This window comes from Hypanus sabinus, unplaced genomic scaffold (assembly GCF_030144855.1).
Source record: "Hypanus sabinus isolate sHypSab1 unplaced genomic scaffold, sHypSab1.hap1 scaffold_834, whole genome shotgun sequence".
Taxonomy (NCBI): domain Eukaryota; kingdom Metazoa; phylum Chordata; class Chondrichthyes; order Myliobatiformes; family Dasyatidae; genus Hypanus; species Hypanus sabinus.
Window position 1 is genome coordinate 101,966 of NW_026781687.1, and position 72,089 is coordinate 174,054.

At 44.1% G+C, this 72,089-nt stretch overlaps 1 pseudogene; it reads right to left on the reverse strand.

Moving 5' to 3' along the window:
* Positions 1-3,459: 3,459 nt before the first annotated feature.
* Positions 3,460-38,821, reverse strand: LOC132390292 (lysozyme g-like; annotated as a pseudogene).
* Positions 38,822-72,089: the final 33,268 nt, after the last annotated feature.

Genomic DNA, 72,089 nt, shown 5'->3' on the forward strand with positions numbered 1-72,089 from the left:
AGAACTTTATCCATTCACCCCTAGGTTTGAAAGAGCTTAGGTTTGTTTCTATTTTCACACACAAGCATACATTTATTTATGTATATATAAGTATACAATTGCTAACCTCTTCCAATATATTTGCATTTATATTACTGTCTTGCGTAGTTACTAATAAACATTATTCGTTTATAGCAATACCAAACTCCAATGTGTCTTCCTTTGCTGTTGGTTTATTAATCCATCACGGGGTACGTAAAAGACACGGGGGCTCCTCCAGCATTAGAAAAAAAAATAATGGGGGCGGGAGCTTGTTTGAATTGATTGGGAACAATCTTCTTTTGATTTGGTTCTGTGTAAAAACAACAGAAGTTGTTGTTGAGGATTTTCTGGCAATGCCAGACACTGCAGGTTTAAGGCAAGCTGAAAAAGGATGAGTTGTGGCTAGCTGTTAATGCAGTGAAACTTAGGGAGGCAAAGAAGTGTATGATGAAGGTGGAACTCCGAAGGAGAATAGTCGAGCATTATATTTCTACGAAGCAATTCAGTGATGAGGAGTTAAACACGTTTCCTATAGGTAAAGAGGAGATCCTGTGGCGTCAGGAGCAAATGATATTAGAGAGACGTAAATTAGAAAAAAAGTGGTGGCAGAAATACAGAGAGAGGAGTCAGAGAAACAGAGAGATTAGGCAGAGAAACAGCGATAGTTCGAGAGAGAGAAATGGCAGCGACACGATCAAGAGTAGGGTACGGGTGAGGAGCTGGTGGTATCGTTTACTATCAGCCAAGAAATTGCGTTAGTACTAACCTTTGATGAAGCTGAGGTCGAACGGGATTTCCTACACTTTGAAAACGTGGCACAGACTCAACATTGGCCGAGGGATAAGTGGGCTATCATGTTACCAAGCGTGTTCAAAGGGAAAGTTCAGTGGGCGTATTCTGTCCTGACCTTTGAAGAGTCAAGGAATTATGATACTGTGAACGATGCTGTGCTTAAAGTTGGTTCCGGAGGCATATATACAAAAGTTCAGAGATTTAAAGAAGTCCTGGAGCCAAACTTATGGGGGTTACCCAGAGAGTAGCTGGGAGGATGAGGGAAACCTGGAATTTGAAACTGGGACTGATATTGAAAGCCTGGAAGAGACAGCTGTCCCAACTCTCTGTGTTCAGGATGTTGAAGCACCTGTGAGTTTCCAGGGTTTTAAACCTTGTGTTAAAACTCAGTTAATGTCTGAGGTGTCTGATTGGTTTGAAAAGGAATGCAGATTTCTGGGCCAGCTGGACTTGGTTCAAAGAATAAAAGGTTAACCTTGGTGCCAGTGAAAATTGAGGATTGCCAGTCATTTGTGTTAGACGGTGTTCTAAATGTTGATGATGGGGTAAAAGCTGCTGATGTGAATTTTATGGGAAGTATTGAAGAAGGGGCTGTTTCTGGATTTTTAAATAAAGAACTTGAGAGGGTTGGACTGGATATGCGACATTTGATCTTCCTTGCCGGATAATGTCCCGTTAAAAACGTATGTGAAACTCTGTTGAATTTTGTTTTCGCATCTGGAAGTAAGCAGCTGCAAGGTCATAGAGCTGTTCCGATACTGATGTGAGGAGAAAAGATTGCTTTGGTTTTGAGGGACCACCTGACTGGGTTACTATGGAGACGAATCGAAGTAAAGGTTGAGGAAACAGAATCGTTGGGTTGTTTGGAAATTTTCTGAATGTAAACATGGTCTTCGTAAGGTTAGTGGTGCTGCTGAGTCTGGTAAACATAAGTGATATATTGGCATCTATCCAGGGTGAAGTTTATTCGGCAGTACAGCTAACAAGCAAGCTTGTGGCTCTTGACCCACGCACTGATGCTAATGTTGATTTGTCAGAGTCTTTTCTACCTTCCATGTTACATCAGGATTTGTGTAGTCAGGAGGTTTGTCCTTGTCCAGGAAGGAATTTATAGAATAAGAAAATAAAGATCCTGAAATTGTGGCTTTAAAATAGACAGCTCTCTCTGAGAATGAAATTCAGAATGATTCGATAGGATGGGGTGTCACTGAGGAAGTGGAGATCAACTACTCTGACTGCAAGTGAGAATTGGGCCATTGAACATCAATTTGTGGTCCCGAATGTTCACAGGGCTGAGATTTTAAACATGGCTCACAGTGTGTATTTAGGTGGACACTTTGGAGTGAGAAAGACAGTAAACAGGATTATGAAGGAATTCTACTGACCTAATTTAAGAAAGGATGTTGTGAACTCTTGCAAGACTGTGGTGAAGGCCCTTATAAAATTTTTCACACAGGTGGGTCTACCTGAAGACATCCAATCTGACCAGGGTAGTAACTTTACTTCGAGAACGTTCGAGGGGATAGTTAAAGCTTTGAGAGACAAACACATTGTGTCACCTTTGACCGTACTCAGCGAGCAATGGTCAGATCAGAATGCAAGTATGAGCGTGCGCAGGTATGTTTTGGAATTCAAAGACAAACTTAACAAGATGCGACCTTGCGAAGCAGGATTTATCACACTCTCAGATGAACATGAAACACGGGGATAATAGAAGAATGAGGGAGCGGAGATATCATGTTGGGGAAAGAGTTTTGAAGCTGTTCCCCCTCCTTAACAAACCCCGTAAAGCGAGATTAAGTGGATCGTAGTAAACAATTAAGAACATTGATTATTTAAACTATGTTATTAGAAATCCTGATCAATGGAGAAACGCTGCCCCGCTCGTCCAGGTAGAGATGATCAAGGGTTATCATGACCCCGAACCAGCACCTGTGTGTTCTGTGATGACAACGGAGGAGACTGTGATGTCTGGTACTGACATACCAGAACTCCCTGTAGTCACCACAAAACTCAGAATCTCTGATGCTTTGGAAAATCTTGGTGGGAAGATTTAACATTTGCAGTCAAAGCAATAAAAACAACTGAAGAGCTAACTTTACAAGTATAAAGATTTATTCCCTGACATTCGAAGGTCATGTATGGCGGCGGTGCATGACCTAATTGTAGATAAAGCTGATCCCATTAAGCAGCACCCTTACAGAATGACCCAAGAAAAGAACAAGAAATTGAATACATGCTATCAGCCGGCATAATTAGGCCAAACACTTCAGACTGGGCGTCACCAAGCGTGATTGTCCCTACGGTTGATGGGGATATGAGATTCTGTACTGATTAGAGAAAAGTTAATGCAGTAACTAATACAGATGCTATCCCATCCCAAGAGTGAATGGCTGTATTGACAGAGTGGGGAAGGTTAAATACCTTACAAAGATTGACCTGTTGAAAGGTTACTGGCGTGTACCTTTAACAGAAAGTGCTGGAGAAATCTCAGTGTTTGTCGCACCTGCTGAGCTGTATGAGTAAAATGTTTTACCCTTTGGGATAAAGAATGTTTCAGTGAAATTTCAAAGAATGATCAATTCTGTGATTAGAGGTTTAGATAACACAGGGGCCTGTATCGATGATTTAGAGGTCTGTGACGACTCATGGGGAGAGCATATTGCAGCGGTAGAAAAACTGTTTGAACAGCTGTCCAAGGCAAATCTCTCTGTAAACCTCGATAAAAGCGAATTTGGCCACGCCACTGTCACGTATCTTCGCTATGGCGTAGGCCCGGGCCAACTGGCACCTGTACGGGCCAAGGTTACCGTTCCGACTGGCAAGAAAGATTTGAGGAGGTTTTTGGGAATGGTTACGTATTACCGAAAGTTCTGTAAGAACTTTGACTGCCCTCACAAAACTCCTGGGGAAGAGTGAAAGATTTGTATGGAATGACCCTCGACAGGAGGCGTTTGAACGTCTGAAAACTATCTTATGTTATTATCTTGTGCTCAAAACACGTGATTTTTTAAAACCATTTACTGTAACAACAGACGCTAGTGACGAGACTTTTGGGGCGGTATTGTTACAGAAAGGTGTGTATGACATTTAACACCCAGTTGCTCACTTCTCTAAGAAATTTAATGTGCACTAGAAAAAAATACTGTTGAAAAGGAGCTGCTAACATTTATTCTGGCTTTACAACAATTTGAAGTTTATATTTGTCCGGCCCAGAAACCAGTTGTGGTTTACACGGACCACAATCTGTTGGTGTTTCTAACTAACATGAAGAATGATAATAGAAGGTTATTAAAATTGAGTCTGATATTGCAAGAATATAACCTAAAAATAAAACATATAAAGGTACTGACAATTTTATAGCTGATTGCTTATCGAGATGTTAATTTAGAAATGGTATACGTTTTTGCTCTGTTATCTGATGATTATATATGTATTGTTTCAAATTCTGTAATTTACATTTAAATCAAAATAATGCATTCGACAAAATTTTCCCTAAAAGGAAGGGCCTGTCACGAGGTCCTGAATTGACCCTATGAACTGTCCTCTTAAAAAGAATGGGAGAGAGGGAAGTGTCCAACGGGGGGGGGGGGGGGGGGGGGAGAGAGAGAGAGAGAGAGAGAGAGAGAGAGAGAGAGAGAGAGAGAGAGAGAGAGAGTACTGAAAACCGGGATCGAAACTGTGTCAGGAGTAAGTGGATCATTGCCATTATATTGCGTCATGTCATATGATGTGGGCGATGAACCAGCAATGCCAGACAAGAAGAGCAATGAGCCGTGACCTGGCGCCTTGCCGTACCTGGCAAGATTGGTTTATTGTGGACACCTGTACCGAGGGACAGAGATAATCTTGTCTTGAATACCGTGCACAACAATCACTACATTGCACAGTGCATTGCGGAAGGAAAAGGTAAAACAATAACAGAATACAGAATAGAGTATAACTGCCACAGATAAAGTGCAGTAGAGTTAAACAATAACGAAGTTCTGATGAACCGCACGGCAACTTTGAAAGATTCAAAAGTTTTTTTTATTATTATCAAATCATACATCCATATGCATATCTGATTTCTTAAACGTTTCTTAGAGAAGCAGGAGTCAAAAAAAGTACATGAAATTAATTCAAGGAAAAACATTGAGAGAGAACCCAAACCCTTCCCTACTCAAAAGGAACAGCATCCTGATCACCTATTTCCCTGCACGTCCAACCCCCCTCCCCACCCCCGCAAACCACCGCACGAAACGACGAAACGGAGCAGGAGCATTTGCGTCATGTCCCGAACGAAAAACAAAGAAAACTTTTAGAATACTAACTGAGCATTAACCCCGAAACTTCTTCCCCTCACACAACAAAACCGAAAAGGAACCGACGAATAAAGCACAGAATATAAATAGCATAAATCTGAGAAAGTCCAGAGTCTATAAACGCAGCTTCATCCTCTGATATCAACGACATTCATCAAAAGAGGGAGACAAGACACAATCAAAGAGGCGTACCCGCCGTCTACAGAGACCCACACTGTGATCGGTCACTTATAGATTCCTCCTCTGACAGGCAACCGGCGCTGAACTCTCGCTCGCTTATCGCATTTACCTCGATATCTCGAACTTCCTCGGCAGATTAATGGACTCGTTAAACGGCGAAACGGTGTCGAACAGAAATTCCGCCACGCATCGAAATTTCTTCTCATTGTGGCCGTCTGATTACGCACTCTTGTCACAGAATCTTCTCGGAGCTGGCAAAGCGCTGGAGCAGTCAAACCATCTCCAAGCTGTAAATGGCAGCCGTTAACTGTCCCAGGAACACGGTAAAGGTGGACGAAAAAACAGACATAAAATAATTTAAAAAATTATTCGTGTCCTATTAGAGAGATGTCGACTGAGAGAGCGTTTCTTTAGCACTTTTGTGTGTTTTGGAAGAGGCTGGTTGGGTTCTAATCCAGGATCACTCCCCTCGATGTCCAGTGCCGATGCCACTACATCACCGGCCAGATAGACAATAAGCTGCAAGATCCTATTCCACTAGAATGACGTCGTCTATCTACTCATATTAGGGATATTCTTATCACGTAAAACTATGTTAGAACATATTCCTTGTCCTTGTAACAGTGGCTAGAAACTGTCCTTGAGCCTGCAATGTGTGCTTTCATACTCTGGCATCTTCTGTCCGATTGGACGGGAGAGCGGATGTCTGGGATGAGTAGGACCCTGGAGTGCACTGGCAGTGGAAGTGAAGACAGAGTCCACGGAGGGGAGTCTGGCTTCCGTGACGTGTTGAGCTGCGTCCAGAACCCTCGGCAGTGTCTCTTGGTCACAGGAGGAGCGGTTTGCGGTACCAAGCCATGATGTGTCCAGTCAGGATGCTTTCTGCCAAGGTGGACGTGGCTGCAGCGGTGTGGACTGCCACAAGTAACTGGCTGGATAGTGGGAGGGAATCGCGATGAGGTCCCACAAGATGTCTCCATGATCATTTGGTGGAACTGGGCGATCTTCCGTCTGGCTTTGTGTCTTCAATAGGGAAAGGACCTCTCAGACCCCGACGTGAGTCCAGCTTCTTGTGTTTGAAGGAGGAAGTGCTGTGACCGTTCCGTTCTGTTGATAACGATACCCAGCAGAGAAAACAGCCACCAACAGCTGTCCAACCAACTGCTTCTCGGGACATCGCAGAACCAGCCTATTCCCATGGGTTCCTCTTCACCGGACAACTCTGGTCGGGTTGCATGTGGACTATTGCATTTAGTTTCAGTCGTCTGATAGGAAGGGTGACGAGGATTTGGAAAGAGTATAGACGAGGTTATAAGGAGGACCTTCGGGAGGAGAACTAGGAGTTGCACAAACTTGCATTGTTCTTGTCCGAGTGGCGGAAGCCAAGGTGAGAACTGAGAGGATCATTATTCTCACAAAAGGAAGTGTTGTCGCCGCTTTTTCAAGCTCTGGTTCGGTTCCATCCGGAATTTAAAATTAGTTTCGGTCGCTCCATTATAGAAAAGAGGACAAGGCTTCGGAAAGGGTTTCAAAGAGATTTATAGGCAAGAGATCTATGAGGCCGATTTGCACGAACTCCTGCTATCCTTTCCAGAATGGCAGACACCAACGGGAGATCGAGAGGCTTATAAGAGTCATAAATACAGTGGGCAACTGTAACCTTTCTCACAGCATTAGAGCACCAGATAACAGAGGACATGCCTTTGATGTGAGAGCGAAAAATGTTCAAAGCAGATGTGTGGCGAAATGTTTAAAATAAAACAGAGAGTTGCGAGTGTCTGGAAATCATTTCTAGCGTGGTGGTGAAGGCAATGGTATTTATGAGATTCTGCGATAGGCAAACAAATTCACAGAGAAGGGACGGGTATAGACAACACGGAGACAACGTGATTAGTTTAATTAGGTATCACAGGCTTAACGATATCCGCCCAACATCACAGAGAAAATGATCTCTTCCTGCCCCACACGGTCTAACTGAAGAGATAATCACTGATGAGAGAAATTTATTTTCCACTCCATCGTGAATATGACGTCGTTCATTCTGAGTCTGTGACCCATGGTAATGGAATCTCATTCAAGGGAAAGATCCTCCCAGCAGTCGCGCTGAATTACCTGAATGAACCGATCAATTCTTCTCATAATTCCAGAGAAAACAGTCCCAGCTTATTCACTTTCCCCTTACACATACAGCCTACCATCTCTTGAAGCATTCAGGTCAGTGTGAGGAAAAGTCCCTTTACTCTCTCCGTTGCGGGGATAACTTTCCTGAGGAACTGTAACTAGAAATGGAAAAAAAAAAACAAAACATTTAATGTGCATTCAAGCAGAGGGATTCCTTTAGTGAGGCATCAATGGCTTAATCTGGTCAGTCCACCGTCGCAGACAAAATGTCCTCCTCCTGTCCTGCAGCTTTGTATGGTTTAACTGAAGAAGGGATCACTGACTGAGGACATTAGTTTCCCGCGCATTCCTGATTGTTCCTTCAATCTGGAACAATGACACACGGTAATATAATTCTCATTCAGGGGAGAAATCCTTACTGCAATTGGTCTGAGTGGTCAGTAAGAATCCAGTATTTCTCCTCACAATTCCAGGGAATACAGATTCACTCGCCCCACAAGCAGCAAGCGGGCCATCCGGGACATAGACCTGTCAGTGTAAGCAATAGTCTCGCACCCTCTCTTTAATCGGTAGGACTTTCCCAAGGAAATGTGACAAGACCTGGAACTAATATTCAAGGTTAATTCTCACCACAACTTGTAGGACACGTCCCAGTAAGACATTTCTATATCTCTTCTGCAATACTCCTGCATCACAGCACAAGATACTGTTTTTTCCTTCCTAATTATTTGCGGTACCTATATGTTAACTCTTAGTGACATGTTGACAAGGACCGTGAGGTCCCTCTGAACCATTCAATCTGTTCCCATATATATATATGGATTTTTTTAGTTTGTTCCACTAGGAATGGATGGCCTCAGATCCCCCACTTCCGTCCGCCACTTCTTCATTCCATCACTTCTGTCTGCATCACCAAACCATGGCTGCGCCCTTCTCACCACTAACCGAGCCATTCAGATCTGTGCAACAGCGACATGGATATAATAAAGTTGGTCCTCACATTGAAAACTTCAATGTAGACTGTGAACAGTTGTGGTCTCACACACAATCCCTGAGTCACCTAAATGTTTGAACGTGGTCCATTTATTTCCTCTATCTGAGATTGACCTGCTGACTAATTCTCACCCAGGCATATTATCAAGAACCCCGCGTGCTTATCCAAATCTTCTTTAAGTTCATCCAATCCCACATTCATCAGTTCCCAATTTTCCATCCGTCTGTCCAATCCTGAGCCCAAACTGACTCTGCCAGCCCCGTGGGTGAGTATCTGGGACTTGGTCTGTATCTCTACCTGTTGGATACTTGTTCAGAATTCAATGTAAATATTGACCAAGTAAACCGTTTTATTGGTAATATGTGTCTCGGTCTTGGGTTCAGTGTGGGACTGAGTCTTAATTTCTCTGTTGTCTGAAACTGTGGAACTGATGTGCTGTCGGTGTCTCTGTGCTCTGTAACACAGCTTCTGTGTGAGAGCGGAGCGGCTGCTTTGGTTCCTCGACAGGAGGGAATATCGGAGTTGATTGAAATTTTTCCCTGCGGGTTGGAAAAGGAAACAGGGTCAGTGAGAGAGACGGTTGCCAAAATCGGCTGTTGCACCCTGTACCACTGTCAATCTGTCGGAATGACTCTTTCTTTCTTTGGCGCATGTCTAACATTGCATGTGACGCTTGTCTTTCTTTCCTTCACTTTCAGCTATCCTGCGTTATTGACCATCCTATCTAAATCTCCCAATTTAGAGACAAAATTTTAATATTCTATACTTAATGTTTCCTTTGCAGATCGAAGCATTTCTTCGTAATTTTCGTTGGACCTCTAACAGCTTTGAGATGCTCTAAGACGCCTACTACATGAGCAACATCTCAAAATTTTTCAGGAACTCCGCAGAGCTTTGGCAACACATTGCGTGTGGTGCCCTGGATTTCCAGAATCTGCTAGTGATCTCCTGTTTTGTACATCAGCATCGTGGTCGTGAGAACACTGCCATCACGTGTGTGTGTGTGTGTGTGTGTGTGTGTGTGTGTGTGTGTGTGTGTGTGTGTGTGTGTGTGTATGTGTGTGTGTGTGTGTGTGTGTGTGTGTGTGTGTGTGATAGTGTGTGTGATAGTGTGTGTGTGTGTGTGTGTGTGTGTGTGTGTGTGTGTGTGTGTGTGTGTGTGTGTGTGTGTGTGTGACCACAGTGAGAGAAGTTAGGGGTCGAACATGTCTTTGAATTCTGTTTACAAATTGATATTTAGCGGACAAATTAAAATAATGAAATCTGTAAATGTGGCTGCTTCGGGTGTTTATCAATGGAGCTCCGGCATTCTTCTCACTAGGTGAGGAACCGCGGAGGTAATGCCTAGGAATTTAGAAGTGCTTGTCTTCTGTCGGCTCAATATTTACATCAGAGACAATGAATGGTGTTGAATCACCATGATTGTTCAAGTGACTGAAGTCAGTCAGCGGCAGAACAGTGTCTCTGGAGACTGATCATTTCTATAAATCAGGGCCGTTTTGAATACGTTAGCTCAGAGTTTCCGATGGAGCTGTGAATTCAGGAGCAACACAACTGGCAGTTTATCACGGAAATGAGTTATCCAGTCCTTTTGCGAATAGGAGAAATTTACTATCCTTTTATTTCAACCTTTGGAATTCTCGGTAAGCTGTGGTATCGGCTGCCGTTAGTGGGAATTGAAGCTAATGCCAATGTAATGATTCTTTCTGTCGCTGATTTCCACAACCTCATGTCCAGTCCTAGTATTCGGCATTCTAGGAATGGAATTAAAGCCAGCGACTATGGATTCTGATATCTGGATCTAAAGATAACAATTCAGCGAAGCCGCCAACATCGGAAGACCTCAGTGATATCGTCCAGCGGTTTGTGTTCAATAATGTGATGATCGGGTCTCTGTGCTATTGGTCTCGAAGCAGATACACTGCATTTGCAAATACTGTATTTATACTGCCGCGGAGATTATGCTAATTGATTGTCTGAATTGGTATATGAGCGGTTGTGTGAGGTACGTGTCACGATCAAACAATCGATTTGTGGTAACGATTCAGCAAATTTGAGGAGCTCCCTGTTGCAGCAGGAAGATTGAAAATTTTCAGTAAAAGTGAGCCGTGTGACAGCATGTATAGAAAGAGTAAGAGAAAGTCGTGTCAGGGGGGCTCTCTGAAAACAGCTCAGAAAATCCACGTTAACTGCTTTCCCACATATTCTATTTTTGTCTGGATGAGTGGTTCCGGGAATTCCTGGTTCTGTTGTGCCCTTCGGCTGTTCTATCGCTGACAGAGAAGTTGATGATTATTTAATGCAAGAATCCCACCATTAACGTCCGGATTCATTCATTTCATTCGTGTCAGACGCGGATGAAGCCGATAGAAAATGTTCCAAACAGTACTGACTCCGAGGGTACCTAGTTTCATCTGTCCGCTGATTCTTCATAGTTTTGGTCATCAGAAAGGAATCCGAATTTAAATCATTTGACATTATTTTAATGTGTAAACTCAGCCAGCTCCTGGCCCTCTCTTCGCCCTTTTACCGTTGAATGGAACAATAAAATGGGAATATTGCATGACCCCAGAATACTGCGGCAATGGGTTTTACTCAGTATTTCTCAATTTCCTATTTCCCCTCTCTCTTCAGCGAACTTGATGTCGATTGTGATGCTGTCCCGGGATAAGTGCGGTCTCTCCAAATGTGTAACTCTATACTTGGTGGGAATGGCAGCGGCCGATCTCCTGGTCGTTATCTCGCTTCCGCTCCTGACGTGGACAGCTTGGCTTTATTTTCGCCGATCATTCCTGTTCATCACTCCTGTTTGCCGTATCGCTAGATGGCTGATTCATGCGAGCACTACTGCCTCTGTCTGGCTGACTGTCTCTTTCACCGTCGATCGATTTGTGGCTATTTGCTGTGAGAAGCTGAAAACAAAATATTGCACCGCGAGGACGGCGGCTGTGGTTATCGGGACAGAAAGTGTGCTGGCCTGTTTGGAGTGTGTTCCCTGAGGCTTTGTATACGAGCCTGTGACAATAATTGATGGTATCCCCTGGTATTGTGTTCTTACACCGAGCTACAGAAACTCTCCCTCATGGGTGGTGTTTGAGATGTTTCACCACATTTTAACCCCTTGTGTCCCATTCTTTCTGATTTTGCTGCTCAATATTCTGACTGTCAGGCGGATTCTAGCGGCCAGTCGAGCCCGCAGGGGGCTCCGGGGACAAAAGAGTGGAGAGAATGAGAAGGACCGGGAGATGGAGAAACGACGCAAATCCATCGTTTTGCTCTTTAGCATAACGGGCAGCTTTATATTGTTGTGGGGAATACGTTTAGCATTTTACATCTATCAACGGATTTCAAAGAGTTTTGTTTATTATTCTGTCATGAATCCCGTTTACATTATAGAAGAGACATCGGGAATGCTGCGGATTCTCGGTTCTTGCACCAACACGTGTATTTACGCCCTGACTCAGAGCAAATTCCGACAGGATCTGAAGAACGTTGTGCAATACCCACTGAGTCGGATTTTTAAACTCATGAAATGATAAAAATTAATAATATGCAGTAGTACAATTCAGCTGACTTCACGCTTCTATTATGTACTCCCTCTTGTAATAAACGGAAACAATGTGATGAACAGAGTTTCAAACAAAGCAGGAGAAAAGCTGTCGATGATCGAAATACAGAACAACACACACAAAATCATGCAGGTTGTCGGCCCGAATAGTTGAATGTTTACTCTTTTCTAAAGCTGCCACCTGTCTGCTGAGTTGCTCCAGCATTTTGTGTGTGTTGGCTTAGTGCTATAAAACAAATATCTACAACCGTTCGAGACGGCACCACTAGCCTCAGCATCGCAGAAAAATCCCATTTGCATCTTACCCTCACCCCGTTTAAGTTTTACCTTGAGGCGAACCTGTTACACCTTCTTCCCGATACAGACAAAAGTGCCTGATATTGGGTATACTTCCGTCGGTATTAACCACTCCTGCTCCCATCATTACCGGTCCTTTACTTCACGGTGATTTTCCTCTGCCTCTACCTGAAGTTTTTCTTTCTGTTTTCCCGTTTGAACTAGCATCCAGTAACAGAATGTTTGCTCTCAAAGGGTAGGTGGAGGAGGAGGGGTGTTGAGTGGACGAGGCGATGCTGTGAACCCAAGAACAGAAGACACAGCAGAGCGAAATGGGAACTGATATGATCTAATCTTACACAAAGTCCTGGCGAAAGTCTTCAGCTCAGGCAGCAGAATTGGGGAGAGAGGGAAATAAATCCAATTCTGATGAAAGGTCTCTGCCCAAAACGTCCACAGTTTACACTTGTCCACAGATGCTGCCTGGCCTACATAGATCCTCCAGCACTTTGGAATTCTAGAGTCTGCAGATTGTGTCTTGCTTCTGACTGGTCTAATCTTAGTCAGTGTCAACGAGATATTCGACTATGCCAACACAGAGCTGACCCTGGACAAAGAACAGACGAAATATGGTTATAAACTTGATATAAAAAATGAAAAAAAACAGGACAGTGTGATAAACAGAAACCTGATAATTAATGGACAAAGATTCAGTTAATTTTGAATTGATGCAACTGGGAGATTGGAAGGTCTCTCTAAACATACACGATCGGGAATAAATTATTTATACAGTTAGAATGATGTTGAGTGTTTCGACAGTTTGTATCCAGATATTACATTCTGCAGATAAAGCTGAATTGAGAAACCAATCTGAGTCCTTCAGTGGTTGCTCCATGATGTTTAATAATTTTAATCGTGAGTGCGTAAGATCGAAGTATAAACTCTAAATATATGCTTGGTTAAGACGGGTAATAAGTAGTAAGGATAGTCCTGAGAATTGTAAAACAGTGACTACTGCCATCAATGGAGGCTAAATGTTTGAATAGGATTCTTCTTGATAGGTTTGACAAATAATTGTAGAAGTATAATCACAGACAATCAAATGGCTCTGTGAGGGTAAGGTCATGAGAGAGAGACAAAACAAATTAATGAGATGGATGCTCTGTGTATGGAATTCAGTGAGTCTTTTGACAGGAGCCCCCAGAATAGCTCGATCGAGAACGTCGGGAGGCATGGTGACTATGGGGCTGGCAGTACATGGGGGGTTTCAAAAAGATCTGTTCTGTAACCCTGCTTTTTTTCTGATATATATAAATGACTTGCGAGAAAAAGTGGATATGTGGGTTGGTAGCTTGCGGTTTGGGGCTATACATAGCATAGCGTTTAGAAACAGACAATTCCAGCTCGGGGCAATGGAAATCGGGGTTCATTCCGCTGTTTTTTTTTTCTGGAAGGAGTTTGTACATCCTCTCCGTGATATTTGTGGGTATTTACGCAAGGTGAACAAAAAAAAAAAAACAAAGAAGAACACAACTTAGCGATTAGGCTGGGGTAAAATTGAGGTTACTGGTCGCCGAGGCTCATTATTCTTCGATTCATCTCTCAGTGAATCAATGACACCTATGCGCTGTTGTGGACAGCGTAGAATTTCATCACAATAAAAAAGTTCATACACAATAAAACTTTAAACTGAATTGCAGAGTACAGATGGTGGATTTGATCACAGTGTGGAGGAACAGGAGAGTCGTGCTATGCAAGCCTATAGATCCCCCAACATTTCCAAATAAGTTAATTTAGTGGTTCCGAAGGTTCATGGCTGAAGAGCTAGCAACTCCGGTTTAATGATCTGACGAGGGAAGAGATACTAAGGAAGTCCAGGTAACTGTGTGGCTAACCATTTGTGCGGGAGGTCATCGTATACACACATTATTGGTCTCTCTTCCAGCATTTGGTACGACTGGTGTAAGGAGCACGGGTTTTACATATGTACTGAATGAGATTTAATATTCTAACTGAGGTGTTTGATGCAGCTGCCCTGGCATTAACATGTGTTATGCGCATGCCTGCTGTTGGGTGGTGGGCGATGGAGTAGGAACTGGAACCGCAGGTGAGCAGGTAGCATTGAATAAAAGGCAGAGACGAGGTCAAGGAACACCAAACTGAAGGCCAGACTGGACCCAGTTAATTATCCCGGTGGCTCCGAGGCTGAATTCAGTTTATGTCACAAAAGGTCTGTAATCGGTACACAGCCAAAAATTCGTGATCACGTTGAAATCCTCTGACACAACTAACCCTGTGATTAACCCAAAATCCATGTGCATCTCCATCTTCGACAACGTACACCTATATCTGTACAAATTCCCAAATCCGTGTGCACCTCAAACTATATGCCCGACCTTAAATAAGAGTGCACCCCAAACCGTGTGTGTGTGAACCGGCTGAGAAACCCAAATGCATATTCGATTATCTCAGACGAAGAATCAATTCAAATTGTGACATAATAGCTGCCTAAAGAAGAAGAAAAAAATGAAATTCAAGGACAGATGTCGACGTTCAAATGACATTTTTGTTACAGTATCTATAAATGGAACAACTTTGAAATTCGCCACACATTCAAATCCGCAGAGACGCCAAATCAGTGAGAACACCGAGATCCGTGCGCACCACCAAATCCGTATCTACCCTTATGTCCATGTACAACTTGAAACCCGTGGATACACCGACTTGAAAACTACAGTATCCCAAAAACATTTCAAGAAATGACAAAATATGCGTACACCCAAATCAAATTAGTATGCACCTCAAATCAAGCGACACCCCCGAATCTGTGTGCACCCCAAAACTTATTGAAACACATTCTAAGGAACAGGATATATAAGTCAATTGTAACATGGTAAACTGGATTTGCAGATGACACCTGGATTTAGAGCGTGAGTGGACAGCGGAATAGTTCATGCAAACGTTCTGCGCCAGTGAAGCAGCTGGAAAAACGGGCTGTACATTTTGTAGTTGGAATATAATGTGACATTCCATCCAGATGGGATCTAGTGTGAGCTGTTGCACTTTGGTCGGATTGATTTTGGACAGATTTGGACAGATTGTGTGAATGTGAGAGGTGTCAGCACGTTTGGGGTGCACACTGAATTGGACATTGCACAGATTCAATGGTATTTGAGGATGCGGATAGCGGATTGCAATTACCAATGTTTCTTAGATTCAGGATCAGTTCCTGAAGATTGGAGAGTGGCTAATGTTATCCCACTTTTCAAGAAGGGAGGGAAGGAGAAAACGGAGAACTATAGCCCTGTTAGCCTAAGGTCAGCCGTGGGGAAGATGCTTGAGTCCATTATTAAGGACGAAATAGTGGCACATCTTGATGGCAGAAATAGGATTAGGCCGAGCCAGCATGGATTTACCGTGGGCAAATCATGCTTGACTAATCTGTTGGAATTTTTTGACGGTGTGACAAGGATGTTATACGAGGGTAAACCATTGGATGTTGTGGATGAGCTCATGGCATTGGGGGCAGGGTTTCAACATAGATAGAAAACTGGTTGGCAGATAGAAAGCAAAGGGTAGCAGTGGATGGGTGTTTCTCGGACTGCCTGGAGGTGACTAGTGGGGTACCACAGTGCTCTGTATTGGGACCACAGTTCTTTACGATTTATGTCACCGATTTAGATGAGGGCATTGAAAACTATATCAGCAAGTTTGCTGACGATACTAAACTGGGTGGCAGTGTGACATGCGAAGAGGACGTTAGGAGAATACAGGTAGACTTGGATAGGCTGGGTGAGTGGGCAGATACTTGGCAGATGTCATTCATTGTGAATAAATGTGAAGTTATCCACTTTGGAAGCAGGAACAAGAGGGCAGAGTATTGTCTGAACGGTGTAGAGTTAGGTAAGGGAGAAATGCAAAGAGACCTGGGAGTCCTAGTTCACCAGTCAATGAAGGTGAATGAGCAAGTGCAACAGGCAGTGAAGAGAGCAAATGGAATGTTGGCCTTTGTTACAAGGGGAATTGAGTACAAGAGCAAGGATGTCCTTTTTCATTTGTACAGTGCCCTGGTGAGACCACACCTGGAATATTGTATAGAGTTTTGTTCTCCAGTTTAAGGAAGGACATTCTGGCAATTGAGGAAGTGCAGCGTAGATTCACTCGGTTGATTCCTGGGATGGCAGGGCTGTCTTAAGCAGAGAGATTGGAGAGATTGGGCTTGTGCACGCTGGAATTGAGGAGATTGAGAGGGGATCTGATTGAAACGTTTAAGATAATTAAAGGATTTGATAGGATTGAGGCAAGAAATATGTTCCAGATGTTGGGAGAGTCCAGTACCCGAGGGCATGGATTGAGAATAAGAGGTCAGTTATTTAAAACAGAGTTGAGAAAGAGCTTCTTCTCCCAGAGAGTTGTGGAGGTGTGGAATGCACTGCCTCGGAAGACGGTGGATGCCAATTCTCTGGATGCTTTCAAGAAAGAGCTAGATAGATATCTGATGGTTAGGGGAATCAAGGGATATGGGGACAAGGCAGGGACTGGGTATTGATAGTGAATGATCAGCCATGATTTCAGAACGGCGGTGCAGACTCGAGGGGCAGAATGGTCTACTTCTGCACCTATTGTCTATTGTATATTGTATCTTCTCGAATATGTAAGACTTCAAAATATTTCTGGGTAGACTTATATAATAAATGGTAGTGAATTGAGGAATGCGGGACAGCAGAGGGATCTAAGAATACCGTTCCATAAATGCTATATGAGCTCATAGGATAGACCGACATCCCGAAAGCCGAGTGCATCCTTAAACCCGCCGAGGCACACATATCTGGGCGCATCCCCGATCCAAGTGCACCAACACATTCAAATAATCCATGAAATATGTGCAAATTTATTTGACATACCTATCCTTAAATCTTAACAAAGTTCCAAGTTCGATTTTTTATGTATCTATAAATGAAACAAACTTGTGATTCGTCGCACACCCCAATCCACCAACACACCCAGATCCATGAGTACCTAAACTCGCCGCGCACATGTCAGGATCTCTGAGAATCCCCAAATCGAGTGCGCTCCTACATGTACAATTGTACGACTGTTTATCCCAGAGCAAGAAACACGATAGGTTAATCCACATTAAAAATAACAAGAACAAAGCTCGACGTTAAAGTACATTTTATCCTAGTATCTGTAAACGAAACAAAATGAATTTTCACAGTAATCCAATTCCCTTGACATCCAAAAATCCACGCCCACTCCCAAATCCGTATGCACACCCGAATGGGTGCGCACTACGAACCCGTCAACATCTCCTGTTTACAGAAAAGATTATTCGAGAGGAGAAACAATTTCAAATATTTTACAAAGTACCAACCTCCAACTTAAAAATCACAGTACTAGCAGAGTAGAACACTGAAAGTATATTTATTAATAAAGTACCTATCACGGCAACAATCTTGAGATTTGTCAGGACCTCAAATCCAAAGACACAATCCGGGAGCACCCTTAAATCGTGTACACAACCGAAACTGCGGAACATGTTGATTTTCCCAAAGGAAGAGTCACTTTAATGTGGCAGCATTCACCTTAAAGAAATCGCGAGAACATAGTACACAGTTTAAAGTGCAGCTATTATTAAAGGCGCTAGAAATGAAATGACTTTGAGATTCGCCACAACCCCTTATCGACCGACAGCAAAAATTCATGTACACCCAAATGCGCCGACCTGTCCTCATCCCCAATCCTCAGGCACCCCCATATCCGTGTGCACCCCAAATCTATATGGCCATCTAAACTCTGTGCAACCATATTGGCTGATACATCCCTGAACCAGTGCAAACTCTAAATCAGAAAGCACAACCAAGTACGTATGTCGTCGCAAATCCACCCACACACCCATATAACCACTGTACACACGTACTCGCCGAAACTCTGCGAAAGCAATGTACGCCGCCAAATCTGTATACACCCCCAAATCCACTAAAACACTCACATGCACATTACATTATTCTGGAGGAAGTATCATTTCCAAGTTTCACCGTAGTAGCTGCCTCATATGTTAATAATTGCTAGAACAAAGGCCAAGGTTCAAAGTGCATTCAGTTTCCGGTTGCTATAAATGAGATTTGTCCCAACCACAGCCCAAATCAGTCAGCGCCAGCAAACTCACGGGCAATTCCAAATGCTTATAAGAATATCCTTGAGCAGGAATAATTTCAACCAGTTCACAAAATCGTCCTTAACCAATCAGTAAGAATAAAGTATTAATTTGTAAGTGCTTTTCTTAATAAAGTATCGTTAAATATCCTGCGACAGGCCAGATCCTTATGAACAACCAAGTTCGTGTTCGACCACAAATCCACAGCTTCACTCGGATCTGTGTTCCTGTGCTAAACCGTGTGCACCCCCAGATACATGTGTTTCACAAGTCTGTGCACATTCCAAGTGTGCACTCACAAATCAAAGCGCACATGTCAGAGCAAGAATTATTTCAAATAGTTCACGGAATGGCTGCCTCTAGCATGAATATCGTCGAAAGTAACTGTAGCTAAAACAAGCTTCAGATACGTCACACTCCAAATCCGCAGATAGCACAGATCTCTGTGAATCCCGAAATCAGTAAAGACCAGAACATCTCGAAATCAGTGTGCACCTCCATATCGACAATTTTCACTGAATCTGTAAGCATCGCAAATCAGTTGCCACCCATATATGCCGAAGAAGACCTAAATCTGCGCAATCCCAAAGTCGGAGACACCACAGATGCATAACGGATTATCCCAGACCAGCAAACATTTCAAACAATTCGGAAAAATGGCCGACTTGAGGCTAGTAGTCCATATCTGCGCCAAAATCCTTTTTTCATATCGGCGAGACACCCGAATCTGCGTGTCAACCCAAATACTTTTGCAGCCCCATATTCAAGACTATATGCAGATCACTAAAATCCGTCTGCACCCCCAAATCTGCTGACAACCCCACAGGCATAAAATTTTGCCTGTGGCACCAAATCGATATGCACGCACAAAAACGTGGAGTCTCACATATTCGCAAACTACCCTAAATCTGCTATGCACAAGTAGGTGCGCTCCCCTGTATCGGAACACACCCTACATCAGTGCACAATACCAAATCAGTCTGCAACCCTTCATTAGAGAACGCTCCTAAATCCATGCACAACCCCAGATCCATATGAACCCCAAGAACGTGTAGAAACCGTTTTCGACGATAAAAATATAATTGTGCAATCGCCAATTCAGTGCGAACCCGAAACCCCTGGACTCCGCCACATGAACGTCAGATTTTCCCGGAGCAACCAGCATTAAAAACAATTGAGAACATGGCAGCCTCGACATTAATAATCCGCACGCAAGCTCACCATCCGCCAACTCACACCTCCAAATGTGCATCTCCAAATAAGCCCATGATCAAAAAAGGCAACCCAAATCATCGCACATCCCCAGGTGCATATTAATCCTTGAATTGGTGCACATCAAGCAATCACTGTGCACCCTAAACTCGCTGACACCCCCACTTTCATTTCTGGGGCTCGTTGTACACGGATTTTGTGAAAGTTTGAAATCATTTCTTTGAGATAATCTGATTTGCATGTGCATGGTGTCCACGGTTTCGAAGTTCTCCAATGATATGGGGATGCATTTGCATCTGGAGATGGACATTTCTCACGTATGTGGTATGTGCGGGTTTGGAGGTGTGCCGAATCCCAAAGTTCTTTCAGTTAGGCCACGAGAATAATAAATTTAATTTCAAATTTGACATGAATTGTTTTAAACGATTCTTCCTCTGGGATAATCTAATGTGCAAGTGGGTTTCTCTGCGGGTATGATACTCGCATGGACTTAAGTCCTCTCTGTGTTCGCTGGTGTCAGCACTGTTCCCTCTGGTTGCGCGGGTGTGCGGCTGCGCAGTAGCTGAACCGCGACCGCGGTCGAAGCATTTGGGGTCGTGCTACTGGGTTTTGTATAATATCATGTTAATATAATTCTGGAATTATGCTAATAAATTTTACAAATATTTGATAATATAATGAAATACTCTGAAATTCATTGTGTTAATAAATCTAATTCATAAATATTCTGAATAATAAACGTGCCAAAAGCTTTAAATTGAACTATTTTAGAACGTCATCGTAATGACAGCGTCAGTGTTTCTAGTTCCAACGCTGTTAAAATAGTTACAGTAAAGACAGAGTGGTGGAGCGGAAGACGAACAGGAAGGGTTAAATGCGTGCCTACTATCGTAGCCACAGTCCCCGGCAATAATACGTCTCTGAGGACCGAGCACCTGATTGGAGTGAAGTGGTTCAGTGTGCTGGATCTGAAGAGTGGGGATTACCAGGTCCCCATGAGTGAGGCTAGCAGGAGAAACGGCGTTCATATTTCTAAGACCACAAAATGTATGCACAACTCAGCAGGCCAGACAGCATCTATGGGAGGAGGTAGTGCCGACGTTTCGGACCGAAACTCTTCATTCATATGTCTTTCAGTTCGAAATAGTGCGACAGGTCATATCCGGACACACGGCTACTCTCCAGCGTGTCATGGGTAATCGGTAGGGGATATATACTTGCGGGTGATATTGGTGTACCTGGACATTGTGTTCGGCTCCACCTTGGAGGAACATGGAGCGAGCCTGATGAATGTGTTTGGCCCTTGAAAGCTGGAGGATTATAACATCCCCTGGTCAATTGTCAATTCTGCAACACGTCTGTCAACCGTGTTAGTTACACAGTCTCACGGGATGAAATCGCCACGATCCTTCAAAGACAGAGGCGGGAGCCACATGGCCAAGGCATTAGAATTTGAGCGCCCTCCGCTGCTTCCCTGGATTCTGTGGGTACAGTCGGAGGTTCCTGAAGGACTATTCAAAAATGAGTCACCATTTGAATAAGCTTCTGTGTGGTAACCCTCCCTTGGGAAAGAAAAAGGAGGAGGACGGAAGAAGAAAGTACAGGTTATCTTAGTGCTTTGGAACCATTTGAAGGAAAATGGGATGCAATACCTGAATAGGCGTTTCAGTTGCTGATGGAGCTGCTGACGGAAGCGCTTGTGTTAGTTGTTCCTCAAACTCCCAATTGCCGTATATATTGCATGCAGACGCCAGCAGAGAGGGCTTACATGTCATTCTACATCAGGATCAAGGCACAGGGTTGAGAGCTATTGCTTTTGCCAGCCGGAGTCTGTCTATCCGAGCGGTATTGCCCCACGAACTAACTGGAGTTTCTGACATTGAGTTGGGCTCCAGTGGGTAAGTTAAGTACCACGTAGGAGGTGAAGTCGGACAACAATCCATTGACATATTCCTGACCTCGGCGAAATTGGATGCAACAGGTGGCATTGTCTACCCATAATTTGCCTGTGGTACCGGCCGCGGAGCCGGAGCATTGATGCGGAGGCTTTGTTCGGACATGCGCATGAAGGGTGGTAATGGACAGAGAGTGGGAGAGAGTTCCTGCCCCTGGAGTTAATGCAATGTGTCAGTTCACCAGCACGGTGAAATCAGTGGCGAGGCAAGGGCAGGATCGAGCGATGGAATATTTGGGATGTTCTGGTTGCGCCATTTCACAAGCTTACATGCCCACAAGTTGGAATTCATTAAGACGGGCAAATGGTGTCAACATATTGGGTGTTTGGCCGGGAAGCAAGGTTGCCAGATGACCTTTACTTTGGGACTGTCGCGGAAGATTTTCCACAGAACACTTATCTGTACCTGTGTCTGATATAAGGAGGGAATTGCAAAAGTCGCATGAACTAGCGGGTGTCCATGCAACCAGACAAACTCAAGGCAGTATGTGGATGATTAATGTTCAGGCTGCCGTTTTCTCAAGTGTTGCTCCAGAAAAATCTGATGTACCCTGGCGGAATCCGCGGGTTTGGTGCACGTACTGAATTGGAGTTCGTGCAATGTTAGTTCTAAAATGGGTTGCACACGGTGTTGGGGTTCAAATGGATCTTGGGTGTGCATGGATTTAGGGGCGATCTCTCATAAAGACGTGCATTGATTTAGGTGTGTGCTCCGATATAGGGGTGCGCACCTATTTAGGTATATCAGCTTTAGTGTAGTTGGTGAATATGTGAGCCTCCACGTTTTTGTGGGTGCATATCGAATTGGGGTGATCTGGCTGTGTCGTGAGTAGGGCGTGTTAGTTTTTAATGTCCAGACAGCCATTTAATGTTTAAACTGATTATCCGTCTGGGTCAACAAATATGTTTGTGGGATTTTCACCGAATTGGGATCAACATGCAATTTGGTTTCGCTCGTACTTGAGGATGTGTGCAGATTTGGGTTGCAGATGGATTTGCGTTTATACGCAGATTTGGGGGTGTCACTGATTGCAAAAGGATTTTGGCGCACATGTGGATTTCTAATCATGAGACGGTCGTTTTCTGAATTGTTTGAAATGAATGCCTGTTTGGGATAGTCCATTATGCAACTGGGCTGTCAGCGTGCACACCGATTCTGGGATTGTGCAGATTTGTGCGGTTTCGGCATGTATGGCTGGCAGACTGATTTGTGATGTGAACAGATTTACTGATGACCGTCAATACAGAGGAGCACACTGATTTCAAGATGTTCGTTAGGAGTGTGCAGGCCAATATTCGGGTGTTTACTGATTTCGGGATTCTCAGAGAACTGTGGTGTTTCCGGATTTGGAGTGTGACGTATCTGAAGGTTGTTTTATCTACAGTTACTTTCGACGATATTCATGGTGGAGGCAGCTATTATATGAACAGTTTGAAAAGATTCTTGCTCTTGGATACTCTGCTATGCCTGAGGAGGGTGTCTGCGCGTTTTGGGTGCACTTTGATTTTTGGGTGCGCAGTTGCAATGTGCACAGATTTATGAGGCACGTGGTTATGGAGATTCACGTGTATTAATGGATGAACACAAATTCGACTGTTGCGGCATTTCAACACGAATTTGGTTGTGCATGGCGATCTGGCTTGTCGCTGGATATTGACGGATACCTAATAAATGCACTTGCAAGTTTGTACTGTATTTTTATTGATTGGTTAAAGACGGTTTTGTGAACTGATTGAAATTATTCCGTCTCGAGGTTATTCTTATGTGCATGTGGGATTGCCAGCGCGTTTGCTGGCGCACACTGATTTGTTCTGTGAGTGTGACGTATCTCATTTATAGAAACCCGGCTAATAAATGCAAATTAAACCTTTATCTTTGTTCTAACTATTATTGAAATATGAGCCAGCTACTCCTCCAGAATAATCTAATGTTCATGCGGGTGTTTCAGCGAATTTGGCGTTGAATCCAGATGTAGTTGTGTACACAGATTTAGGAGAGCTTCTCCGAATACGTGTGCAGTGATTGTACGGGTGCATGGATTAGGGATTTGGGAGACATACGTATTTGGTGGTGCTTTCTGATTGGGAGGTTGCACAGGGTTAGGGATGTGTCAGCCAATATGGGTCCGTATCGATATGGATATCCGGGTGCATGAAGATTGGGGATGAGAACAGGCTTATGTGCGTATCGTCGTACATGGGTGCACATAAATTGGTTGTTCTCGTTCGATTTGGGGTTGTGGCGAGTTTCAAAATCATTTCACTTATAGTACCTTTAATATTCGTTGCACTTTAAACTATGCACTATGTTCTCACGATTGCTTTCAGGTGAATGCTGGCACTGAAAAACGATTCTTCCTTTGGGAAAATCCAATGTCTATCAAATAACCGTTTCAAATAACTCCTGCTTCACATTTGGTACGCTTGGATTTGGGAATGCACACACATTCTGGGCTGCGTGCCGATTTTTAATGTTGAGGCCCATATCCTTACCCAGATATGATCCGGCTGGACTTAGTCCTAAAACTGTTGGAGAAATTGGGGAAAGGACAGAAGCTGCTTTCTCCCGGTAGGCATTAGTTTTTAGGGCCAAGTGCTCCGGTCACGTTTTGTCACCCTACAAACTTATCCTTCAATCTCTTTGAATTATGGAGGAAAGCAGGGGTATAAATGTCTCTCTACAGCAACCTCATCATGATTTTCATGACTGCAGTATTTCTACCATTTTTTTTAAAAAATGTCTCCTAATTGTACATGCAATTTTAAAATGTTTTATCGCCGACCAGCAGTGAAACATCTGATGGTCGTTACATAATTCTCTTTGGGAACCAGTTGACTTGACGAGCATTTCTGATCTGGCTACAGTTTACGATCGCACTTAATAAAAAGGCAGTCATATTCTGAGCAGTTTGAAATGATAACCTCATTATCAAGTGGATGCGTCAGTGGGTTTTGGTGCACAATCAACTGTGAACGGCGCAGACTTAGGGCAGCATCGGCGAATATGGAGGTGCACACTGCGTTGGTGTGCCCATGGATTTGGAGATGCGCTCGGATATAGGGCTGTTTTATCAAATGTGGGGGTGCGCACTGCGTTGGTGAGCCCATGGATTTGGAGATGCGCACTGATATAGGGCTGTTTTATCAAATATGGGGGTGCACACTGATTTGGTGTGCCCATGGATTTGGAGATGCACACGGATATAGGGCTGTTTTATCAAATATGGGGGTGCACACTGATTTGGGAAATGCGCAGATTCAGGGGTTTGGAGGCAAATACAGGTCTGCAAACAGGATTATGGATTGTACCTGGATGCCCGCACAGACTTAAAAGTGTTTACCTAAGTGTTTAGCTGAGTGTTCGGCACGGATTTGGTGATGTGCGCAGAATTGGAAGAGTGTTGTCCAATATCAGCGTGAAGGCAGCTGAATTGTACTACTGCACAGCATTTAATTCTATATTTTAATGAGTTTCAAAATCCGACTCATTGGGTATTTCACCACATTCTTGAGATCCTCTCGGAATTTGCTCTGAGTCAGGGCGTAAATACACGTGTTAGTGCAGGAACTGAGGATCTTCAGCATTCCCGATGTCTCATCTATAATGTAAACGGGATTCATGACAGAATAATAAACGAAATTCATTGAAATCCGTTGATAGATGAAAAATACCAAACGTGTGCCCCACAACAGTATGAAACTACCCGTTATGCTGAAGAGCAAAACGATGGATTTGTGTCGGTTCTCCATCTCCCGGTCCTTGTCATTCTTTCCACTCGTTTGTCCCCGGATCCTCCTGCGGGCTCGACTGGCCACTAGAATCCGCCTAACAGTCAGAATATTGAAAAACAAAATCAGAAAGAATGGGACAAAAGGTGTAAAAATGCGGTGAAACGTCTCAAATACCACCCATGAGGGAGAGTTTCTGTAGCTCGGTGTAAGAACACAATTCCAGGGGATACCATCAATTATTATCACAGGCTCGTATACAAAGCCCCAGGGAACACATTCCAAACAGGCCAGCACACTCACTGCCCAGATAACCACAGCCGCCGTTCTCTCGGTGCAATATTTTGTTTTCAGCTTCTCACAGCAAATTGCCACAAATCGATCGACGGTGAAAGAGACAGTCAATCAGGCCGAGGCAGTAGTGCTCGCAGAAATCAGCCATCTAGCGATACTGCACACAGGAGTGATGAACAGGAATGATCGGGGAAAATAAAGCCAAGCAGTCCACGTCAGGAGCGGATAACGACCAGGAGATCGGCCGCTGCCATTCCCACCAGGTATAGAGTTACACATTTGGAGAGACCGCACTTATCTCGGGACAGGATCACAATTGCCATCAAGTTCGCTGAAGAGAGAGGGGAAATAGTAAATTGAGAAAATACTGAGTAAAACCCCCTGTCGCAGTTTTCGGGGATCATGTAATATTCCCATTTTATTGTTGCATTCAGCGGTAGAAGGGTTAAGAGAGGGACAAGAGCTGGCTGAGTTTACACATTAAATTAAAGTCAAATGAGTTAAATTCGGATTCCTTACTGATGGCCAAAAGTATGAAGAGGCAGCGGACAGATGAAACTAGGTACCCTCAGAGTCAGTACGGTTTGGAACATTTTTATCGGCTTCATTCGCGTCTGATATGAATGAAATGAATCAATTCGGACGCCGATGGTGGGATTCTTGCATTAAACAATCATCAACTTCCATGTGACTCCCTGTCAGCGACAGAACAGCCGAGGGGCACAACAGAAACAGGAATTCCCGGAACCACTCACCCAGACAAAATAGAATATGTGGGTAAGGAGTTAACGTGTATTTTCTGAGCTGTTTTCAGAGAGCCCCCATGACAGGACTTGTTCTTAATCTTTGTATACATGCTGCCTGATGCTTCGTGTCTCCAGTATTTCCCGTGTTTGTTTCCTATTCCAGCATTTGCCAGCTCGCCGACTTTACAGCAGAACTTTGACTGAGGCAGCAGTCACAGCCGAGTCTGATACAGCCTGTCAGATATACTTGACGCCCCCGACTGAATCCATCACAGGGAATCCGGGAGAATAATCCAACATCCAGTAGCAGGCACGGTGACACAGTCAGATGTCTGTAGCGGTGTCAGATGTGGATATATTATAATACGTTTTGCAGTATTTATAGTTATATGGATAATATAATACATTTCACAGTTTTGGTAGTTATGAATCAAAACGTCGGTTTTGTTATTTGATCAGCAACGACGTCATTGTGTTGTCCAGCAACTGCTTCACTTTCTGTCACACCACACACTTTTACCGAAAATCCTCAATCTTCCGGCTGCAACAGGGAGCTCCTCAAATTTGCTGAATCGTTACCACTAATCGATTGTTTGATCATGACACGTACCTCACACAACTGCTCATATACCAATGCAGACAATCAATTAGCATAATCTCCGCTGCAGTATAAACACAATATTTGCAAATGCAGTGTAGCTGCTTCGAGACCAATAGCACAGAGACCCGATCATCACATTATTGAACACAAACCGCTGGAAGATATCACTGAGGTCTTCCGATGTTGGCGGATTCGCTCAATTCTTACAGCGGTTTATTTTTAGAACCAGATATCAGAATCCACAGTCGCTGCTTTGATTCCATTCCTAGAATGCCGAATACTAGGACTGGACATGCGGCTGTGGAAACCAGCGACAGAAACAATCACAATATGGGTATTAATTCCAATTCCCACCAACGGCAGCTGATACCGCAGCTTACCGAGAATCCCAAAGGCTGAAATAAAGGGATAGTAAACTTCTCCTATCCGCAAAATGACTGAATAACCCATTTCCGTGATTGTGTTGCTCCTGAATTCACAGCTCCATCGGAAAATCTGAGATAATGCAATCAAAACGCCCTTAATTTATAGAAAAGATCAATCTCTAGAGACACTTTTATGCCGCTTGCTGACTACAGTCACTTGAACAATCATGGTAATTCAGCACCTTTCACTGTCTCTGATGTACATATTGGGCCGACAGAAGACAAGCACTTCTAAATTCGTAGGCATTACCTCCGCGGTTCCTCATCTAGTGAGAAGAATGCCGGAGCTCCATTGATAAACACCCGAAGTAGCCACATTTACAGATTTCATTTTTTTCTCCGCTAATTAACCACTTGTGAACAGAGTTCAACCACACGTCCGAACCCAAACTTCTCTCCCTATGGAGTTCCATTTTCAATATCATCCTGGACGCACGCACACACACGCGGAATGTCCGTGTTCGGATGAACACGATGCTGATGTACTAAAGATGACAAAATTTGCAGATGCTGGAAATCCAGAGAGGAAGGCGACACACACAAAGTGCTGCGAAAAGAATCTTGAGATTTTGCTGGATCTTAAGAGCATCTCAGACCTGTCAGAACTCAAAGGAAGAAATGCAAAGGGAATGTTCAATAATAAATATTAAACATAGGACTCTAAATTGGGAGAAGTATCGACGTAGGATGGATGAAAGTGAATGAAAGAAAGACAAGCATCATATGCTATATTATAACTGTGAAAAAGACAGAGGGTCAGACCGACAGATTGACAGTGGCACACGCTGAAACGACCGCTTCCCACAACCGTCTGGCATATACCTCTCCCTCACTGACCGACCTTCCTTCTCCTACCAACAGGGAAAACTTCAATCAACTCCAATTTTCCCTCCTGTGGAGGCTCCAGAGCAATCGCTCCTCTTTGACACGCAAGGTGTGTTACAAAGCACAGAGACACCGACAGCTCATTAGTGCCAGTTTCAGACAGCAGAAAATTCAGATTCAATCCCACACTGAACTCAAGACCCAGACACAGATTACCAATACAACGGCTACACTGAAACACAGATGGTTAACATTTCCATTGACCGCGGCACCACTGTCCTACAGTAGAGACACAGACCCAATCTCCATATCCACACCCACGGGGTTAGCAGTGTCAGTGTGAGCTCAAGACTGTACGAACAGTTGGAAAATTAGGAAATAAAGAATGTGGTATTGGAAGAACTTAAGAAAGTTTCGGATAAGCGCGCGTGGTTCTGGATAATATGCGTGTATCAGAATTAGTCAGCAGGTTAATGTCAGACAAATGAAATAAATGGAACATGTTCAAACATTTAGGTACCTCGGGGTTTGTGGCTGAAACCGCAGCTGTTCAGAGTCTACTGTGGAGATTTGGCCGTGAGGACGAACTATATTATATCCATGTCTGCTGTTGTATAGAGCTGAATGGCAGGGTTAGTAGTGAGGGGCGCAATGAGGGTTTGGGGATGCAGACAAAAGTGAAGGAGTGAAGATGTGGCAGACGGACAGTTTATAGGGTTATGTGAGGCCATTCATTTCCAGAGGGAAGTAAACCGAGAAAATCAATATTTACATTAACGCAAATAATTATGGAACCAAACAGTATTTATTTTTATGTTGTGATACAGGAGGTTTGATAAGAGTTATAGAGATAGCTTACTAGGAGGTGTCCTGCAGGTGTGATATGAATGCACCCTGAATGTTAGATCCAGGTCTTGTCACACTTCCTAATGAAAGTTGTCACTATTGAAGAGTTGGTGCCGAAACTATTCAGCACACTGACAGTATAGTTCAGAGGAACTTGCTGAGTGCGGGGAGAGTGAGTCTGTATTCGCTGGAATTGTGAGCAGAATTGCTGGATTCTTTCAGATCATTCAGCCCAGTTGCAGGGAGGATGTTTCCCCTGAATGATCATTATATTGCCATGTGTCACAGTCCCAGAATGAAGGAGCGGATATTCAGCAAGAGTGATTCCCTCTTCAGTTAAAACATACAAACGTGCAGTACAGCAGGAGGACATTTCGTCCGTCATGTTGGGCTGACGTAAGTAAGCCAGTGATGCCTCATTAAGCTAATCCCTCGGCCTGAATGCACGTTAAATATTATTTCCAGGTCCGGGCACAGTTCCTCAGGAAAGTTATCCCTGCGACAGAGAGAGTGAAGGGACTATTCCTCACACTGACCTGACGGCTGCAGCGACGGCAGGCTGTCTGTGTGAGGGAAGAGTGCATGAGCTGGGCCTGTATTCTCCGGAATTGTGAGGAGAATTGATGGATTCTGTCAGGTAATACGACCAACTGCTGTGAGGATGTTTTCCTTGAATGAAAATTCTTTTACCATGGGTCAAAAACTGAGAATGAATGAAATTATATTCACGATGGGATGGAAAATAAATTTCCCTCATCAGGGATTATGCAGTTAGAGAATTCGGTACTGGAAGAGACAATTTAGTCTGTGATGTTGGGCTGATATGGTTCAGCCGGTGATGCCTGATTAAACTGATCACCCTGCCTGCATGTTCTGTATATCCGACCCTTCTCTGTGCATTTGATTGCCTATCTCAGAATCTTATGATTACCACCGCCTTCCCCACCACGCTAGGAATGCATTCTAGACACCCGCAACTCTCTGCTTTGTTTTGTTTTAATCATTTCCCCACACATCTCCACTGAACATTTTCTTTTCTCACCTGAGCCGCATGCCCTCTGTTACCCGATGCTTAAATTCATTGAGAAAAGTTATACTTGCTTAAAGTATTTATGCTTATCTATCTCCCTTTGGTGTCTGCCAATCTGGAAAGAATAAACCAAGTTCGTGCAAATGCTCCTTTTAAATCTGCTCCCTTTATAAACCTCTTCTGAACCCTTTCCAAAGCCTCGGCCTGTTTCTTATAATGAGGCGACCGAAACCAGTTTTAAACTCCAGATGGCACCAAACCAGAGACCGATAAAGCGGCAACATCACTTCACTTTTAACAAGACTGATCGTCCTATTTATTGCCTTTGCTTCTGCCATCCGGAAAGAGCTGTTTCAGTTTGTGCAATTTCAGCAACTTGAGACCCTGTAGGTCTTCTCTTAAAGGTCCACCCGATAACCTATTCTATCCCCTTTCCCAATCTTCGTCATCCTCCCTATAATGGAGCGACTGAAACTAAATGCAATATTCCACAGGCAACCTGACCAGAGCTCTATTGAAAACCAGAGTTCTCTTGACGAGGACGAACCAACGGGAGTGGGCTGGGTCTGCGATGTCACGAGAAGCAGTAGGTGGGAGAGTGATGGAGGATGTTTGGTCTGCACACGGACAGGTGGATACAGTGATCAGCCGAATTGAACGGCCAGAACATTTCCTCCCTCACCACAAACAGCTTGCTCGACAGGAAGCTGAGCATGAAATTCACATTCCGGATAAACAGGAAAAGCCACAACTGGGCGAGCCAGAACGAAGGAGTCAGTGAGGAAAAGACCTGATTAATTAATTGCCTAAGGGTTTTAACTACCGTAAGTATTAGTGAACGTTACGACCATGGGGACGGTAGTTTGACATAATAGCGGGTAAATATGCTTTTATCCAAATTGACAATGACCTGACTGGAGAGGATTTGCCTGTTCCCATTGGAGTATCTGGAGAGGCGGTACCGTCCATGTATGGGCCGTCCATACCTTCGGGGAAGAGGGGAGTAAAGGAGAGAGTGCTGAATTTGAAGTCGAGTTTCCTGTAACAGAAGCCAAAGCCTTTAAAGTCAAGTTACATTCGTTTCTGCGGAGTGAAGCGAAAAATCAGTCTGCTGTTAATCTGTAAAATGATTCATTCAGCAGTTGATTTAAATTCTGAACTCGGGTTGGCTATTACAAATCTGGCTGATAAATGCAGAGGTATTTCTTCGGAGAGCCAAAGTTATTGCAGGCTTGGAAAGTTCGGTGGCATCAAGCCCATATCCGATGGGGATGAAGAATATGAGGCTTGGGCTGAGCAGACTTCTCAGTTACTGGATGAATAATGTGAGAAAACTGAGTTTGGTAGAGAGCTTGATATAGCTGCTGATATAGCGAGTTTCCTAAAGGCAGAACATTTATTGCTTCATCAGCGAGTTACCTGCATGCTCTGGAAGAGGCTATTGGCAATGCTGAAAGCGCAGCCGATCTTAGGGTAAATTTTAGGCACATATTTTAGTAAGAAGGAGCTAAATTGCCTGCCTACATTTTCAAATTGGCGAAGCTGCTTCACTGTTTGAACTACAAAGTGTGCATTCCTCTGTTTTTGATAAATTGAGGATGGAGCAAATTATGAAGAGCGGGATGTCACATGACGTGATTGCTCTAAGTATTCGAATGACCGGAAAGATGCGGCCTCTTCCGACTTTAAAATGAATTACTCAGAGATGTTGGAGAGCAGGATAACAAGATGGAGGAGCAGAAGGCCTCCAACATCAGAGCAAAGTTCTCGTAGAAACTTCTGTTATTGAAGCGCACATTACGTCACACGGGGTGCTTTCTGCAGGTCGTCATGAAGCATCTGACAACCGATGTAATTGGGATGATATCGGTTGGAGCTGCCAGCAAGCACCAAGGGCCGATAGGATGCCCGACCCACTGGTGCAACGTACCGAGGCAAGGGCTGCTACTGAGCAGGGTCTTTAGAACATTACAGTGACCAATGTTTTCTGTAGCAATTGACGGGAAGATAGACATTTTAAGCGGGAGTGCGAAAAAAATTATTCCTAAAGGTTACTGGGAACAAGCTCTGATGTATCTCGTGGATTGATGGTGTTGATGCTGGAGCCATAACTGACACAGAATCTGAAGTTAATTTGCTTTACAGATCCATTTACAACCGGCGTCCGACGCACTTGCCATTGACTCCAGTGAGTGCCCTTGATGTTCCAGGGCTCAGGACTGATGACTACCCCGACGGTGGTTACTTTTCGTTGAAGCTGGAATTTACGAATGCAGATGTTGGATTAACAGAGACTATTGACACAACATCGTTGTTCTGCCCAGATTAGATTGAAGTGGATGGAACTTTTATTATCTTGAGAAGGCTCCTAGGAGCATGCGAAGGGAGAAACAGAGATAATATTTTGTCATGGTCCGATTCGTGAAACTCGCAGTCTGGTCCATATTATATTCCAGTTTTTCCGTGTTTCCCCAGTTTTTGACCAGGCAGCTGATTCTCTTTCGGGCTGGCTTCATAATTAGATCAGGATACAGCCTCTGGCTGCTGGATTGTTCCAGTCCAAAGTCCCCGTCTGTATCCCTCCCTTTAACCTTCCTGTCTGGAGCCTTGCTTTGCCACGCCTCGCATGGAGTCTTGCCTCACCTGGCGCCTTTGTTCCATTAATTATTAAGTGTCTGTTTCTATATCAATGTCCTTTTCAACCATTATTCGCTTGTTCTTTGTCCAGGGTCAGTTCTGTGTTGGCATAGCCGAATATCTCGTTGAAACTGTCCAGGTGTAGACCAATCAGAAAGAAGAGAAAATCTGCAGGATCTGCAAATCCAAAATGCTGGAGTAGCTCTGCAGGCCAGACAGCATCTGTGTAAAAGAGTAAACTACGGACTTTTTGGGAAGAGACACTGCAGCTGAATTGGATCTTTTTATTTTCTCACTCTCTCTCCAGTCCTGCTGCCTGAGCTAAAAACATTCTCCTGCACTTTGTCTAGGATTAGACCATGTCAGTTCCCATTTCGCCTCACCTGTGTCTTTTGTTCTTGTGTTCACAACATCTGCTCTTCCACCAAACCAACTCCAGATTCCCTCCCCCCAACTCTTTCACTGAGGACTAAATTTCTGTTACTGGAAGTTATCTCAAACCGGAAAACAGTAGGCCAAGCCACAGGTAAAGACAGAGGAGAAAACGAGCGTAAAGGATATGACGGGTAATGATGGGACCAGGAATGGTGATGCAGACGAAAGTATACTCCATATCCGGCAGTTTTGTCAGAATCGGGAAGAAGGAGTGATAGGTTTGCCTCAAGATTCAATTTAAGCCGGGAGAAGGTGAGATGAAAAAGGGATCTTTACGTGAGGCAGCTCGTCAGGACGAAAAAGAAAGCATATGTTAGATATAAGAAGCAGGAACTAGGAGGGGCTCATGAGAAATATAGGGTAGCCAGGAAGGAGCTGAAGAAAGGACTTAGGAGAGCTCGAAGGGGGCATGATAAGGCTTTTGTTATGGTCCAGTCCGAAGTCCGTGTTCTGGTCCACAGACTCCGGAATCTGGGTTCTCCGGCGGTCACTTGCTTCGCTTGGACTTAACCAGAAACATCTGAGGCTCATAGTGGAACTGGGAATATAAGTGGCCCTGGTACTGAGTGTGCCCCTGGGGTCGTCTTCTCAAGATTCCCATGGCACAGATGGCTGGTGGAAGGCTGGAACGGACTCTTGGCATCCTTGGGGCTGCGTAGGAGAAACATGGCTACGGGGAGCCCTGCTGGTAGTAGTCGGAGCTGCCATTGCAGTATGGATTCAGCTGTTTATCGGTCCAGGTGGCCGTCAGCCACTCCTAGCTAGGTAGGGATCCGGTTGCTTCCATAGCCAGCTAAGGCTGCCGGCCGTAACGGCTACTCGGAGCTACCCCGATGCATAGATGGAACTGTCTATCGTTCTTTCGTGTTTGACTACTTCTGTCCTCGCCCCTTGAGGTAAGTTAGGCCGTTCTGCCATTGCCCTGAGGGGGGATCTGTCTAGCCTTATACTCGCCTTTGTGGGGTAAGTCAGGCAGTTCTTCGATTGCCCTGCGGGGGGAATCTATCTTGTCTTGTCTTTGCCTCCGTCGGATAAGTCCGGCCGTTCTGCTGTTACCCGACGGACGGTCCTGCCCCATCTTGGTGTAGAGATAAAGATGAGTCCCGGTTTGTCGGCGGATAAGTCCCGGCTCTATGTCTGCGTATTGTCCCGTCTCATGTCAGCATCTAGCTAAAGAGGAGTCCCGGCTTGTCGACGGTTAAGTCCCGGCTCCATGTTGGTTTACCGTTCCTAGTCTGCCTCCTAGCTCCAGCCTCCGAATTATTCAAGCTCCAGCCGCAAGCCTCGAATCAAGCCTGCAGCCTCAGGATCTCCAGCCTCTTGCCAAGTCTCAAGACACCACGCATCTAGCTAAAGAGGAGTCCCGGCTTGTCGACGGTTAAGTCCCGGCTCCATGTTGGTTTACCGTTCCTAGTCTGCCTCCTAGCTCCAGCCTCCGAATTATTCAAGCTCCAGCCGCAAGCCTCGAATCAAGCCTGCAGCCTCAGGATCTCCAGCCTCTAGCCAAGTCTCAAGACACCACGCATCTAGCCAAGCTTCAAGACTCCAAGCCTCTAGTGTCTAGACAAGACTCTAGCCAAGCCTGAACCCCATCCCCCAGTCTCTAGCCAAGAATCTTCATGTCCTCGCCTGGGTTTGGGGATCCGTGCCCGAGGCAAGACCCAGATTCTGCGTTCTTGTTCCTTGTCCAGTATCGGGCTTCTATTCCATCCCAGGCTTCTCGGTCCCAATTCTTCGTCCTAGCCCGACTTCCCTTGACTAGACTGCATCCCGTCCCGTCCTTGTTTCCGTCTCGTCTTGTTTCCCAGACTACAGTGCCTGTGTCCTGCAGTTGAGTCCCGATGCAACACCCCCATATGACAGCCTTGGCATGTAGGATTAAGGACAAGGATCAAGGCGTTCTATGCATATGTGAAGAACAGGAGGGTGACGAGAACGAAGGTGGGACTGCTAAAAGATAAAAGGGCAACATGTGCCTGGAGGCGGAGGAGGCTGGGGAGGTTCTAAATGAACGCTTCGCTTCAGTATTCACAAGTGAAAATGATCTTAATCAGGGTGAAGTCGAAATACAGCGGGCCTGTGTGCAGGACAATGTGGAGATTAAGGGAAAAAAAGTGCTGAATCGTCTTAAACATCAAGATTGTTAAATTCCCAGGTCCGGATATGACACAACAACCCCAGGTTGCTGGGGGAATAGAGTGAAGAGATTGCTGGAGTTTTAACTATGATCTTTGATTCCTCTTTGGCTACAGGGGAAGTGTCGGAGGACTGGAGAAAAAAGAAAGTAATAGGGAGAAACCTGGGAACTATAAACCAGTGAGTATTACGTTGGTGGTCTGCAAATTACTGGAAAGGATTCTTAAGGATAGGATCTACGAGCATTTGGAGAAGTACAATCTACTCATGAATAGTCAGCATGGTTTTATGAAGGGAAGATCGTGTTTCACGAGCCTGATTGAGTTTTCTGAATAGGTAACAAAATAAATTGATGAGGGCAGGGCAGTGGATGTGGTCTACATGCCACTGAATAAGGCATTTAATAAGGTCCCTCAGGAGAATCTAATCCAGTTAGTCATTAGACATGGGATAAGTAGAAGCTTGGTTGTTTGGATAAAAAAAAGCTTGAAGGAAGAAAGCAGAGGATAGTTGTGGAAGGGAGGTATTCTGCCTGGAGGTCGGTGACTAGTGGACTGCCACAGGGATCTGTCCAGGGACCCGTGGTATTTGTGATTTTTATCAGAGACCTGGATGTAGACGCAGAAGGATGGATGAGTAAGTTTGCGGATGATACGAAGATTGTACGAGTTGTGAATGGAGCTGCAGGTTGTCGAAGGTTACAAGAGGATATAGACAGGCTGCAGAGTTGGGCTGAAAAATGGCGGATGGCGTTCAATCTGGATAAGTATGAGGTGATACGTTTTGGAAGGACAAACCAGAAGACTGAGCACAGGATTAATGGTCAGTTACTTAAGAGTGTGGATGAACAAAGGGACTTTGTGGTTCAAATCCATACATCCCTCAGGGTCGCTGCGCAGGTTGATAGGGTATTTAAGAAGGCGTATGGGATGCTAGGCTTCATTAACAGGGGGATTGAGTTCAGGAGTAGAGAAGTCATGCTAAAATTCTACAAATCTCTGGTAAGACCACACTTAGAGTATTGTGTTAAATACTGGTCACCCCATGATACGAAGTATAGGGAAGCTAAGGATAGGGTGCAGGAGATTTACCACGATGTTGACTGGTTTGGAGAAAAAGTCATATGAAGCCATGTTAGCAGAGCTGGTACGTCTCTCTTTGGAGTATAGAAAAATGAAAGGGGACTGGATAGAGGTCGACAGGATTATGAGAGGCATAAATAGGGTGGATAGTCAGTACCTGTTTCCAACTGCACCAACAGCAAACACCAGAGGACATATGTACAAAATTAAGGGAGGGAAGTTTAGGGGTGACATCAGGTTAAGTTTTTTTTTTACACATAGGGTTGTGAGAGCCTGGAATGACTTGCCACGGACGGTGGTGGAGGTTATATCATTATGGGTATTTAAGAGCCACTTGTACAGGCACAGGAATGAAGGAAAAATAGAGGTTTCCGGGGCTGTGTGGATTCAGTACTTTTTTTAAGGATTATATAGATCGGCACAACATGGAAAGCTGAAGGGCCTATACTGTGCTGCAGTGTTCTAGGGTTCTATGGAGTTTTCTTGGATGCTGAGGCCGGTGGTGTCGTCCGGATCGGCTGTAACTAGTTTTATAACGATAAGGCAACACCGAGAAAATGATGGAGCAACTCAGCAGATAGAAAAGAGTAAACATTCAACTTCTCGAGCCGAAAACCGTCATGGTTTTCTGCGTGCTATTCTGTATTTCGAGCATCACCAGATGCTCTCCTGCTGTGTTTGTAAATCAGTTCATCATTCTGTTTCAGTTTATTCACAAGTGGGAGTACAGAATAGGGGCATGAAGGCAGCTGAGTTGTACTGAGTTGTACCCGTTATACTGAAGAGCAAAACGATGGATTTGCTCCGGTTCTCCATCTCCAGGTCCTTGTCAATCTCTTCAATTTTTTTCCTCGGAGCCGCCTGCGTGCTCGACTAGCCATCAGAACTCGCCTGGCTGTCAGAATATTGAGCATCAAAATCAGAAAGGATGGGACACAAGGGGTAAAAATGCGATGAAATATCTCAAAAGCCGCCCATGTGGGAAAGTTTCTGTAGCTCGGTGTAAGAACACAGTACCAGGGAATACCATCAATTATTACAAGAGGCTCAGAGGTAAAACCCCATGGGACACTCACCAAGCACGTCAGCACATTCACTGTCCCGATAACCACAGCAGCGGTACTCTCGGTACAATATTTTATCTTCAGCTTCTCACAGCAAATAGCTACAAATCAATCGATGGTGAAAGAGACCGTCAGCCAGACAGAGGCCGCGGTGCTCGCAAAGGTCAACCATCTAGCAGTACTGCACACAGGAGTGATGAACAAGAATGATTGTGGAAAGTAAATCCAAGCAGTGCACATCAGCAGCTGTTGCGATATAACGACCAGGAGATTGGCCGCTGCCATTCCCACCAGGTAGCGAGCTACGCATTTGGAGAGACCGCTCTTTCCCCAGGACAGGATTAGAATCGCCACCAGGTTCTCTGAAAGAGAGAGGGGAAATCGCAAATTGAGAAAATACTGAACAGAACCCAGTGCAGCAGTTTTTGGGGATCATGAAATATTTCCACTGTTTTGCTGCATGTAGCGGTGGAAGGGTGAAGGGAGAGTCAAGATCTGGCTGAGTTTACGCATTAAAATGAAGTCAAATGATTTGAATTCGGATTCCCTTCTGATGATCAAAATATGAAAAGGCAGCCACAGAATAAAGCTAGGTAATCGCAGAGTCAATTAATGGTTGGAATAATTTCTGTCGGCTTCATCCGCGTCTGATATGAATGAAATGAATAAAACTCGACGCTGATTGCGGGATTCCTGCATTAAAAATCATCAACTTCCATGCGACTACCTGTCAGCGACAGAACAGCCGAAGGACACAACAGGAACAGCAAATCCCCGAACCACTCATCCAGATAAAATAAAATATGTGGGAAAGATGTAAACGTGTATTTTCTTTGATCTGTTTCAGAGAGCCCCCATGACACGACTAACACTTTCTCATTATTAGAGTCGTCACAGCCTGTGGTATAAGCATCCCACATTATGGTAGTCATGGACATTATCTGACCCATGTTGTAAGCAGCAAGCGCATCTTTAAGCTGCAGCACTTTGGTCCAGCTTGGAAACTTTTGTTTAATGGCTCCAAACATTCCTACCTCATGTCTCGGTTCCTTGCGTAAGATGTTCTCTGCTGCCATAAGATCCACGAAGTGAATGCCAGCGTTTATCAACCTGCATGAGACCAAATGCATTCCCATGGTTCCCGCAGGCATTTACCAAGGCATTGCCTACTCGAGATTCAAGAGATGCTATAGCACCAGTGGGGGCTGGATCGATGTGGTGGGCATGGACAACTTGGTATATCGAAGACTTGCAACGATTTGCCCTCTGGAGATCAGTCTCCATCATTTTTTGAGAAACCGTAACACCACTGAACCCTAGGCCGTCCTGGTTTGCAGTGTCCTGGGTCGCGCCTAAAGCTCTGCGGTGTTCCTCAAAAATTTTGAGATGTTGCTAATGTAACAGGCATTTTATAGTATCTGTTAGAGGTCAAACGAAAAAAAACGAAGAAATGCTTCGATCTGCAAAGGAAATATTAAATATAGAATATTAAAATTTTGTCTCTAAATTGGGAGATTTAGATAGGATGGTCAATAACGCAGGATAGCTGAAAGTGAAGGAAAGAAAGACAAGCGTCACATGCAATGTTATACATGCGCCAAAGAAAGAAAGAGTCATACCGACAGATTGACAATGGTACAGGGTGCAACAACCGATTTTGGCAACCGTCTCCCTCACTGACCCTGTTTCCTTTTCCTACCCGCAGGGAAAAATTTCAATCAACTCCGATATTCCCTCCTGTCGAGGAACTAAAGCAGCCGTTACTCTCTTACACACAAGCTGTGTTACAGAGCACAGATACCCCGACAGCTCATCAGTTCCACATTTTCAGACTACAGAGAAATTCAGACTCAGTCCCACACTGAACCCAAGACCGAGACACGGATTACCAATACAACGGTTTACACTGAACCGTCAATATTTACTTGGTCAATATTTACATTGAATTCTGTACGTATCCAACAGGTAGATATACAGACCAAGTTCCCAGATCCTCACCCACGGGGCTGGCAGAGGCAGTGTGGGTTCAGGATTGGACAGACAGATGGAAAATTGGGAACTGATGAATGTGGAATTGGATGAACTTAAAAAAAGTTTTGGATAAGCACGCGGGGTTCTTGATCTTATGCCTGGGTGAGAATTAGTCAGCAGGTCAATGTCAGGTAGAGGAAATAAATGGACCACGTTCAAACATTTAGGTGACTCAGGGATTGCGTGTGAGACCCCAGCTGTTCACAGTCTACAGTGGAGTTTTCAATGTGAGGACCAACTTTATTATATCCATGTCTCTGTTGCACAGATCTGAATGGCTGGGTTAGTGGTGAGAAGGGCGCAGCCATGGTGTGAGGATGCAGACAGAAGTGAAGGAATGAAGAAGGAATGCAGACGGACAGAATATGGAGGATCTGTGGCCATCCATTCATAGTGGAGCAATCTAGAAAATCCATATTTATTTGGGGACAGATTGAATGGTTCAGAGGGACCTCACGGTCCTTGTCAACAGGTCACTAAGAGTTAACATACAGGTACCGCAAATAATTAGGAAACAAAAAGCAGTATCTTGTGCTGTGATGCATGAGTATTGCAGAAGAGGTATAGAGCTGTCTTACTGGGACGTGTCCTACAAGTTGTGGTGAGAATTATCCTTGAATATTAGTTCCAGGTCTTGTCACATTTCCTTGGGAAAGTCCTACCGATTAAAGAGAGTGTGCGAGACTATTGCTTACACTGACAGGACTAAGTCCCGGGATGGCCCGCTTGCTGCTTGTGGGGAGAGTGAATCTGTATTCCCTGGAATTGTGAGGAGAAATACTGGATTCTTTCAGACCATTCAGACCAATTGCAGGGAGGATTTCTCCCCTGAATGAGAATTATATTACCGTGTGTCATTGTTCCAGATTGAAGGAACAATCAGGAATGCGCGAGAAACAAATGTCCTCAGTCAGTGATCCCTTCTCCAGTTAAACCATACAAAGCTGCAGGACAGGAGGAGGACATTGTGTCTGCGACGGTGGACTGACCTGATTAAGCCATTGATGCCTCACTAAAGGAATCCCTCTGCCTGAATGCACATTAAATGTTTTTTTTTTTTTCCATTTCTAGTTACAGTTCCTCAGGAAAGTTATCCCCGCAACGGATAGAGTAAAGGGACTTTTCCTCACACTGACTTGAATGCTTCAAGAGATCGTAGGCTGTATGTGTAAGGGGAAAGTGAATAAGCTGGGACTGTTTTCTCTGGAATTATGAGAATAATTGATCGGTTCTTTCAGGTAATTCAGCGCGATTGCTGGGACGATCTTTCCCTTGAATGAGATTCTATTACCATGGGTCACAGACTCAGAATGAACGACGTCATATTCACGATGGAGGGGAAAATAAATTTCTCTCATCAGTGATTATCTCTTCAGTTAGACCGTGTGGGGCAGGAAGAGATCATTTTCTCCGTGATGTTGGGCTGATATCGTTAAGCCTGTGATACCTAATTAAACTAATCACGTTGTCTCCGTGTTGTCTATACCCGTCCCTTCTCTGTGAATTTGTTTGCCTATCGCAGAATCTCATAAATACCATTGCCTTCACCACCACGCTAGAAATGATTTCCAGACACTCGCAACTCTCTGTTTTATTTTAAACATTTCGCCACACATCTGCTTTGAACATTTTTCGCTGTCACATCAACGGCATGTCCTCTGTTATCTGGTACTTTAATGCTGTGAGAAAGGTTACAGTTGCCGACTGTATTTATGACTCTTATAAGCCTCTCGATCTCCCGTTGGTGTCTGTCATTCTGGAAAGGATAACAGGAGTTCGTGCAAATCGGCCTCATAGATCTCTTGCCTATAAATCTCTTTGAAACCCTTTCCGAAGCCTTGTCCTCTTTTCTATAATGGAGCGACCGAAACTAATTTGAAATTCCGGATGGAACCGAACCAGAGCTTGAAAAAGCGGCGACAACACTTCCTTTTGTGAGAATAATGATCCTCTCAGTTCTCACCTTGGCTTCCGCCACTCGGACAAGAACAATCCAAGTTTGTGCAACTCCTAGTTCTCCTCCCGAAGGTCCTCCTTATAACCTCGTCTATGCTCTTTCCAAATCCTCGTCACCCATCCTATTAGACGACTGAAACTAAATGCAATACTCCACATGCAACCCGAACAGAGTTGTCCGGTGAAGAGGGACCCATGGGAATAGGCTGGTTCTGCGATGTCCCGAGAAGCAGTTGGTTGGACAGCTGTTGGTGGCTGTTTTCTCTGCACCCGGATAGCTGGGTATCGTTATCAACAGAAAGGAACGGTCACAGCACTTCCTCCTTCAAACACAAGAACCTGGACCCACGTCGGGGTCTGAGAGGTCCTTTCCCTATTGAAGACACAAAGCCAGTGAATGATCACCCAGTTCCACCAAATGATCATGGAGACATCTTGTGGGACCACATCGCGATTCCCTCCCCCTATCCAGCCAGTTACTTGTGGCAGTCCACACCTCTGCAGCCACGTCCACCTTGGCAGAAAGCATCCTGACTGGACACATCATGGCTTGGTACCGCAAACCGATCCTCCTGTGACTAAGAGACACTGCCGAGGGTTCTGGACGCAGCTCAACACGTCACGGAAGCCAGACTCCCCTCCGTGGCCTCTGTCTTCACTTCCACTACCAGTGCACTCCAGGGTCCTACCCATCCCAGACATCCTCTCTCCCGTCCAATCGGACAGAAGATGCCAAAGTATGAAATCACACACTGCAGGCTCAAGGATAGTTTCTAGCCACTGTTATAAGGACAAGGAATATGTTCTAACATAGTTTTACGTGATAAGAATATCCCTAATATGAGCAGATGGACTTGACGTCATTCTAGTGGAATAGGATCTTGCAGCTTATTGTCTATCTGGCCGCTGATGTAGTGGCATCGGCACTGGACATCGAGGGGAGTGATCCTGGATTAGAACCCAACCAGCCTCTTCCAAAACAGACAAAAGTGCTAAAGAAACGCTCTCTCAGTCGACATCTCTCTAATAGGACACGAACATATATACATTTTTAAAGTTATTTTATGTCTGTTTCTTCGTCCATCTGTACCGTGTTCCTGGGACAGTTAAAGGCTGCCATTTACAGCCTGGAGATGGTTTGACTGCTCCGGCGCTTTGCCAGCTCCGAGAAGATTCTGTGACAAGAGTGCGTAATCAGACGACCATAATGAGAAGAAATTCCGATGCGTGGCGGGAATTTCTGTTCGACACCGTTTCGCCGTTTAACGAGTCCATTAATCTGCCGAGGAGGTTCGAGATATCGAGGTAAATGCGATAAGCGAGCGAGAGTTCAGCGCCGGTTGCCTGTCAGAGTAGGAATCTATAAGTGACCGATCACAGTGTGGGTCTCTGTAGACGGCGGGTACGCCTCTTAGATTGTGTCTTTTCTCCCACTTTTGATGAATGTCGTTGATATCAGAGGATGAAGCTGCGTTTATAGACTCTGGACTTTCTCAGATTTATGCTATTTATATTCTGTGCTTTCATCGTCGGTTCCTTTTTGGTTTTGTTGTGTGAGGGGAAGAAGTTTCGGGGTTAATGCTCATTTAGTATTCTAAATGTCTGTTTTGTTTTCGTTCGGGACATGAAGCAAATGCACCTGCTCCGTTTCGTCGTTTCGTGCGGTGGTTTGCGGGGGTGGGGAGGGGGGTTTGGACGTGGAGGGAATTAGGTGATCAGGATGCTGTTCCTTTTGAGTAGGGAAGGGTTTGGGTTCTCTCTCAATGTTTTTCCTTGAATTAATTCCATGTACTTTCTCTGACTCCTGCTTCTCTAAGAAATGTTTAAGAAATCAGCTATGCATAAGGATGTATGATTTGATAATAATAAAAAAAAACTTTTGAATCTTTCAAAGTTGCCGTGCGGTTCATCACAACTTCGTTATTGTTTAACTCTACTGCACTTTATCTGTGACAGTTATACTCTATTCTGTAATCTGTTATTGTTTTACCTTTTCCTTCCGCAATGCACTGTGCAATGTAGTGATTGTTGTGCACGGTATTCAAGACAAGATTATCTCTGTTTTTCGGTACAGGTGTCCACAATAAACCAATCTTGCCAGGTACGGCAAGGCGCCAGGGCACGGCTCATTGCTCTACTTCTCTGGCATTGCTGGGTCATCGCCCACATCATATGACATGACACAATATAATGGCAATGATCCACTTACTCCTGATTGAGTTTAGATCCCGGTTTTCAGTACTCTCTCTCTCTCTCTCTCTCTCTCTCTCTCTCTCTCTCTCTCTCTCTCTCTCTCTCTCTCTCCTCTCTCTCTCTCTCTCTCTCTCTCTCTCTCTCTCTCTCTCTCTTCTGTTTTACTGGTTAGACCAGATACGTGGATGTGTGCTCACTTGTGACTCCCAGTGAGGTGATGGTGTGCGACCTGGAAGGAAATAGGGCCACCTACGACCTTTCGACTCTCTGCTATAAACGGTATTAGATTAAGCGAAAAGGCACTGACTACTTTGCGTATCAGCTTATCGAATCAGTGAACCTGGAGCTGGGTGGCGGAACGTTTCTTTAAAAATAATCCAATGCAAATAAACACCATTTATCCTCAGGCTCTGTAGTGAAGAGCCTTTTGTTCTCAGTCAGTGAGCTTCCTCTCACAACCACGGGTTCTGTGATAAGCAAATGAGCCGGAATTAACACGGGTTTTGGAGAGAAAATAGTCACAGGATTAGAGTTGTCAGGTTTATAATGGATCAGAATGTTCGATTGGATGTGTCTATCGTCAGTGGTGGAGAGCACGCATTAGCATGAATCGATACAACATAAACCCCTGGTCAGGTTGGCAATGCTTCAGTACTGGAGTGATGGGTGTGTTTCGTGTGCAGGGTCGACAATGGATAACGAATTTAGAGAAAATGTTATGAAAAATGGGAAGATGTTTCGACACAGATGCAAGCATGTAATCACACTGACCCACCACAGCCTGTTTACCTCAGACTGCAGGAAGGGACACCAGTAGTTGGGAAGGCAAATGAACATGGACATTAATGGTATGGGGGTGCTGGTCAGAGAGTGATGGAGTACCACAGCACAGAAAAAAGAACTACCACCGATCAAGTCCATGCCAACATATTCTCATCTCTCTGCATCCAGACCATAGTCCTCCATACCTCATGATCCATGATCTCTTGTCTCATCCAGCTGTCCAAACGTTCCCTATTTTTTTCTATTGAACGTGTATCTAGGACTTCTGTTGGTAGCACGTTCCACTCACAGGAACCTCTGAGTGAAAATACTTCTCAGATTGTTCTTAAATATGTTATACTTCACACTAAGCACATCAGTGTATAAATCCCTAATGTAGTCAAACCGTCTCTGTCGCTCAGATCCTGAAGTACCGACAACACCCTTGTAAATCTTGTCTGCATTCCTTCAAGTTTATTGATATCTTCTCTATCGGTACACATTACTGTGAAATGAACTTCACTAACATTTTTTTTAATAATTTCAACATAATTACCAACTCCTGCATTCAATGCCCTGATTTATAAAGGCCCATGTACTTAGGCTCTCCTTACAGCTGTACATCTACCCGTGACGCTGATTTCAAGGAAATATTGATTTGTATTTCCAGGTACACCAAACATTCACTGTTGCATTGTGTGTTTCCCTCCCAAAATTGCAATATCCCACCCTCACCGGCAATGAATACAGTCTGTCCACTTTCAGTCCATTTTCTCATTTGGTCCAGTTAACACTGTAAGCATTAATAGTCTTCTGCACTGTCCATTTCCCCCACCCCCACAATTTCGTAGTCAGTGGAAAATTTTGATGATCCAGTTTAAAGAAGACTAAGGGTAAGTCTAGGTAATTTATCAGGAAAGGATATGTTTGGCACAGGGTTGTGGGCCGAAAGGCCTGTAGTGTGCAATAGGTTTTCTATGCTTCTGTGTTTCTTTTACAAACAATGGATCTCAGCACTGAGCTCCGCTGACACCACAAATCACAGGCCTGTTGATTGTGAGCCGAGTACCTACTACCACTCTCAGGCCTCTGTCCATGCAGAAGGTTGTCTACAGACTTGTTAAATTCCAGGTAAACAATGTCAAACACAATGTGGTTCTGTAATGCACCCAGATTTGGGGTGTTGTGAAGCATGAGGTAGAATATTATGAGAACCTCTCAGTGAAGACTCCCTCCCCTCCTCTCCAGCTTTCATTTAAATATGTTATATTCCCCGCTAAACATAGCAGTTAATAAATCCCAGATGTTTTCAAATGTTCACTGTCCTCAAGTTCCGTACTGCGAATCCAAAGAAAGAGATGAGACCTCCCTCAGTGAGAACCCACAGGCAGTATGATAACCCTCACAGACCTCACAGAAGGAGGTGATATCTCACAGACCAAGATCTGACAGAAAGCAGATCTCCCTCTCTCCCTTTCTGGGATCCCACTGATAGGCAGATCTCCCTCAGTGAGATTCCACAAACATTGATGAGGTCTCCATCAATAACCCACAAACAGAAGTAAAATCTCCGTTAATGAAACTAATGGCGCTAGGGCTTTACTCTCTGGAGAGAAGGAGGATGAGAGGAGACATGATAGAGGTGTACAAGACATTAAGAGTAATAGATAGAGTGGACAGCCAGCGCCTCTTCCCCAGGGCACCACTGCACAATACAAGAGGATATAGCTTTAAGGTAAGGGGTGGGAAGTTGAAGGGGAATATTATATTTTATAGAATGTTACCTGTGTTTCAGCACCTAAGTTACAGAGGAAGGTTGAACAAGTTAGGTTTTTATTCTTTGGAGTGTAGAAGGTTGAGAGGGTTCATGATAGAGGTATTTAAAATTATGAATGGTATAGATAGAGTTGACGTGGATAGGGTTTTTTCACAGAGAGTAGGGTAGATTCAAACAAGAGGACAAAAGTTCGGGGGCAAAAGTTTAAGGGTAACACGAGAGGGAATTGTTTTACTCTGAGTGTGGTATCTGTGTGGAACAAGCTTACTGTAGAAGTGGTAGAGGTAGGTTCAACATTGTCATTTAAAAAAATTGGACAGGTATATGGACAGGAAAGGAATGGAGAATTATGGGCTGAATGCAGGTCGGTGGGACTAAGTGAGAGTAATCGTTCGGCACCGACTAGAAGGGCGGAGATGGACTGTTTCCGTGCTGTAATTGTTATATGGTTATATGGGAGATTTTTTTAAATCCGAGTGAGGTTTGTGTGTGGAGTGCACTGCCTGAGTCAGTGGTGGAGGCAGATACATTACTGAAATTTAAGAAACGACGAGACAAGAATATGGAAAACCTAAGGTGGGGGGTGGTTATATGGGAGGCAGGTTTTAAGAGTCGGCACAACATTGTGGGCCGAAAGGACTGTACTGTGCTCTACTGTTCGAAGTTGTATGTTCTATGAAACCACACTGACAGAGACAGTCCACAGATGGAGTGAAATCTCCTTCTCCCCTTCACTGTCATCACAACTACATGAGATTTCCTTGACTGAGACGATAGACAGAGCTGCTAAATCACTCCCTGAAACCTCAACGATTGATAGGAGCTCCATTTATTTTACTTACATACGGTTTGTCTCTCTCTACCTCGCACGTCCATCCCCCGCGCCCAGCACAGCGCGCGCGCGCACACACACACACACACAGACACACACACACACACACACACACACACACACCAATAACAACAACAAAACAAATGCACAGGATCAATCAGATACGTGGATGTCTACTCACTTGTGACTACCGGTGAGGTGATTGTGTACGACTTGGAAGGAGATAAGACCACCTACGACCTTTTCTCTCTCTGCTGTGAGCAGTGTTAAGTTAGGCGACACGTCCCTGACTACCTTCCGCATCAGGATCTCAAATCAATGAATCTGCCGCTGGTCGGCGGAACAATTTATGTATTATTGTAAAAAAAATATGCAATGCAAATAAGCACCTTTTATCCTGAGGCTTTGTAATGAGGAGCCTATTGTTTTCAGTCAGGGAGCTTCCTCTAACAACCACGGGTTCAGTGATAAGCAAATGAACAGGAATGATCAGAGGTTCAGGGGAGCAAATAGTCACATGACTACTGTGTCAGGTTTATAATGGGCCAGAATGGTGGCGTGGAATGTGTATATTGTCTGCGATATACAGCACGCACTAGCAGGTGTAGACGCTGCATGAATTCCCAGTCAGGTTGGCAAAGGGACTGCATTGGAATAATGGGAGGGTAAAGTGTACAGGGTCTATAATGGAGAAGGAATTCAGGTAAAATATCTTGAAATATGCAAAGATGTTTGTCCACTGATGCAAGCATGTATTCTCACTGGTCCATTTGGGGTGTTTATCTCAAACTGCGGAAGGGTCAGCAGTAGTTAGGGAGGCAAATGGCACATTGGTATTTATCGTAAGGGAAGTGTTAGTAGAGAGTTATGGAGCACTACAGCATACAGGAACTTCAGCCTACCTCTTCCATGCCAGCCTACCTTTCTGCCTTGTCCCATCCCCCTGCACCCAGACCATAGCCCTCCATACCTCATTGACCCAATATCTCTCATCTCATCCAACTGGCCAAGCTTTCCCCAATGTCATTATTGAACGTACATGTACGACTTCCGTTAGTAGCATGCTCCACTCATAGGAAAGTCAAGTAAAGTTTCACCTCTGACTCCTCTTAGTTAGTCTTATCCTTTCCTCTGAACACACCAGTGAATACATTACTAATCTGGGCAAACAGTTCCTGCAGCTCAGGTCGTCAAGTACGGACAAGCCATTTGTATATTTTGTCTGCATTCTTCCAAGTTTATGGATATCTTCATTATCGGTAGGTGAACCAGAACTTCATGCATTACTTTCGCTGACATATTTTACAATTTCAACATAACATCCCAACTCCTGCACTCAATGCCGTGATTTATAAAGGACCATGTACCTAAAGCTCTCTATACAACTTCATCTACCTGTGACGCTGATTTCAAGGAAATGTGGTTCTGTATATTGCAGAAACGCCTAACATTCACTGTCTTACCGTGTTTTGTCCAATAAATTGCAACATCTTACACTCACCAGCAATGAATTCGATCTAGCCCTTTTCAATCCATGGTGCAGATACGACTGACAGTATTAGTAGACCCCCTCAGTGCAGGAGCCATCATGTTGCCCTTAATCGTTTCACATTAATCGACTTCCTCGCCGTCCATTCCACTCACAATTTTGTAGTCATCGGCAAATTTGCTGATCTAGTGTACTACATTATCATCCGAATTCTTGTTACAGACGACAGCCAATGGACACAGCACTGATCTCCGTTGATACCACTAGCCACAGGCCTATAGTTTCCGAGCTGCCTACCGACTACCTCTCCCTGGCTTGTCCCACCCAGTCTATGTTGAATCGAATGGACTCCTTCATCCTGAATGCCTAGCGAATTAAAGTTCTGACCAATCTTCCATGTGGTAGCTTGCATAAAGACTTATTAAAGTTCAGGTAAACAATGTCAAACACAATGTGGCTAACTTGAGCAGCAAATTTGTGTAATAAATCCAGTTTGGTGGGGCCGTGTGTGTGTGTAAGAATATCATTGTTTGCAGCGGATCTGGTACAGCTGGAGAATTGGGCTGAAAAATGTGGTGGAGAGTACACTGACTGTTAGCATCTTTGTATAGGATGGATACAATAATGCCTAAAATAATGCAGCCGACGCAGCCCAGTCCATTACGGGTAAGACCCTCCCTAGCATTGAGCACGTCTCTATGGAGCATTGTCACAGGAAGCAGCATCCGTCATCAAGGCCCTTCAGCATCCAGGCCATGGTTTCTGCTCACTGCTGCCATTAACAACAAGGTACAGAATCCTTAGGACTCACGATCATGATCAGGAACGCTTATTACACCTCAACTAATCGGCTCTTGACCTAGAGGCTATAAATCTACTCGACACATCCCTGAACTTTTCATCTCATGATCTCAATGCTGATTATTAGTTATGTGTATTATTATTATTATTATTATTATTATTATTATTATTATTATTATTATTATTATTATTATTATTATTATTATTATTATTATTATTATTATTATTATTATTATTATTATTATTATTATTATTATTATTATTATTATTATTATTATTATTATTATTATTAATTATTATTAATAATTTGATTATATATTGATTTTTCTCTTTGTGCATTTGCATGTTTTCTTGACACTTCCACAATGGTTGTTTGTTCATCCTATTGAGAGTAGTACTGTACTGAATTTACATAGAAACATAGAGACACAGAAAACCAAATGCACAATACAGACCCTTGGGCCCACAATGCTGTGCTGAACATGTCTTGAAAATGAAAATTACCTAGTGTTACACACAGCCCCCTATTTTTCTAAACTTCATACACCTATCCAGGTGTCTTTTAAAAGACCCTATCGTATCTGCCTCTACCCCCATCGCCAACAGCCCATTCCATGCACACCACTCACTACGTAAAAAAATACCCCTGACATCTAGTCTGTACCTATCCAGAAGCACCATAAAACTATGCCCTCTCGTGATTACCATTTCACCTCTGGGGAAAAAATCAAAATATTAAAAATAAATCTGACTATCCACACGATCAATGCCTCTCATCATCTTATACATATCTACCCTCCGTTGCTCCAAGGAGTAAAGGTTACATTCGCTCAAACTATTCTCGAAAGGCATGCTCCCCAATCCAGGCAACATGCTTGTAAATCGCCTCTGCACCCTTCCCTGATTTTAAGTTCCCTGGCCCCCACCACCTGATTTTCACCATGGCCGTCCAGTCCCGATACAACTCCACCCCCACCTGGACGGTCTCAAAGCTCTTTGCTTCCTTTTGGATTCCAGACCTAACCAATTCCCCTCTACCAACACTCTTCTCGTCTAGCGGAATTAGTTCTTACTCTCAGCAATTTCTCCTTCGGCTCCTCACACTTCCTCCAAACCAAGGGTCTAGCCATGGGTACCCGCATGGGTCCTAGATATACCTGGCTTTTTGTCAGCTTTGTGGAACAGTCCATGTTCCAAGTCTATACGATATCTGTCCTCCTCTTTTCCTTCACTACATCGACGACTGCATTGGCGCTGCCTCCTGCACGCATGCTGAAATTGACTTCATTAACTTTGCCTCTAACTTTCACCCTGCCCTCAAATTTACCTGGCCCATTTCCGATACCTCCCTCCCACTTCTTCATCTTTCTGTCTCCATCTCTGGAGATGGCTTATCTACTGATATCTACTATAAACCTATAGACTATCACAGCTCTTCCCAGCATGTCTCTTGCAAAAATACTATCCCCTTCTCACAATTCCTCCGTCTACGCCGCATCTGCACTCAGGATGAAGCTTTTCATTCCAGGACGAAAGAGATGTCTTCTTTTTTAATTAAAGGGGCTTCCCTTCCTCCAACATCAAATCTGCTCTCAAAAGCATCTCCCTCATTTCCCACACATCTGCTCTCAGCACATCCACCCGGCATCCCACTTTGGATAGGGCTGCCCTTGTCCTCAGCTACCACCCCACCAGCCTCCAGGTCCAACGTATAATTCTCCGTATCATCCGCCACCTCCAACAGGATCCCTCTACCAAGCGCATCTTTCCCTCCCCTACTCTTTCTGCTTTCAGCAGGGATCGCTCCCTAAGCTACTCCCTTGTTCTCTCGTCCCCCCATCCCTTCCCAGCGATCTCCTTTCTGGCACTTATCCTTGTAAACGGAACAAGTGCTACACCTATCCATACTCTTCCTCCCTCACCAACATTCAGGGCCCCAGACAGTCCTTCCAGGTGAGGCCACACTTCACCTGTGAGTCGGCTGGTGCGGTATACTGCGTCCGGTGCTCCCAGTGTGGCCTATTATATATTGGCGAGACCCGACGCAGACTGGGAGTCCGTTTCGCTGAGCACCAACGCTCGGTCCGCCAGAGAAAGCAGGATCTCCCAGTGGACACGCTTTTTAATTCCACGTCCCATTCCCAGTCTGATATGTCTATACATGGCCTCCTCTACTGTTAAAATGAATCCAAATCCAGGTTGGAGGATCAACATCTTATATACCGGCTGTGTAGCCTCGAACCTGATGGCATGAACATTGACTTCTCTAACTTCCGTTAATACCCTCCTCGCCTTCTTACCCCATCCCTGATATTTTGAGATTCCCCCCCTTTTTCCCTCTCTTTCTGCCCATCAAGCTGCCTGTTATCCATCTCCCTCTGGTGCTTCCCCCTCTTTCTTTCACCCGAGGCCTCCCGTCCCATGATCCTTTCCCTTCTCCAGCTCTGTATCTGTTTCGCCAGTCATCTTTCCAGTTCTTAGCTTCATCCCACCCCCTCCGTTCTTCTATCATTTCGCTTTCCCCCCTCCCCCTACTACTTTCAAATCTCTGACTATCTTTCCTTTCAGTTAGTCCTGACGAAGGGTCTCCGGCCGAAACCTCGACAGTGCTTCTCCTTATAGATGCTGCCTGGCCTGCTGTGTTCCACTAGCACTTTGTGTGGGTGTTGTCTGCACCCTCCCTATCGGTTCTACATCATTCCTGTAGTGAGGTGAGCAGAACTGAACACAATATTCCGAGTGGGGTCTCACCATGGTCCTATATAGCATTAACATTACCTCTCGGCCCTTAAACTCAATCCCAGGGTTGATGAAGGCCAATGACTTCTTAAGCACTGAGTTAAGCTGAACAACAGCTTTGACCGTCCTATGGATTCCAACCTGAAGATCCCTCTGATCCTCCACAGTGCCAAGAGCCTCATCGTTAATACTATAATCTGCGATCATATTTGACCTACAAAATTCAGCCACCTCATACTTAGCTGGTTGGAATTCCATCTACCACTCTTCAGCCTAGTGTTGCAACTTATTGATTTACCGCTCTAACCTCTGACAGCCCTCCACACCATCCACAACACTCACAACCTTTGTGTCATCGGCCAATTTATTAACCTATCCCTCCTCTTCCTCTTCCAGATCATTTATGAAAACACAAAGAGAGGGTTCCTAGAATAGATCGCTGAGGCACACCACTGGTGATCGGCCACCATATAGAATATGACCCGTCTACAACCACACTTTGCCTTCTAAATCCACAAAACAATGTCCCCTTGGAAAACCATGCCTCCTTACTTTTTCAATAAGCTTTGCATGGGGCACCTTATGAAAGACTCCGCTGAACTCCATTCACTACATCTACTGATTTACCTCTCTGACTGTGTTTAGTCACATCCACAAAATAATCAAATCAGGATTCTATTGCGCTTTTTTTTCCTATTTACTGTATGAGTCCACAAGCAAATTAATCTCTGTGTTTTATATGGTGACATACAAGATATTTATAATGAACTTTGAATTTTGAACTCCGAACTGCTTAGAGTCGACCTGCTTCGACCTGACTTGTGTCTCCCTTATCTTTACCAGGTCCTGAGTATCTCTCGATACAAAAGTTCCCTGAACCTGTTAGTTTTCCCTATTATTCACAGATGAACATGCACTCAATATTCCACTTCTGAGATCCTCCCATTGCCAAGTGTCTCTTACTTAACCGAATCCACATCCAGCAGATCCCTTCTGATTCAATCAAATGTATATTTTCTCCAGTTTAGAAATTCAATCTGAGGACAGGTCTTATCCTCCTACGTAGCTGTCTTGAAATTAATGGAAATTTGATCACTGGATTCACCCAGAGACAAAATTCTGCCGTCTGGTCTCTCTCATTCGCAAAGAGGAGATCACGTGGCGCTCTCCGTCGAGTTGGAAGTTTTCATATTGATGAAGAAAACTTTCCTGACCACATTGGACAAACAATATCCAAACCCTCCCAACCTGCAGTTGGGAGTCTAAATAATCAGGTCATTTCACCTTGTGAACATCGATGACATGGTCATCTATGAGAGTTTCATGCTGCATGCACAGATTGACACCTCACGAATGGACTATCTGCTGTCGCTGGCTACAATCTTCCTCACATCTGCTTTGAAAACACCCTTGGTTTTACCTACACCAATTCTAACAGTGATATTTCATGACATCCATCCTTGTCATTCTAATACCCTTGTTAACCATTCTGACACTTTTCATACTTACTGTATTTATCTCACTCTGCCTGTGAAATATCTGCTTTCTTCATTTTACCCAACCCTCAAAATTTCCCTCAACATCTCGTTTTCCTTGATCTTGTTACCTTTGGCTCTTACACTAATGGGGATATGACAGTGATGGCTTGTGTTATTTTTCGGTAAAACCTAGTGGCTGAATTAGACCATTCGGGTCATCGAGTCTACTCTACCATAATGCATGCCTTCTCCCGTTAACCTTCAATACCCTTACGGATCAATAACCTATTAATCTCTGCTGTAAATATACCCAATGAATATTCATAGCTTCATAGCTGCAAAGGGCAACGAATTCCACATATTCACCACTCTCTGGTAAAATAAATTTCTGATCACTGTTCTAAAGGGATGTTCTTCTATTCTAAGGACCATCTGATTCTAATGACCCCGATTATATGATACATCGTTTCCACATCCACTCAGGCTCTGTCTTAATATGCAACTGGCTTTAATGAGATCCCCGATCATTTTTGTAAGCTCCAGTGAGGACAGATCCAGAGCTATCAAAAGCTCCTCCCTTTCATTAACGAAATCATTCCCATGAACCTTCTCTGGACCCTTTCCCATAACAGCAGATCCTTTCTCAGATCAGGGCCCCCAAACTACCTGCAATATTGCGAAGGTAATCGTACAAATGTCACATAAAGCCTCAACATTACATCTTTCCTTTGATATTCTATTCTTCTCGAATGAAATGTAAATATTGCATTTGCTATCCTTACAACTTATTTAACTGGAAAGTTAATCATGAGGAATCCAGCTTCCTTTGCGGCCCTGGACAAATCTGCTCGCCACAGTTCCCGATGAGACATTGGATTTCATAGTAGGAGAGGGATATCTAAAGGAGCAAGTGGAGGCGGTCGGACGTTCCGATTGCCATAGCTCCTGAGGAGATTTTGTATTGTGCATAAATAGTCACTTGCAAACGATATATAACATTATGTTTAAGCGAACTCGCCATTCTGTGCGTGGCCTAGTGCTGGAGTTAGGTGAGAAGTGGTGAAGATTTTGTCATCCCACTGCAAGGGTGCCTTGATTTTAAACTGGAGTTGCGGGTGTGAGTTGAAAACATGAGTGATGGAACAAATCGTAGAGCGGTTGCGGGGAATGATGTTGTGATGTCTGCATACAGAGTCAGAACTGAAAGGTTGAGCACAGCGAGTCTAATATTCTGAGTTGTGTGTGTTTCAATGTGTATTTCAATGCAAGGAGTATTGGCAGAGAGACTGGTGTGGTCACCACGTGGAAACATGACTCTATTGAGACAAGGTTGCAGGTGGAAATAATACTCCACTATCTGCTCATTGTTCCAGGGATACACTGTTTTCGACATGACAGAGCAAGGGTGTGCGATACCTGATCTGCTGTTGGGGAATGAGATGCTGCAGGTCATGTTTGTTTACGAGAACGAGTTTGCTAGTTCGAAACACTACCCACAGCAGAAAGTTTTCGAAGAACTAGCTGGATTCTAACCCAGAATCACTCGACTCGATGTTCGAGTCTTCAGTTTAAAAGCAATTAAGGTGCACATTGTTCTGCTCCTCGGTTGACGTTCTAAATTTCAGAAAGGCTAGTCTTCACATTACCAGAAACGATGTGGCAAGTGCCGATTGGTACTGGTTGTTTTCTGGCAAAAAGTATGATTTGCATGTGGAGGCTTTCGAAGATGAAAATTTGAGAGTGTGTGTGATCCTGTCAGAATAAAAACAGCAACCATAATAGATTTTGGAAACATTGGTTTACAAGAGATATTCAGCTCCTCCGTTCGAGGAGGAAAGGGGTGCACAATTATTAGGGAATGGAATGAACTTCAGGTACATGAGGATAAAAAATGCCAGTGAGCACTTAAGGAGGAAATCAGAAGTGCTAACATAAGGCAAGAGTTTGCTCTGGTAGACTAGGAGAAATATAATCACAAAGAATTCTGCAGCTGTATGAAGAGCAAAAGGGTAGCAATGAAGTAAACTGGCCCTCCTGAGGATCTTCCATGCATAGAGAAAAAACAGATGGGGGAAACCTAATGCCCATACTCCTAATATTTCGAAGTTTTAATCAGATACATAACTTTCCCACAACTACCAACCCTCCACTTATCATCCACACACTTGGCTCAAACCTGTCAATTCTGCCATGTAAATCATTGACAGAATATAATGTGAAAAGAATTGGCCCCAACCAACAGCAACAGCTGAACGAACAACAGTAGTCACCGGTAGCCAACCAGTAAAGTCGACTTTTTACCTACTCATTGTTTCTTTCCAATCAGCCAACCCCCTATCACGGTTGTTCCGTTTCTAGCGTCATCTGCGAAATCACTTAGAAGACGTGCTAAAAGTCCTTGCAGCTAACATTTACTGACTCCTTTCCTGCCTGTTATTTCCACAAATAATTCTAACAATTTCATCAAGAATGATTTCCCCTCATGGAAACCATGCAGACTACGGTCTATTTTATCATGTGTCTTCGAGCTCCCCAAAACCTCACTGTTAATAATACATTCCAATGTCTTACCTACAGCTGACGTCATGCTACCTGTCTGTGTTCTGCCACTCTCCCTTCTTAAAGAGTGGAGCGATGTTTACAATTTTCAGACATCCAGAACTATTCCAGAATACAAATCCTTTATAATTCAGTAATGCCTGATGGTGGTGGGCGGTGAGGAAGAAGCTGTTGCTGAGACAATGAGTGCGTGGCTTCAAGCTCCTGTACATCCTCCTGACGGTTGCAATGAGAAGCGGGCATGCTCTGGGCAAAGGGTCTTTAATGCTGCATGCTGCCTTCCTAAACATCGCCTAATTGAGATGTCGTTGCTGTTGAGGAGGCTGGAAGCTGGATGAGTCTGCCACTTTCCGTGGCTTTTTGTGATTCTGAACATTGGCACCTTCACCCAATAGCAGCGAGTGATGCAACCAGTTAGATTGCTCCCTGCGGTACACCTATCCGAAATTTGCCAAAGTCTTTTGTGACATACCCAGACTTCTCGGAATCCGAATTAAATATAGCAACTGCCTGCCTTCTCCGGAATTAATGATGGGTCCAGGGTTGCTCTTCGCCGATGTTGACGCCCAGGTACTTGAAACCGCTCATTGTTTCCTCTGCTGATCCCTTAACGGAGACTGGTATGAATTCCCCAGACCTGAAGTCTTCCTGAAGTCTACAGTAAATACCTTGGTCTCACTGACGTTAAGTACAAACTTTTTGTTTTGAATCCACAGAACAAGCTGATCTATCTCACTCCTGTTCACTTCCTCATCACCATCTGAACTTCTGCCAACAATAGCAGTGGGAATCGGGTTTCAGAGAAAGGCTGAACAAGTTAGGTCTTTATTCTTTGGAGCGTAGAAGGTTGAGGGGAGACTTGATAGAGTTATTTATAATTATGAGAGGGATAGATAGAGTTGACGTGGATAGGCTTTTTTTCCATTGAGAGTAGGGGAGATTCAAACAAGAAGACATAATTTGAGAGTTAGTGGGCAAAAGTTTAGGAGTAACACGAGGGGGAATTTCGTTACTCAGAGAATGGGAGCAGTGTGGAAAGAGCTTCCAGTTGAAGTTGTAGATCTAGTTTCGATATTGTCATTTAAAGTAAAATTGGATAGATATGAGCACAGGGCGGGAATTGAGGGTTATGGGCTGAGTACAGGTCGTTGGGGCTAGGTGAGAGTAAGCGTTCTGCACGGACTAGAAGGGCCTAGATGCCCAGTCTCCGTGCGGTAATTCATATATGTTTATATGGCTATATGGCACATTTATGGACGATATAAATCGGCCACACCGACGGTGCACTCCTACGTTGTCGCATTTCTGACATACTGTCGTCCACAGTAAAAAAAAAAGTCGCAGATGCATAATCAGTTCATATTATCATCACTGATGCACCACAAGTTGCTGTAAAAAGCCATCTCATAGACATTCTAATATTTCCTCCTTTTCGGATCCAGTAGCACCCTGATTTTCCCAATCCACTTGTAAATTCAAATCCCGCACGGCCTTTTTCTGTGTTGTAGGACTCTGTGACTCTTTCTCCTCCGCTCTCAGCTCTACAGTCCTCCACTTTCTCGTTCTTCCCGTCCCCCCCACAACACGTAACATACCAGCAATACCTTTTTTTCCAGCCTGTGACCTTTCACCAGATGTTACCTGTTCGATAATGAGAAAACCTCTATGTTCTCGGTCTGTTCGCATTTGCTGACAAATAGAAGCACATAACAGGGCAGAATTAACCAGACGGATGTCAGTTTTAGAATTGTAATAGCCACAGAAGGAAGTGTAAATAAATTGGAATGTTTTGCAGACAAACAGAATTTTCACCCTCACAAAGAGCCGGGCATCTCTTTGGCCCTCCCTCGCAAACAGCTACCCCCTTTCTGTTTATCATCCTCTCTCTCTCTCTTTCTCCCTGTCCCACTTCACCGCCCGATTCCAGGAAGTCCTCTGACTTTTGTAGGTGGATGAATTTGCATCTGTGGCTTTGAACACGTGATACCTGCGTGAATGAAATGAATTGGCCTTTGTTATCCATCTGTGTTTCCTGTTGCCTATAATTTCCCATCCTTTGCCTCACTCCCTTCTTAAAGTGCGGAGTGGCATTTGTAAATGTACATTCCCTGATAGCATTCAAGAAGCTCGTGACTATTGAAAATTATCGATTACTAATGCCTGCACAATCATTTCAGACACTTCCTGACCTGTCGGCTACCAACCACCTTCTTCCCAGTATTGGCAACTACTCTCACTTGTGCCCTCGACATCAAAATGTTGGCATGGTTATGGTGTATTTCGCAATGATGATCAACACAAAATGCTTAGTAAATTTGTCGAATCACGAACTTTTCAGAATCATATTCTACTGATGTCTGTATTTTAGTCCCCGCACACCCAAAAAAGCTTTTGATATTGTCTTTTATATCATTACCTTTTGTAACTTTTGATTACACCTTTTCTTATTGCTGCTTTATTGCTTTTAGATCTTATTTTTTAATCCTTTAATTTCCTACAAATTATTCAGTTATTGAATAAGTTATGTTGGTTTTTTTTTTTGCTTCATCCTCCATTTACACTATTTCTTCACCTTTGACATTTATCTATCTCGTGCCTTCTGATTTACTCCCAGAGACACCAGGCATTGCTGCTCCGTCATCGTCTGTGCACCCCAGCGTGAATTCTGATCACAGCCTGATTATACATCAGCAAATACAGCTTGCACTTACTGTAGCGTGTTATATCACAAGCTGCTCTAAATGTCGTCGTGCAAAGTCCAGCATTTGGGATCCAACACCAACCTAATTTTTCCAAACGTCCTGACCATTGAAACTTTTATGGCTACCATAACTTCGGCCTTTTTACATTCCCTGTATCTCCCCTACTGCAATCTGTAGCCCGCATCCTCGTTACGACTGAGAGATGTGTATATAACTCCCGTCAGGCTCTGTTATTCATTGTAGCTTCTTAATTTTACTCACAAGCATACTCTGTCTTCCTAATCCTATAAGCCCATTTATTGCAACGAGCGAATGAAGCGAACACAGGCATGGAGATTGAGTTAGGAATCTGATGCGGACGTGAACGTTAAACAACAAACAGGAGGGATCTTGACACGGAGCCTTGATACAGACAGACGGAGTTTCATAGGTAAACCTTGAAACTGGAGCAAAACTTAGAACACATGGTCCTGAGCAGCCGGGAAACGTGAATTAGAACACAAGCAAAACCCAGGATCTGGCTGTAACCAAGTGGTTGGAAAACCGGGATCCTTATGCTTCAGGTTTTGATGGAAATCAGGTGTGTTCTCTTTCAACAAAGAGAATTAGAAACTAATGGGAAATTAAATGTCGGAACCGTGGCGCAATCAAAGGAAATTAGGATAAAATGGGAAATTGTCGATCGGGACGTGACAATACCCCCTCCTCCCCCTTCAACGGGGAACTCGGGGCATCCATGACACCACATTTCTAATCTGGCACGGCACTTAAAACATCCAAATCTCGGATACTTTCTCGTTCTCAGTCCTGGGCCATGCCACTTCGATATGCTCTCAGTCATTTTAATGTGGAATGCAACAGAAATAACACGCAGTAAGGAGCACTACTTACGTACATGAAATAATAGACTAAAAGTCTCTATCCAATATACAGTGTAAGAGAGACAAATATGGATATAGCCAAACTGTAAAATGACCACGGCGTGGGTGTAATGCACTTCAAAAACTGGCGGACGAATTCAATATTGTGCGTTGACCTTGACTCTGAAAGGCACCAACAGTCTGCTTAAAAGTCCAAAGTGCATAGGGCAGGCGTGAGTGCAATTGCTCTTACTAATGCAAAGGTGCTTGGGATGATGAAAGGGTTGACGGTAGATAAGTCACCCGGGCTATATGGACCAGACCCTAGCGTTCGGAAAGAGATAGCTGAGGAGATGCTAAAGTCATTAGTAACGACCATTCAAAAAATCACCAAATTCTGAAATAGTTCTAGCAGAATGGAAGATTGCAAATGTGTCTCTGGTCTTTAAGTAGGGCGGGAGACAAAAAGACATGAATTTATAGCTGAGTTACTCTGTCCTTCAATGGCCCAGTAAGAGTTCCGAACTTAAGTCAATCAAATCTCTCTAAAGACCTCAGAATTGCTGTCCACTGACGCTGCCAACTAACCTGGCGCAGTCTGAGCAACTCTGAAAGGCGGGATGGGGCAAGTCTTGCTTCATTCAGTTGTGTAAAGTTAATAGAAACTTATCCAAAAATTCTACTGGCTGTAATAGCTGCAAGGGTCAATGAATAATTCTGAACTATCACATTTCAGTTTTTGAGTTTTAGTTCTAATGTTTTACAGTTTCCCGTGTTTTGGGTTATTCTGTGGAAAATAAGAAATACGTGAGTACATTTTCAAGACACTGTAACTTCCCTCCATCCACACTTATCAGATCTTGTAGAGGATAATTTAATGGGCATTAATTTCCAGACTATCCATCTCTCTGTCCCAGAACTGAATTAAAATATATTGACGTCTGTGTTGACAGTTCCTAAAGTTCTCGTCCACTGACATGTTACCCACCAGCATTTCCAATACCCAGTGGTACTATCCATGTACTGATACATCACCCTCTCCAAAATACAATTTTTAAAAATCTTCATTCCTTATACACAGAGACAGCTCAATTCAATCTCTCGCCTCCTGAAACTTTACATATCTCTCATCTGTGTTCTTTTTAATCACCTCCTTCCTGGAGAAACAACTATGCATTCAGCTTATCCATGCCACTCATGGTCTAATATACTCTTATCAGATCACCCCTCAATTATCTGTACACACTGGAATTTGCAACACTCTTTTAATTCAAGCCCACCATGTCCAGCAACATCTTGGTAAATCCTTGCTGCACCCTTTTATAATTTAATACAGATCTTCCTACAACAGAATGATCTAATTCTTACAGAATATACAAAGCGTCGCCTCACACACGTGTTGCTTAAAAACAACAAAACTTCCTAATTCCTATCACAAACAAATGGAAATCTGCAGTTGCTGGAAAACAAACAACGCCACAATCTGCTGGAGAAATTCAGCAGACTAGGGATCATCCATGGAAAAGTGTAAAGTTGACATTTCGGGCCGAGATCCTTCATCAGTGCTGCAGGCATCTCGGCTTTTATCCTGTCTTGTCCATAGTGCACCAACCGCCGCTACCGGGCTATCAACGTGCAAGGACAGCGTGTGTTTAAGTGCCCTGCTCAAGGACGCACACGCTCCCTCGACTGAGGCTCGATCTAACGACGTTCAGATCAAAGTCTTAGTCACTTGGCCACGCGCCACAGATTCTGTCTTCCTCTGCCGTGCTGACGAAGCGTCTCACCTGAAACATCGACTGCACTATTTTTCATAGATGCTTCCTGGCCTGCTGCGGCCCTTCAGCATTTTGTGTGTGTTTCCTAATGCCCATACTCACTCAGTTCCCTGAATGATGTAGTTTTTCATGATTAATTCCATCTGCGTCGCTGCTTTCTCTAAGCGATGTACTTGCGCTCCTCGGCGCCTCTGATCGATAGCACACCCCAGGGATCCAGCCTTCTCTCTATAAATCCTACACCAGTCTGGTTTCACAATGTGCATTGCTTCACATTTATCTGATTGACGGACATTTGCCAAAGTTCACCCCACATTGCTGGATGAACTTCTTGTAATTCTTCATTGTCAGCTAGACAAACTACAACACCACCAACTTTAGTATCATTTGCCAACTAATTTTGCCTCATGTATTCACATCCAAATCATTCATATAAAGTTCAAAGCACAAACGTCCCAGAACTAACCCCTGCGACACATCATCAAATTCAAGCCTCCTCTCTGAGAAACAACTTTCAAGTATCCTCTGCTTTCTACCACTGAGTTAATTGTAAATCCTATCAGCTCCCACTTTCTCGATCCCACGAAATCTAATCTTTTAGACTAATCTGCCAAGACGGACTTTTGATACATACAGATATCTTCCATAAGGCAATCTTCAATTACACCCCGAGGATGTTTGGAGAATGCTGTCCAAGTTACGTCATCTTGCAAAATGACTCCCATCAACTCCATAATTTACTGGTTAGGCACAGGAGTACATTCAGCCAGAGACGCATTCCATCAAGATGTAACACTGAGCCTCATAGGAAGTCACTCCTGCCTGTGGCCATCAAACTTTACAACTCCTCCCTCGGAGAGTCAGACACCCTGAACCAATAGACTGATCCTGGACTAATTTCCACTTGGCATAATTTACTTGTATTATTTAATTATGTATGGTTTTATATTGCTGTATTTCGACACTATTCTTGGTTGTTGCGACTATAACGAAACCCAATTTCCCTCGGGATCAATAAAGTATGTCTGACGGTCTGTCTGTTACGCCCTTTAAGAAATCTAAGGCATTTGTCTGACATGACTTTCGCACACAGTCTTACAGACTGTTCCAAATCTGACACTGTCTCTCGAAATGTTGGTGAAACCTATCCCATAAAACCCGATCCGGCAATTTATTCACCATCGATGTCAGGATGATAGTATTTTTGCTTGTTTTTGCTACTCTTTTTAAACAGTGGAATCAAGCTAAGCACTCTACAATTGTCCGAAATCTCAGATCCGAAGCCAGCATTTCGAAGGGTGTCTCTGTAAGATGTTCTGAAATTTCCCACCAAGTCCTATTTGGCTAGGCCCTGGAGATTTATCTAACTTAATACATTGTAAGGTGCTAACAGCTCCTCCCTGTAACTCATATGTGGTCCAAGACATCACTCATTTCCTTAATTACGTCACCCATCAGTTTCTACAAAATAGAAATTGAAGGTATACATTCCCTATATATTCACTATTTTTTTTTCCATTTCCCTTCGTTCCAAATAAGATTGTCACGCTAATCTTTAGCAGCACCTTTTAATCCCGTAATGCCTCTTAAGCTCATGAGGTGTCTAGACGATCTCTCGGCCATTGTCTCATCTTGTCTTCAAGATGCTTCTCATGACCACTTTTCCCATCTCCCGAAACCCTCGATAACTTTAATTGCACCTGCATGTTTGCAGTTATCAAGTAACTAACTCGTACAATATTACTGATGTGCTGTGCTTGATACCCTCTTTGTCAACTACAGCCCCGAATTCTGTAATAAATCAGGGTTCGTGAAAGTTACAAGTCTTGTCCTTCACCCAGTCAATCACTGCAATATATCGCTTCCGGGCTCCCAACTACTCTGGTCCTGCTCAGGGTCATGACGTGTTCGCGGATTTCATTATTCGCCTTAACTGAGGTAGCATTGGCTGTAAATACCTGCAAATTTTCAAGGATACTTGCAATAAATTTTGCTCCGCTAAGCATATACACTAAGAATCCCTGTCAATATTGGGAAAAATATAGCCACGAGATACTCTGCTGCTTTTTCAAACTTCCCTAGCGTGCCAACATTTCCGTTTCTCGCTCTTATGATGGCATTTCAAAAACCTTTGGAAATTGAAGCACACAACTTCCAATGTTCCCCTTTGTCAACTTTCTGGTATGTCTTGAATAATGTGCAGTGGGAGGGAGGAAACGAATAGTATCCATGAATTGAAGTTCTGTGTCAGTGTTGCACCATTTACCTGCCCTTGAACTGTTGGGGCTCTACCAGTGTAATGTACTGTACTGTACTATCTGTATTCCCGGCGGAGTACAGTGCTGGGGCTGTGCTAGTGCACTTTACTAGTGTAATGTACTATACTGTACTATCCGTATTCCCGGTGGAGTACAGTGCCGGGGCTGTACTAGTGTACTCTACCAGGGTAATGTACTATACTGTACTATCTGTATTCCCGGCGGAGTACAGTGCCGGGGCTGTACTAGTGTACTCTACCAGTGTAAAGTACTGTACTGCACAATCTGTATTCCCGGTGGAGTACAGTGCCGGGGCTGTACTAATGTACTTTACCAGTGTAATGTACTGCACTGCACTATCTGTATTCCCGGCGGAGTGCAGTGCCGGGGCTGTACTAGTGTACTCTATCAGTGTAATGTACTATACTGCACTATCTGCACTATCTGTATTCCCGGTGGAGTGCAGTGCAGTACTACTTGCATTCCGGGCGGAGTACAGTATTGGGTGTTCACAGTTCAGTGACTTCACTGCACAGTTTTAAGAGTTTCATAGAACTGTGCCCCAGTACTGGAACTCTAGATGTTGTAGCGCACAATTTCAAGGCGGTCAAGTGTTGACTGTTCTTGGACAGGCTCGTATGCAGGGCATGTTTAAACCAGAGTAGCATCGTCCCCTTCCTCAACAAACTGAGTTGCAGCTGCATTTGTGTTTGATTTATTATTTTGTTTTTCCCTGCCTGCAGTGCCAGAGCTAAACTGAGCAGTGTCCATGCAGTCCAGAGCAAGATTGCCGTCTGTGTTCTTCCAGTTTTGCAGGTGGCTGGTGTATACAGCGGGCTGAGTAGAGTCTGTTTTGGGCTGTGTCTTGACAGTGCAATGTGCAGTCTTTCCAGCCCTTCTCTGCACAGCCACTCGATGGTACTGGTAATCAGTGGCCCCAAAGTGCAGGGCTGAGCTTGTGGGTACGTGTTTTTCCATTTTGCTTCTATGTTTAGTCAGCTCTAATGGCTCGTGATAGAGTGCCGAACAGAGTATGGTTTGTATTATATTTAAATTTCTTTTCATTGCAGAGTTTGTATCAGTCTCTGGTCACACAGGAAAAATCCAGTTAAGTGTCAGCATATAATAAGAATCTCAGCGCTTCCAGTACTGTTCCATGGCTAGGCAGGTCGTTCTCTGTCCAACTGTGGTAAAGGCCTTTGTCTTACAGAATGCTAACATCAGTTGTAAATGCCAGTGCCCTTATGGTACCGTGCGAGTTATTTCCCAACGCTAACAGTGGAAGCACAGCACAGGGACAGATCTCGCAGCATTTGTGTGTGCTCGCAATGATCACAATATTAAGTACATGTTTGCCTTCATGTGGTCTGTGTCCCCTCATGAACTACATCCCCTGAAGTATTTAGCCACCTTAATGCTCTTTGACCTCAAATCACTTCCTCCATCCTATCAACACGTCTGAGAATATCACAATATCCACTTAACAACTTAATTCTGATTTTATTCTCTCTACCTGCCTCGTTCTCGCGGTCTCGCACGCCCTATCTCTCGCGATGCCTCTCTGTCTCTCTCTCTTGCGCCCCCACTCTCGCACTCACCCTCCGATGTCACATTCTCTCTTTTTCTCTCAATCTACAGCGTCAAATAAAAGTAATGGCATTTTGCTTCATTTGTAAAGCAGTTTCAATTCCACAGTGTGTGTCCATCTGTTTCAAAGACCGGTCCCCTTGGTCCTTATGATACCATGATAGATATTGTCAGGGTATGCACCCTACCAGTATGGCAGCGGCTGGAGTAAAAATCTGCATTCTTACTGTACGGTGCCAGCTGTTCCGAAGGGAAGGTCAATTAAATTACTCCTGCTGAAAGATAGTTGAAGGTGGCCGAGAGAAGGAGAATAAAATAAAAGTTTGACATAAAGACGTGTTGTGCCGGGAGCAGGGGTCTTTGCTAGAGGCGAAAATATACTCTGTATCAGACAGTGTTTTCAAAACCGGGAAACAGGGATTACAGGTTCGCCTGAAACTTCGATTGAATAAGAGCGGGAGGGGAGGTGCAAATGGCATTTCTATGGCAAAGAGTGAACAATCGACATTTGGGGCCGAAACCCTTCATCAGGACTCTGATTTATGTGCGTTGTTTGTAGTTCTACTATCTGCACATTTTCTTCCGTTCGCGTTGTAACTGTTGGTTCCACATTGTTTCCCCATCACATTGGTTCCATTTACCCGCAAGCGGGGGCACAGAATGGGAAGAATGAAGGCAGCTGCATCATCATGCTTTATATCATTCAGTTATAACGTTTAATGAGTTTCAAAATAAGATTAAGCGGGTATTGCACCGTATTCGTTAGTTCCGCTCGGAATTTGTTCTGAGTCAAGGCGTAAATACACTTGTTTGTGCAGGAACTGAGAGCCTGCAGCTTCCCTGACGTGTCTCCTGTGATGGAACCGGGATCCGTGACAGAGTAAATACAACTCTTTGGAATGCGTTGAGAGATATAAAATACCACCTGAGTTACCCAGAACAGTATGAAACTACCCGTTATGCTGAAGAGCAAAACTATGGATTTGTGTCGGTTCGCCATCTCCCGTTCCTTGTCATTCTCTCCACTCTTTTGTCCCCGGAACCCTCCTCGGGTTCGACTGGCCGCTGGAATCCGCCTGACAGTCTGAATATTGAGCTGCAAAATCAGAAAGAATGGGACACAAGGGGTTAAAATGCGGTGAAACATCTCAAAAGCCGCCCATGCGGGAGACTTTTGGAAGCTCGGTGTATAAACACAATCCCAGGGAACACCGTCAATTATTACCAACGGCTCCGATACAAATCCCCAGTGGACACTCTCCAAACCGGCCAGTACACTCACTGTCCCGATAACCACAGCCGACGTTCTCTCGGTGCAGTATTTTGCTTTCAGCTTCTCACAGCAAATAGCCACAAATCGATCGACGGTGAAAGCGACAGTCAGCCAGACAGTCAGCAGTGCTCACATAAACCAGCCACCTATTGAGTCTGCACACAGGAGTGATGCGCAGGGATGATCTACGAAAGTAAATCGAAAAGGTCCACATCAGAGAGAACTACCAGGAGATCGACTGCTGCCATTCCCAATAGGTAGAGAGTGACACATTTGGACAGACCGCACTTTCCCCGGAGCAGGATCACAATCGCCAGCAAGTTCGCTGGAAGAGAGGCAGGAGACAGCAAGTTGAGAAAATACTGAGCGGACGCCAATCCAGCTGTTTGAGGGGACACTGTAATGTTTTCACGTTATTGTTGCATTTAGAGGTGGAAGAGTCGCGAGGGCGCACAGGCGGCGTAGCAAAATGAGTTTATATCGTAAACTAAAGTAAATATGATCTGTCAATGATTCCTTACTAATGACTGAAACGTGAATTGGGAGCGAAAACTGTAACTGGGTAACTACCTTCACAGATTCAATAGTAGTTGGAATATTTTCTGCGGGCGTCTTCCCGCCTCCTGTAGATGGAATTGATAAATCCGGCTGGTAATGACGGGAATCTTCCATTAGAAAATCATAAACTTCCATGGTGCTCCCTTTCAGCGATAGAACACCGAGGGACGGAACAGAAACAGGAAATGTTTGAAACACTCTTCCAGGCAAAACTGATTATGTAGACAAATAGTTCACGTGTCTCTCTTCAGTACTGTTCTCAGAGAGCCCCCTGATTTGAATATTATCTGGTTAGTCTTTCAATGAAAGCTAATTGGGATTTAGTGCATCCAGCATTCCCCATGTTTGTTTTCTAATCCAGCAATTGCTTCTTGACAGACTTCACAACCGAACATTGACTGATTCCAACAAATACTGCACAATCTGACACAACCTCACAGAAAGACATGGCATCTCCCATGGAATGCATCGCAGAGAAACGGGGTTGGGCGGAGATTCTCCAGCCTGCAGCAAGCTCGCTACCGTAGGCAGCTGCTGCAGCTCCGTCTGACGTGGACGTAATAGACATTTCACAGTATTGATAACGATGAAGCCACACTTCTGTTCTGAAAATTGGCTCAGCAACGACTTCACTGTACTTTCCATCAACTGCTTCACATTCAGTTACTGCGCCCACATTTACTAAAAATCCACAAAAGTTTCATGCTGCAACATGGAACCCCTCACATTTGCTAAATTGTTACAACCAATTGTTGGTTTGATTGATACACCTAACACAAATAATCGCTCAAATACAAATGCAGGCAATAAATTGGGATAATCTCCGCGGGCTGCGTTAACAGATTATTCCCCAATACAGTGCAGCTTATAGTAGGCCAAAAGCACAGGCACCCCAGGATCACATTATTGAACACAAACAGCTGGAAAACTCTGCGTAATCTATTGAATTCCACTGATGCTAGTCAAATCGCTATATTCCTGCAGCAGTGTGTCTTCCATCTAGATCCCAGAATCCACATTCCCATGTTTCCATTCCATTCCTGAAATGCGGACCACTGGGAGTGGACAAGTGATAGTGGAAAGCAGCGACAGAAACAATCACAACATTGGAATTAACCTTCAGTTCTCATCAAAGGCAGTTGCCACTGTGGCTTACCGAGAATTCCAAAGACCGAAATAAAAGGATAGTAAAATTCTTGTATTCGCCAGATGACCGGATACACCATTTCAGTGAGAATGTAGGAACTCCGTTACACCTGTACACACAGACCTGATGCATTGAAACGCCCCTGATTTATACAAAGGATGGGTCTCCAGAGATATGGTTATACCTCTGACTAATTGTCTTAGTTACAGTTACTTAAACAAGCACTTCAGTTCAACACCGATTACTCCGATGTAAATGTTGGGCCGAGTAAAGATAAATGTATCAAAATTCTTGGGCATCTCATCAGCAGTGATTCATCTGTTGGAAATAATGCCGGAGCTCTGATAACAAAGACTGAGTTTAGTCACGGAGCAGTCATATTTACAAAGTTCAGGTCTTTACTGTCTAATTATACATATATATATATATACGGTGTTCACCGACACCAATCCAGCGACCCTCAACTTTTGCCCCTGCGGTTTCCCATTTCGAACTGTCCCTCAGTGCACAAATGAGTATTAACTTTCTCCCTCTCTCTCTCTCTCTCTCTCTCTCTCTCTCTCTCTCTCTCTCTCTCTCTCTCTCTCTCTCTCTCTCTCTCTCACACACACACACACACACACACACACACACACACAAACACTTACCCACTCCCAGACACAAAAACACGGACACGGAAATACATATGCGAAGAGAGATGCAATATACAGAACAACATCGCTTTAGAAAAGACCGAATAGCCAATTTGCTGATGCGCAAAGACGAAAAAAAGTCGACAGATCCTGGATATCCAATCATCACACACAATGCGCTGGACAGTTTTCCCAGCCAGAATTCACTATATCTACTACATTGTCTGTGAGTAAGCCAGTTCTGAATCAACGCAGCCGGTTTCCCCTCGATCCCATGCCTCCTGACTCTCTGAATTCGGGGAACTCATCAAACGCCTGACCAAAATTAATCCACCAAGATCCACTGTCCTGATTCTTCTGTTTGTTTTATTTAAAGCTTTTTCAAATTGCTCAATCTGGCCCATAAAGGACGACATGCCCTTCAAAACGCCACGTTGACTCCAAGTAGCCTGACAACGTTTCTCCAAATACTTTTAAATTCCGTCTACAATAATCTTCTCCAATTGTTCACTACTGACGTCAGACTCACTTGTCTATAACTCCAACAAATATACCTATTATCCTTCTTCAACAGATGAATAACATTTGCCACCTCCCTCCAATCAACTACTCATTCTTCCGTGGCCAGCAAGGACACAAATATCATGTCCAGAAGCTCAGCAACATCTTCGCTCGCCTTCGCAAAGGACCTGGACTATAATCCCTTCCGGCACGGGGGAATCATCTTCATAAAGTTTTCCAAGTTTCCATCGCATCCTCTTTCGAGCGTCGGCATCATCTGGCGTATCTGCCTTCTTCACATTCACATTCTTCGATGTATTCAGTGAGGAGATTCACTATCTCCTTGGACTCCAGACACAAGTTTTCCTCCTTTATCTCTGATCTGCCCTCACTCTCTCCTGCCTCCTACTGTTCTTCACAGTGCAACTCTCCAAGGACTTCTAACACTTCTAAGTCCATTATTAAATTCTTTCCTGTCTACATTGTGACTCGCTGTAACCCTGCCTGATACTTTCTCTCTAAACCTTAAGTACCTTTTTTACTTCCACTTGATGAGTTGTTCCAACTTTCTTGTCACCCAGGGTTAGCTTACGCTATCATTCCTTCCCTGCGTCAATGAGAGAAGCCTATATTGAACCCCATGTCAGTGCTCCCTGAACAATCTCCATGTATCTGTCGTGCATTTCCCTGAGTACATTTCCCAGTGCACGTTCCCAGGTTCCTACCAGGTAGCAGCAAACATCACAGACCCGCAATTAAATACAACCCTGCGCAAAGTGAATTTCAGGGAGTTCTGCCCTGTCATTCTGAAATTCTGACCCGCGGAGATATCTATCAGTCGATTCGTTTCCTTTTCTAATATTAGGACCTGTATGGACTGTTCGCTTGTCCGCCTGTTTCCATGAAGTGAAATGAATCCTTCATGGTCATATCTGAGCAATTATGCCATACCTAAAGCTTTTTCCCTGAGGAGGTGCCAAAGAATACTATGGAAGTTTCAGTTACCCGTGCCAATAACATAGCCGATGTCCAAGTTCCGCTTCACGATGGATTCCTCACTGTTCCCGTTGCCATTTTATTTTTGTTAATCTGGTGGGCGGCCGTATAGAACACCTCAGGTGGGGTGACCTCGACCTTCATGTCCCTCTGTTCGTCTCACAGCCTATTAACAAACCAACGCTCCAATTTGTTCGCCCTTTCTGCATCTGCGATACTATTCCTGATTTGCCATATCACTCCCTTTACACTGTGTAACCCTACTCTGTCCATTTTCAAAATCTAAAACACCGAAATTCCTGCAGACATCCCTGCGCTTGTGACAGTCGAGTGTCTGTGATAGTTTGGGACATACTTCAACCATTGTTACAATCACGCCAGCAGCATTGAACGTTTGTATTGCTACCCACCTGTACCGTATAAAGTCAGCAATCTTCCGCCAATTCTGCAACTTCCAGATGACCAGGTATTTGATTGCTTGAACTTTTGACTTATTTGCCAAATCTTGTAAAAATTGTAAAACTGCTTTATTTGAAAACGTCGCTGGATTATCATTAGACGCGGGCGTTATCTACACAGATGCCCATTTAATGTAAACACATACATCACTCCATTCCTTAGCTCTTCCCTGAATTTCCTTTGTGTCAGTGTATAGATACAAGTATTGGTGCACACGCTGAGCATTTGCAACATGAACCCAAATTGTTGTAGGATGTATACCGGGGAATTTAAATATCTGTCGAGGTAAAAATAGTTTTGCGCCTGCCATTTCAGAGAGTGGGCTACATAGGGCATCCACAATAATATAAAATTAGCTGATATAGGAAACAACAAAATCATTGATTTTCTGCGTTTTTCCACTTCGGCATCTTTCTGATTATCGCTGCTGTGCCGAAGCCTTCTGCGGACTCTGTTTGCCACAACAATATGTCTTACCGTTAACACGTTAAACACAAGAATTAAGCCGATTGGAAGCAGTGGTGTTAAAATACTGTCCAGCAATTCGTATTCTCTCCACACGGGTGAAGTAACGTATTCATATGAGCCGGTGCACCGCCACGGCGTGTTGTCAATGATGACGTAAGGTTCAATGGCAAAGTATAACTGGACACATCTCCCGCAGCTCACTATAACCACGTCACGATAACTACCGTTGCTGTTCTCTCAGTGCAGTATTGTTCCCCGAGCTTTCGATAACATATTGCGATGAAGCGAGCGAAGGTAAAACTGACCGTGAACCAAACAGAACAGTCTGTTGTTAAGACCCTAAGTACAAGTGTCAGAGCGCATGCAGGAGTAATGAACAGGGATCTGGAATAAATGTAGATATTGTTGGTCTGTTCCACTAAAGCAACAATGATAACCACCATCAGATCCGCTGTTGCCATTCCAACCAGGTAACGGGTGATGCGTTTGGAGAGTCCACATTTTCCCTGAGATAGGATCACAATCGCCGTTAAATTAACTACAAGAAATTGGAAAAAAATAGAAATTTAATTAGAATAAATGGAAATTTTGTTCATCTGATCCACTGAAGCAACAAAGATAACCACCATCACATCTGCTGACGCCATTCCAACCAGGTAACGGGTGATGCATTTGCAAAGTCCGCATTTTCCCCGAGATAGGATCACAATCGCCGTTAAATTAACTGCAAGAAATTGGGAACAAAATAGAAATATGGTCAGCAGCAGTTCTCCGAATGCTCCCATTCTTCAGATGCTTTGCAGTGTGTGGATGGTTTGGAAGTG